The sequence below is a fragment of the Bos indicus x Bos taurus genome, chromosome 9 (assembly GCF_003369695.1).
Source record: "Bos indicus x Bos taurus breed Angus x Brahman F1 hybrid chromosome 9, Bos_hybrid_MaternalHap_v2.0, whole genome shotgun sequence".
NCBI lineage: Eukaryota > Metazoa > Chordata > Mammalia > Artiodactyla > Bovidae > Bos > Bos indicus x Bos taurus.
This window is the reverse complement of record NC_040084.1, coordinates 78,852,950-78,925,038: the sequence shown is the minus strand read 5'-3', so window position 1 is coordinate 78,925,038 and position 72,089 is coordinate 78,852,950.

Below are 72,089 nucleotides of genomic sequence, written 5' to 3'. Positions count from 1 at the left end.
ACACATATCTGTAGAGAAGTTCCTTTCCTTTCAATAAAATTTTTAAAGTCTATTATGATAATAAATAAATAAATATATCTATAATCATAATAAATATATCTATGTCTGTATATGCTTCTTATTGTCTTGATTCCAATGACACATTTCACATATGTGAGAGATCTTTAAGTACTAATTTTAATGTATGGTGATAATTTCCTTTGATTTCAGTAGCTCATATAAATATAAATACTTTCTATGACTAGCTTATAATTTCTATTTTGTAGTGAATGAAAAAATCTGAGAAATACATGTAAAATGCCATAGTGTCTATATGATTTATGGAATGCAAATGTATATATTTAATTGGTGTATGTTGATATTCAATACTTTAAAATAAAGAAAATAAATTAAAAAATAGAGAGATACAAAGTGAGACAGGGAAGGAAAAGAAAAAAAAAGTTTCACGTTTCTAAAGCCATACAATTGTGTGTTAATAATGTATCAAATTTTGATTACTGATTTATGTATCCAGACATTAGCAGCAATACAGTTTTTATCTGAAATGATTAATAAAGGATATTCCATATAAACTTCTTCCACTTATCACTCTCATATCTTGTTACTGTGGAAAAACAAAATAAAAGGTAATTTGCCCTGTATCTGTCTTTATGCATGAGTGTGTGTGTGTACATATAGTCACTGTTCAATAGTAATTGTTTCACAACGTTATGTATAAAACCCAAAATCATGAGAGTAGCATTTATTAAGAACACATGATGGCTTATTTTGGTCATCATGACTTTTTTGCTTTCTGCTAGTAATTAGATAAGTGCTGTCACATGGCGAGAAACATTAAACAAATGGTCTGGGGTAAGGTTACATACATTTGTGCAGTAACCTTCTGTCTAAGTGAAGAGTTAATTGGACACCTATGTGAAACCCTATTGAAAAGTGGCAGTTCCATTAAGCCCTCAGTCAATAAAAACAACATGAGCCTAATTTGTTTTTATTACTACACAAAAGAAAATTATAGAAACATTTAAAATCTGTGGGAATTCATTGTAGGATATAAATATGCTTACTTGTCTCTCCTTTTTGTTTCTTGGCTGCAGTCTATGCTCTTCAGAGAGCCTTGTTAATATTCAGGATTGGTATTTTTGCAAGGTGAGAGTTAAAACAAAATATTTGGAAAGCTGAATTCCCAATCTAGTGACTGTTGGGACCAAAGAAACTGTTTTTTCCATAATTTCCGTCATAAATCTTTCACTCCCTGGATATAGCTCTGAACACAGGACCCAGCAGAAGAACCAGGGCAGAAGGAATTCAAGAACTCATTCTCCTATGCCCTTTCTCTCCTAATCCCTGGCCACTCCATTTCCATATTTGGCATCTTTGAAAAATGGAGCTAAATTGAAGGTTACTTAGAATGCAGGAATAAAAATAGGATGCTGTTTTTTAATCCAATTTAGACATTCTATAGCAATAGGCAAATAATTTGATCATTTTACGAGAAGACATGTTATGCAGAAGACTGTAGCCTATAAGTCCCTACACAAGGATTCAAACTTGCCACCGAAGAGCTGGCTTTTTCATCTGAAAAATGGGGATTATATTAAATAATATCTACTTCATACAGTTTTCCTGAAGTTTAAATGAATCCATTTATGTAAAGTGCTTAAAAGAGTACCTGGTCATTATAAGCTCTACTTAGCTACTTATTCGGAGAAGGCAATGGCTCCCCACTCCAGTACTCTTGCCTGGAAAATCCCATGGATGGAGGAGCCTGGTGGGCTGCAGCCCATGGAGTCGCTAAGAGTCGGACACGACTGAGCGACTTCACTTTCACTTTTTACTTTCATGCATCGGAGAAGGAAATGGCAACCCACTCCAGTGTTCTTGCCTGGAGAATCCCAGGGACGGGGGAGCCTGATGGGCTGCCGTCTATGGGGTCGCACAGAGTCGGACACGACTGAAGCGACTTAGCAGCAGCAGCTACTTATTATTACCCAAGTTGATTAGATAAACTCTCAGGTTAGAAGTTAAATCCTTTATCAGTATACACACATGTTTTTCCTGATATGAGCACTGTAATGAGGCTAAGATAAAGAACTGTAAAATTAGCTATTTAGATCAACAGTATTCCTTTCAATAGAAAGGTTTCAAAATTACTTTAACTTATCAAGCTACTCCAAATAAATAACGATTTTTTGTTGTTGTTTAGAGATACTAATATATGAGTACTCTAAAATTCACATATAAAAATAGAAAAATATCCAAGAATGCTTAACAACCCTATCATGTCTTCTTGTAAATAACGTTAACAAATACTGAGTGTATATATGAAAACTGAACAGAAATTGTGGGGAATTAAAAATACCACATAGGGTCCTTGTTTTCAGAGACTTCACAAAAGGATGGAGGGAAAGACAAATAAGCAAAATCTAGTTTAGAAAAGTGAAAAATGATTTACTAATGGTTTTTATGGGGCTTCCCTGGTGGCTCAGCAGTAAAGAATCCACCTTTCTGTACAGGAGATTTGGGTTTGATCCCTGGGTTGGAAAGATCCCCTGGAGAAGGAAATGGCAACTCACTCCAGTCTTCTTGCTTGAAGAATCCCATGGACAGAGGAGCCTGGTGGACTGTAGTACATGGGGTCACAAAAGAGCTGGACAAGACTTAGCCATTAAACAGCAGAGGAAGGCAAAATGAATTCTGACTCACTATTGAGAGCAGAGATTTCACATTTATTGAATATTTGGCCCCCTGCCTGTTTAGACCATGATCCATGATTTGTGGTTGCTGCAATGCATGGCACTTTTAAATATGAAAAACAGCTCAACACCGTATGCTTGTAAGATTCAGTAAGTTAATGCATTTAGCAAGCGTGTGTAGGTTAACCATAATCTGTAGCCATTCTACATAGCACAGAGCAAACTGAAAATGAATACAAAGCAAATATGACAGTTTAGATGTATAATATGCATTCTTTAGCACAGTTCAGACAAATAGCACATACATAAACACATGCACACAAAGAAATTATTCTCCATTTTGTTTTAAAATCTTGTCTGCTGGTCAAAAACTATTGTAAATGAAAAAAAAAAAAAGGCCGGCCAGCAATAGCTAGTTAAGTGAAAAGATGTCAAAGTCATTGCTAAGAAACCACTATAAAAATATACATAAATTAAAATGTTTATTGCTGTGGTTTTAGTTTTAATCCAACCATTAAGGGAACCTGTATCTAGTATCTGATAGACAATATGTGGCTTCCTCACCATGAAAACAGGAAGAGATTTATTTTTGGCTAGGGAAATAATTACCAATTGTTTTATGTACATCAGCAGCATTATGGTGATTTAAATGTCCTTGTCTTTCTGCTTTTCCACAAGACAAGAGCTATATTTAGCAAGTAGAAGTAAATGTGAGAGAAAATTCTTATAGGAACATAGTTACTTCGAAGTGCTAAGAAAGCAATTAAACACCTGCCTGATTGAGTGGGAAGCAAATGGGTCTCTCCCACTAGGATTACAAAGAGTGAGGAGATGCAAGAGAGACTTGAAATAAAAGTGATTATACAAAAGATTGGGAGACCCAAAAAGGGAAATTCTGAAGTCCCAGGAAGTGGCATGGGAAAGAAGAACGCTGTAAGTTCTGTAAGAGTCAGAGGCAGTGTTAAACACAGGGAAACTAGCAGAGTATGAATGCCAGGGTGTAAGCAAGTGAATAGAGAACTTTGAATGTCAGAGTTAATTTGAGTGACACTAAAGAGGAGAAGACATCAATGTCATTTTTTTCTCTCTGAGCCAAATCTGTTTTCGTCCTCAATTTTATACTTGGTGATAGGTAAAGCTTGAAAAAATGTGTTTGCTTGCCAGAAAAATAATAGCATATCCAGAAAACACAGCATAGGTTTCCAAACTTGCTGGCATTGAGCCACATTTTTGATCTGTTTAAAGTTAGAAAGAAGATAGACAAGATAATTTTTTTTGTAGTCAGATATAATTTTATAAGCGGCTCCAGAGTAAATTGTGGGCTTCCCAGGTGGTACAGTGGTTAATCTGCCTGCCAATGCAGGAGACCCAAGAGATATGGGTTCAAGCCCTGGGTGAGGAAGATCCCCTAGAGTAGGAAATGGTAACCCATTCTAGTACTCTTGCCTGAAAAACTGCATGGACAGAGGCACCTGGCAGGCTATAGTCCATGACATCACAAAGAGTCAGACATGACTGAGTACACACACACATACACACACACACACACACATACACACATACACACACACACACACCTTCACTGAAGCATGAGCAGAAAAACTATGTGCTCTATTACTTTGAACAGTGTACAAAGATAGTTATTCAAAGGAATTGGATAAAGTCATAAACCATTGTTTTTTGGCTCAAATCTATCATCTATATTTTACTGTGAGAGAGTTGGAGTAGGGCTTCTGCAAACTAGATTTCTGCTTTGCCACTTGTCTACCTGCCTAGAAGAGACTGAAAGCAGGAAGAAGAGGGAAACTTTACTCTTTTCACCTACAGAGCTTCCCAGGTGGCACTAGTGGTAAAGAACCTGCTTGACAGTCAAGGTAGACATAAGAGACAGTGGGCTTGATCCCTGGGGTGGAAGATCCCCTGGAGAAGGGCATGGCAACCCGCTCCAGTATTCTTGCCTGGAGAATCCGCAGACAGAGGCTCTTGGCAGGCTACAGTCCATAGGGTCGCAAAGAGTTGGACAAAAGTGTAGACTGAAGTGACTTATTTTTTTTGAAATTTTTGTTTTGAAAATTTCAGAGTCAAGACTCTGATAAAGAAAAAGTAAAAACTACCAAGGAAAACGTCAGTGCCATATTTTCAAACAATAAAGATTTTAGATCTATAGTATTAGAAAAAAAATTTATTTTTTCATATTCCTTTTTTGCACTTAATCAATGGAATGGCATTTCTACATGAAGGAAAGCCAAATTTCCAAAAGCCTGTTAAAGGCTTTCAGGATTCATTTATTTTAGTTATTACACTTCTAAGCTGCAAGCTCATTTCTCAAATAAGAAGACTCAATAGATGTCAGTGTTGAGGGGATTTAAAATTCATCCCCAAATTTATTACTCTCACTTCAAGGATGAAAGATGATTTCTAAAGCCAAAGTGACAGAAAAAAAATACTTGTTTAGCGAAGAATCAAATCAGATTGAAAAGAAAGGTTACATTCTTCATTACACTGACCTCCATAGAATAAATACAGGATATTTATATATCACTAGGATTTTTCTGATTTGTGTTCAATTGTTCTGTTTGAATATTGCACATAATTTTTCTAGTTCTAATTGCACTTGTATTTTCATACTATCTTTCATTAAGTCTAATAAATATCATTATTATCTTGTTAAAGTAAAATTTCTGATAACTAAAATGTCCAACTAAGTATTCATTTTTTCCTAAAGAATACAAAGCTATCATATATCCATCTTTTTTGTTTTTTAATGTAATTCTTCTGAATCATTTCAAGAGTACAGTGGTTAGGGAATATAATCAAGGTCATTTATTCTTAAGACAATCATAATTTTGGAACTGGCATGACTGCTTTTATTTGAGGAAGACAATATCACCATTATCTATAGCATTATTAGGAGCTTCTTGATGGCTCAGTAAAAAATCTGCCAGCAGTACAGGAGACCCCGGTTCGAATCCTGGATGGGGAAGATCCTCTGGAGAAGTGATAGGCTACCCACTCCAGTATTCTTGGGCTTCTCTTGAGGCTCAGCTGGTAAAGAATCCACCTGCAATGGGGGACACCTGGGTTCAACCCCTGGGTTCGATCCCTGGGTTGAGAAGATCCCCTGGAGAAAGGTAAAGTCTACCCACTCCTATATTCTGGCCTGGAGAATTCCATGGACTGTACAGCTCATGGGGTCACAAAGGGTCAGACATGACTAAGCAATTTTCACTTTCTTTCTTAATTATTATTAATAGTCATAAGCTTACTTCAAATGAATCTAGATTCCTAACTATGTAACTGTTTCTCAAGCATTCCTTTTAGAAACATTTTTTTGGAGTTATAGACAGGAAAACATTTTGAAACAAATGCCATCATTTTACTCACAGAGCATCTAAAGCTTCTATGATACATGTCCGTGTGAACTTGAATTTATTCTCCTTGGCAGCTGAGAGTGGAAATAATTTTAATATATATTACAAAGTTATTCCTCAGAGCTCATAAAACAAAGGACAGAAGATTTTTTTCTACCAGTCCTTTCATTTATAACTTTCAATTTTCTGCATTTCTATTATGATTATGATGATCAATTCTTCTATAAAGAATAAAATGATTATTAAACCTTCTAAATGAAATCTCAAAAATTAACATGCCTCTTAAAAACTCTTAACTTCACATTATTTGTTTTTCCCAATTCTTCTTGCATACATTTCATTGCAGCCTACTCCTAAAACACACTTTCAGTAAAATGTATTTTTTCTACCATGAACTTAATTTTAAAAGTTTGCATTTAAAAGAAGACAAATTAAATACAGCAGAATGTTAATGGTGATTCTTCTTTCTTGTTGATATTTTTGACCTCTTCTCATTCTTTTGTTTTCTAAGTTCTCTATAATAAATATGTATTACTGTTATTATCATGAAATTCAATTATTAAAATGAATCTACATCATCACTATAATGCTCAACTTGAATAATTGAATAAACTTGAAAATTTTTCTGTTCCTTACTATTTTAAGCATTCTTTTTCCTTAAATAGGTTATATTCAACTTATCTCTTTTACTTCATGTCCTCTCATACAGGCACAAAGAGTGAGTTAAATTTGTCAGTTTTTTATTAGGGAGATATCTATGCAAAGTGAAATAGGACAGAGTCAGTAGAAGTTGGATAGCTCTGGGACCTCAAAGCAGATCCAATCCCAAGTGAAGAGGGTGGGAGAGATTGTTGGGTGCAAGCATCCTAGACTGTGGAGTACTCTAAAGACAAGCCAGGAAAGTCATTAGGGATTATTTGGATTCTGTCTTCCTTTTTCTTCCCAGATGAAATGTACATTAATATCCCTTCCACACTGTCATTGGGGGGTTGCCTGGTGGCTCAGTGGTAAAGAATTCACCTGCAGTGCAGGAGACAGAGACCCAGGTTCAATCCCTGGGTCAGGAAGATCCCCTGGAAAGGAAATGGCAACCCACTCCAGTATTCTTTCTTGGAAAATCCCACTGAGAGAGAAGCTTGGTGGGCTACAGTCCTTGGGGTCGCAAAGAGTCGGGCACAAGTGAGCAACAAGACAACAGCAAGGCTGTCATTGGTGCATACAGCCTGTGGGAGATTTGTGTTCTGCAAAACACAGGGAAAGATGTAAACATACAGCCACTTGGTTAACTTTGCATTCTGTAGTAAGAGGTCTGCCAGTGGCATTATCATGCTCACCACACAGCTAACATAGTTTCTTTCCCTAAATCTAAGGTCAATTTCCCCCTTCATGCATCACAGCCTTGTAGTAGTGAAGGGGCTTGTATAACTCAATGAAGCTATGAGCCATGCCACACAGTGTTATAGTGAAGACTTCTGGCAGAACATGGTCCACTAGAGGAGGGAATGTCAAACCACTGCAGTATTCTTGCCACGAGAACCTTATGAACAGTTTGAAAAGGCAAAAAAAGAAGACACCAGAAGATGAGCCCCGACCCCTGCCAGGTTGGAAGGTGTCCAGTATTCTACTGGGGAAGAAAGGAGGATGATTACAAATAGCTCTGGAAAGAATAAAGTGGAAACAATGCTTAGCTGTGCATGTGTTTGGTGGTATAAAGTTAGATGCTGTAAAAAACAATATTGCATAGAAACCTGGACTATTAGGTCCATTGAATGTGATCAAGCAGGAGATGGAAAGAGTGAACATCAACATCCTAGCAATCAGTGAATTAAAATGGACTGGAATGGGAGAATGTAATTCAGATGACCATTATACTATGGTGGGCAAGACTCCCTTAGAAGAAATGGCATGGCCCTCATAGTCAACAAGAATCTAAAATGCAGTACTTGGTTGCAACCTCAAAAATGACAGAATGATGTTGGCTCATTTCCAAGGCAAATGATTCAACATTACAATAGTGCAGATGTATGTCCCAACACTTGATGCCAAAGAAGCTGAAATTAACTGGTTCTGTGAAGATCTACCATATTTTCTTGAACTAACACCAAAAAAAAAGTTGTCGTTTCTATCATAGGGGATTGAAATGCAAAAGTAGGAAGTCAAGAGATACTCAGAAAACAGGCAAGTTTGGTCTTTGAGTACAAAATGAATCTGGGCAAAGGCTGACATAGTTCTGTCAATAGAACACTGGTCATAGAAAACACCCTTTTTCAACAATGCAAGAGACAATTCTACACATGGACTTCACCAGATGGTCAATACAGAAATCAGACTGATTATCTTCTTCACAGCCAAAGATGGAAAAGTTCTACACAGTCAGCAAAAATAAGATGTAAAGCTGACTGAGGCTCAGATCATGAGCTCCTTGCAAAATTCAGATTTAAATTGAAGAAAGTAGGGAAAACTACTAGAAAAATCTGTGTGCCGGTCAAGAAGCACCAGTTAGAACTGGACATGGAATACCTGACTGATTCCAAATTGGGAAAGGAGTATAACAAGGCTTTACATTGTCACCCTGCTTATTTAACTTATATACAGAGCACATCATGCAAAATGGATGAACCACAGACTAGAATTAAGATTGCTGGAGAAATATCAACACCCTCAGATATGCAGATGATACCACTCTAATGATACAAAGTGAAGAGGAACTAAAGAACCTCTTGATGAGGGTAAAAGATGAGAGTGAAAAATCTGGCTTGAAGCTCAGAATTCAAAAAACTAACATCATTTCTTCCAGTCCCATTACTTCAAGGAAAATAGATGGGGAAGAAGCAGAAACGGTAACAGATTTTAACTTCTTGGGGTCCAAAATCACTGCAAACTGTAATTGCAGCTTTGAGATTAAAGCACACTTGCTCCTTAGAAAGCTACAGTTTTTCCAGTAGTCCTGCACGGACACGAGAGCTGGATCATAAAGAAGGCTGAGTGCCAAAAAATTGATGCTTTTGAATTATGGTGCTGGAGAAGACTCTTGAGAGTCCCTTGGACTGCAAGAAAATCAAACCAGTCAATCCTGAAGGAAATCAACTCTGAATATTCATTAGAAGGACTGATGCTGAAGCTGAAATTCCAATAATTTGGCCACTTGATGCAAAGAGCCAACTCACTGGAAAAGACCCTGATGCTGGGAAAGATTGAAGACAAATAGAGAAGGGGGCAGCAGAGAATGAGATGGTTGGATAGCATCATCAACTCAATGGGCATGAATTTGAGCACACTCCGGAAGACAGTGAAGCACAGAAGAGTCTGGCATGTTGCAATCACAGGGTCACAGTCAGACATGACTTAGGGACTGAACAACAATGACAAGGTCAATTTTATTCATTCAGATCTGGTTGATTCCTGCTAATATAAATGATTTAAGTTCTCTGTCTTATTCAAATTCAACCTGTCACTGTAGGCCAGTTTCAAGGTCTTAGAAGGCTTGCATTTACATCTTATGTTAGAGTTTATACTGCAAAACATATAGTGCAACATAATATTAAATATTGTTTTATGCTATTATAAACAACAATTTGTTAATAAAATTGTTACTTTTACACTGTTTTCTAGTTTATTACTCCACTGATCCAGTGCAAAGTCACCTCAGTCATCTCTGACTCTTTGAGACCCTATGGACTGTAGCCTGCCAGGTTCCCCTGTCTATGGGATTCTCCAGGCAAGAATACAGGAGTGGGTTGCCATGCCCTTCTCCAGAGGATCTTCCTGACCCAGGGATTGAACGCATGTCTCTTATGTCTACGTGTACTGGCAAGCGAGTTCTTTACTGTCAGTGCCACCTGGAAAGCCACATGTTTATTACTATTTTCCCTCAAAACAAAACCCCTAAGAAACGTAAGCCAAAAAGGAAACAGCTTGAAATGACCCTATGAAGGAAGTTTGAGTTCAGATAGGTTATTTTACAAAGTTCCCCAGTTACATATCATCATAATTATGTATGGTTTATTATTATAAAGCTCCACATCAAGTGCAGTTGTATTGACTCTTACTAATTGGTGAAGGAAAGTTAATGTTCCTTACAGAATGAAAAGGCAAGAACTAGCCATAAGGCTGTGATAGCATCCGCAAATCTTTCCAATCATTATTTTTGTGACCTTTCAGAAAGAAAAAGCAATATCAGCAAAGAGTCATCCTTGTTGATACTGACCTTTGACCACATACGCATTACTTTTCCAAGTTCGAAACTTAAGTTCATAGTTATAATTTCTATTTTATATATTTCCACTGTTTCTTGGAAGATATTTTTATTCTATTCTGTAATACCATATAAGAAAATCCAGAATGATGCCTGCAGTAAACTATGTACTGAAAAGTTTTTGTAAACCAATAAATCAGTGGAATGAATATGTGGAAAAAGACACAGTTTCTATAGTTTTACATAATGTTTGATAAGTTGATTTATAGACTATTATTGCACATTCAATTTCTTTTGATTGAATAGATTTACAAATATACTTTTAAATATAAAATATATTGAAGGATTAGGTTTAATATTTATGTTAAACCCTATTTGTAATTGATTTGTGGTCAGAAATTGTAGCTGACATACATGGTGTTTCTTTTTTGCAAATTATATCTTCTTTGACTTTAAATGATATTTTCGTTTAATCTTACGCACATAAGTGCACATCAGTTCAGTTCAGTTCAGTCACTCAGTCATGTCCGACTCTTGCGACCCCATGAATCTCAGCACACCAGGCCTCCCTGTCCATCACCAACTCCTGGAGTTTACTCAAGACTCATTTCCATCAAGTCAATGAAGCCATCCAGCCGTCTCATCCTCTGTCATCCCCTTCTCCTCCTGCCCCCAATCCCTCCCAGCATCAGAGTCTTTTCCAATGAGTCAACTCTTCGCATGAGGTGGCCAAAGTATTGGAGTTTGAGCTTTAGCATCAGTCCCTCCAATGAACACCCAGGGCTGATCTCCTTCAGAATGGACTGGTTGGATCTCCTTGCAGTCCAAGGGACTCTCAAGAGTCTTCTCCAACACCACAGTTCACAACCATCAATTCTTCAGCCCTCAGCTTTCTTCACAGTCCAACTCTCACATCCATACATGACCGCTGGAAAACCGTAGCCTTGACTAAATGGACCTTTGTTGGCAAAGTAATACCTCTGCTTTTGAATATGCTATCTAGGTTGGTCATAACTTTCCTTCTAAGGAGTAAACCTCTTTTAACTTCATGGCTGCAATTACCATCTGCAGTGATTTTGGAGCCCCCAAAATTAAAGTCTGACACTGCTTCCACTGTTTCCCCATCTACTTCCCATGAAGTGATGGGACCAGATGCCATCATCTTCGTTTTCTGAATGTTGAGCTTAAACCAACTTTTTTACTCTCTTCTTTCACTTACCTCAAGAGGTTCTTTAGTTCTTCTTCACTTTCTGCCATAAAGGTGGTGTCATCTGCATATCTGAGGTTATTGATATTTCTCTCGGCAATCTTGATTCCAGCTTGTGCTTCTTCTAGCCCAGCATTTCTCATTATGTACTCTGCATATAAGTTAAATAAGCAGGGTGACAATATACAGCCTTGACGTACTCCTTTTCCTATTTGGAACCAGTCTGTTGTTCCATGTCCAGTTCTAACTGTGCTTTCTGACCTGCATATAGGTTTCTCAAGAGGCAGATCAGGTGGTCTGGTATTCCCATTCTTTCAGAATTTTCCACAGTTTATTGTGATCCACACAGTCAAAGGCTTTGGCATAGTCAATAAAGCAGCATATACCACACAGATTATTATTTTAATGTTTTCTGATCTATAAAGTTTCCATTTCAGAAACTGTCCTGATATATTAATTTAGTTTTGTAGACATTTTTCTCTTTTAAATTAATCTTGAAAGTAAATAGCATCAGTGTTACCCACAATACACTTCATATTATTCTGAAATACAGAATTTCATCTTATTAAAATGTACATTTTCAAGTATTTTTTATTTTTATTATTACTGTTTTCAAAATGGTAAGTCTTAGTCTTTACATGTCTGTTGTCTAAGAGAAATGACGACTTAGTGAAATGTACAATTCTAGAATCAAAATTTCCCTTTCAATATTTCTTAGATAATTCTTCATTTTAAGCTTTAACATAACAGATTAAAGGCTAGTCTGATTTTTATCTTTCCTCTTATCTCTTGTGATTATAACTTGTTTCTCAATATTAGAATGCCAACTATCTACCTTTGGTAGATAAAATGGGTGTCTTTCATCAGTTTTGCCTAAAATGTGATGCTTCAAAAGAAAAAAAAAATTAACCCATTCTAACTGAAGGGAAATTTGCCTTCCTTTTGGAACAAAAGGTAATAAGTTTCTATAATATTGCAACAATATCTAAAAATAGAAAACATAGGTAGAGATATCTCTTCTAAAGCCTAGAATATTTTATTTAATGTTTCTTTGGGTTTTTTATGACCTATACAGTTTTATTTTCCTTCTCAATAATAGAAAAATGATTTTTTTTAAATATCAATTCTCTTGTATTGATATCTGTTATTTTTTATTTCATTATTTTCAGCATAATATGCTTTTCCTTTGCTTTTTGAATGACATTTGATTTGATTTTCTAACCTGTGAATGCATGCTAAATCACTTCAGCCATGTACAACTCTTTGTGACCCCACAGACTATAACCTGAAAGGCTCCTCTGTCCATGGGACTCTCCAGGTAAGAATACTGTAGTGGGTTGCCATTCTCTTCTCCAGGGGAACTTCCCTACGCAGGGTTGAACCCGAGTCTCCCACATTGAAGGCTGATTCTTTACCATCTGAGCCGCCAGGGAAGCCCAATCTACCAATTTCAACTTTATTGTCTATGAGGATGCTTTTTTTTTTTTCCAAGGTATGTAGTATTTTTTTTTCTAATTTTATTTTATTTTTAAACTTTACATAATTGTATTAGTTTTGCCAAATATCAAAATGAATCCGCCACAGGTATACATGTATGAGGATGCTTTTAACTGTCTCATATTTTAGTGTTTTTATTGCTTGCTTTTCTCACTATTTCCCTTTCAATGGTGAGCCCTTCTTTCTGTTCCAGGTTTTTTTTTTTTTTTTGGTTGTTGTTGTTGTGAATTCATCATGTTAGTCTCTCAGCTGTGTCCAACTCTTTGCTACCCAATGGAAATTAGCCCAGCAGGATCCTCTCCATTGAACTCTCCAGACAAGAATACTGGAGTGTTGAACCAGGCATCGAACCTGGGTCTCCTTCATTGCAGGCAGATTCTTTACCAACTGAGCCACCATGAACATGAAAGTGAAAGTTGCTCGGTCGAGCCACCATTCGACAGTATTAATTGTAATATTAGTTAAGTTTGTTGTGTTTGCTTTGTTTTCCCCCTATTTACTTACTCTTGAAAAAGGAACAAGTTTTATGTGAACTTCAGATTTTCCAAGCAAATATTAATTTACATTGATTCTAATTATTGGTCTTCATGGTTGCTGATATATCTCTTTCCATTATCAACAAAAGAAAATTCAGAATATTATAGTGAGTAGACTACAGACCATTTTAGATCTACTAGCATTAAATCTGTTCATCTGTATTGTTCTTTGTTTTGGTTTTCCTATAGCTTCAAGTCTAGTTACTTATCTTTCTAATTTAAGGGTATATGGAAACTGGAATCAATATCACATATTTCACCATGCTCTCAGTCTGTTTCTTTATGGTCAGTCATTTCTGAAAGTTTCCCTCTTTGAATGGAGGGAGACAGAGTGAATGGATACGTACCTTTCACCACATGTGTGTAGGTGAAAAGCAGGAATGAATGCCCAGGATTTGGCTATTAAAGACTGAAAGTCTTTCAGCTAAAGGAAGAAGCAAGGTAAAATGGACTGAATGGCTTTTGTTTCTTTCTGGATGACAGGTCTATCTTGTTTCACATGACAATCCATGAGTAGGTCACAGTTTGTATTGCAAAATTTAACCTCATGGAATTTAAAGCCACCAGGACAACCCCACTTCTTTCTGGTGATGGGCTCTAACAGCCTCTGTTTGGGATAAAAATGTGGGAGCCCAGTTCTCTTTTTGTACTTAAAAGCATTTTGGTTAAAATTTAAGAGATGTTGCATCAGGCTGTCTGCCAGATATCAATTTAAACTGAGCTCTAAATATTGCTTTTTAAATCTGAAACCTAATAAAAAATAGAAGTTCCACTTTCAATATTGAGAATAACTATTTTAAATGTTAATGCAAAAACATTTAGTAGAATTTGCCTCACAGATCACAGGAGTGTAATATAGTGAATCCATTGTATTATTTGATCTAGATATCTGTTTTACTAGATCAGCTTTTCAGAGGTAATGAATAAGCTTATCATTGTGTCTCATCTTCCCCATAATCTTTTATGGGACTAAATAAGAAGCTTGAGAGAAATATGCTACGGTTGAAGGAATAAATTGACTTTTTCTTGCAATAATGTTATTAATTCTACATAAAATCATCTTTTGCCTTGCATTTTAGAATATTTAAATAATAGTATTATAAATAGCACATGCAGTAGTTTTCCTTTTGTTCAACAAAATTTCTAAATAATATTATATTTATTTGATTAAGACCCATGTTTAAATGTTGTTACACTTAGAACTGCCAGCAGCAAATGAAACTGACTTTATACTTACCAGAAGGCTCTCTCTCCCCTTTTGTAAAGTGATGCCAATTACAAACTGCTGGTCTAAGACCTTGCAAAAGCAACCTTTTGTAAATACTTTAAGATAGTTAAATGATTATATGATTTAACAAATATTTTTCTGGTTTTTAGAAAAGAAGAACCAAGTCAAACAATAAAATACAAAACAAAAATACAGTTCTTAGGAAATAAAGAGTCGCACAATGATTTATTTTTATCTAACCAATAAATTTTTACTGTACTCTATTTTGCAAATGTTCAGAAAATTTAATACAGCATAGTGTTACTTGTCCACTTGAAAAGAAGATGAATGCATTAAAAAATACCTGACTAATTATTAAGTAGAATATTTAATACAGCTCTGAATCTAGAGAATACACCTGTATTAAAATATTTAATCTAAGTCTTTAGATGAAATGATTATGGCAGAACCTTATGAATGCACAAAATGCAGAATAGTGACTTTTATTCAAACACCTGGTTAACAGAAATGGCATTGTACAAAATGAATAGGACTGAAACAGTGATAGTCTTCAATTTCGTCTTTTTTGTTCCTTTAAAACTGTTTGGTAACCAGGCTGGAGAGGGAGTATTTCTCAAGTGAAGAATGAAAGAGATGACATATTTAGTGTTGCTACTTTAATTGCCTTGTCCAATTAACTAGTTCCTTTTCCACTCACATCTTGCAGCCAAGATGATTACGTCCCATTCATTGTCATTGACTGCCTCATGACCACTTAGCCACTGTTTTCTATGAAGCCTTCACTTGAGTTCAGTTCAGTCCCTCAGTCGTGTCCAACTCTTTGCGACCCCATGAATCTCAGCACGCCAGGCCTCCCTGTCCATCACCAACTCCCGGAGTTCACTCAGATTCACGTCCATTGAGTCAGTGATGCCATGCAGCCATCTCATCCTCTGGCGTCCCCTTCTCCTCCTGCCCCCAATCCCTCCCAGATGAGTCAGCTCTTCGAATGAAGTGGCCAAAATACTGGAGTTTCAGCTTTAGCATCATTCCTTCCAAAGAAATCCCAGGGCTGATCTCCTTCAGAATGGACTGGTTGGATCTCCTTGCAGTCCAAGGGACTCTCAAAAGTCTTCTCCAACACCACAGTTCAAAAGCATCAATTCTTCAGCACTCAGCCTTCTTCACAGTCAAACTCTCACATCCATACATGACTTTAGGCTCCCTTTCTTACCGAAACTTTGTTTTTATAAAACAGGGAGATTTTGGAATGGCCACAAAAGAATGATGGTGACCACCAGAGGTTGTAAGAAGGTAAGAACTGATTCTCCCCTTGAGCCTCTGGTGGAAGAGCATCTTGGCCATTCCCTTGATTTTAGCTCAGTGATACTGATTTGCACTAATGTCAGCCATGTCTCTAAAAGTAATTATTCCATATATGTTGAAGTAGGGCTTAATGTAGAAAAGTGATGTATGACCAATGAAGGGTCTAGCTGTCATTCATAAATGATAAAGGAATCATTTAAAAATTCCCATTTATCTTAAAAATACAATATTAACAAGATTATATTTTAGTATATGTGCTGCCGAAGTGAGCACTCAAGATTATACTTTAAATTTTATTTCAGTGAAGTAAATCTAATTTTTAAAAATTATTATTTAAGATGTGCTTCTAAGATTCCCTGTTTGATTTTATAATTCATTGCAATATAACCACAATGAGGACAAGCACTTGCTGTTTGGTTTACTGATGTGTCTCCATCAACACCCAACAAAACTTATCACATAGAAACAAATTTGTAAATACTTGTTAAATAAATAAACAAATAATTATATGCATTTATAACACTTTAAAATACTTTAAAAAGTTCTCTCTGTATTCTAATTGAGAAAACTCCCTCAGCTTTTCTTTTAGATTTTATAACTTCAATAAAATTACTTATTTATGTATATAATTATAAAGCATATTTAATTTTCTGCTAATTTTTAAAACATCAATTCATGAACTGTCACCACCAATTTTAGTCCGTGAGTGCTTATGTAAATTGCTTTTAAAACAAACTAGGCTATTTAAGTTTGAGTGATATCCATGGTTTTAATATGTATTAACTTATTTGTTAACTCATCACTTTTAATATATGCATACTTCATAGTTAACTGTAAATGAGAGGGTTATATTTTTGCTTCTTAGCTTTAAAATTTGTTAATACACAATTAATTAGTTGATGTCAAGAAAAAAACTCAATTATTGTGTTTCACATTTTTAAAAATCATTTGAAATTTGAATGGTATGAATGTAAAAAAGTACTGATGCATTCAAATATTTTTTCTAAATTGTTACATCAAAAAATCAATGAGCAACCACTTAAATTACATATTTTTACTTTAATAAACTTGTTTCTCTCTCATTAATGTCCTCTTCAGTAATGTGGATTTTAATTTGCATGATTTATCACACCTTAACATTTATTTGCATAATTAATTAGTGTTCTGCTGGGATAATCATACAGATTTCTGAAAAATGTGCTGAATTTATCATGTTATATGGGCATATAAAGGATGAGAAAGTCAGTGTATTAGTTTCATCTGGCTGCTGCAGCAAGTTTTGGCATATTAAAAGAATGAATTATTAGTAACATATCTTTACAGAAGTAAAACTATTGTTTTAGAGTAATAGGAAATCTGAGTCAATGCATTAAATTAAGAACAGATAATTACTTAAGAAGTTAATTGTATATTTATTTTCTAATTCAAAATTGAAAAAGGTAAAAGAACTATTTACAATATCATCAAGCATAAAGAATTTATGAATAAACTTTATTTATGCACAAGTTCTGTACATTGAAACTATAAAATATTACTGAGAGAAGCTAAAGATGACCTAAATAATGGAGAAATATATTGTGTTAATGAGTTGGAATATTCAACGTTTTTGAATTTTCAACAAATTCATCTATAGATCCAATTAAAATTCCAATATTCTTTTTGTGTATTGTCAAACATCTCATAAACATATGTGGCAATACAGTGGGCTTACCATAGACAAAAATTTTGAAAAATAACAATAAAGTTGTAGAACTTAGACTGCTTGATTTCAAGATTTATTAGAGAACTCCATTAATCAAGATACCTTGGCAATGGCATAAGAAGAGAAACACAGATCAACTGGAGAGATGTGAAAATCTAGAAATAACCCAAACAGACATGGCCAATTGATTTGGGAAAAGCATGCCAAGTTTGTTCAATAGGAAAAAATATATATATATTTTCAACAAATCATGCTAGAGCAATGGGTTCATCATATATAAATACATGAATCACAAACCTGACCTCATATATACTCAAAAGTCAACTCAAAATATATCATAAGCCTAAATGTAGCACAAAAATATAAATTAAAATATTCATTCACACAAACACTTAGATTTTAAAATTCCTAGATATTTATGAAAAATGGTAAAAAAAAAAAATCTGGAAACAACCAAAATACTTATTAACAGCTGAATGGATTAAAAGAAAATCTGTGGTATTTGTGTAAAACTGAATGATATCCAGCATTTTAAAAAAGAAAAAACTATTGATGCATGCAAGAACATTAGTGAATCTCAAAAATATTCAGTGAATTAAGTCATACCCAAAAGAATATATTGTTTACAAATTCTTTATATATATGTATATATGTGTTCAGTTCAGTTCAGTCACTCAGTCGTGTCCGACTCTTTGCGACCCCATGAATCACCCCATGACAGGCCTCCCTGTCCATCATCAACTCCCGGAGTTCACCCAGACTCACGTCCTTCGAGTCAGTGATGCCATCCAGCCATCTCATCCTCTGTCATCCCCTTCTCCTCTTGCCTCCAATCCCTCCCAGCATCAGAGTCTTTTCCAATGAGTCAACTCGTCGCATGAGGTGGCCAAAGTACTGGAGTTTCAGCTTTAGCATTATTCCCTCCAAAGAAATCCCAGGGCTGATCTCCTTCAGAATGGACTGGTTGGATCTCCTTGCAGTCCAAGGGACTCTCAAGACTCTTCTCCAACACCACAGTTCAAAAGCATCAATTCTTCGGCGCTCAGCCTTCTTCACAGTCCAACTCTCACATCCATACATGACCACAGGAAAAACCATAGCCTTGACTAGACGAACCTTTGTTGGCAAAGTAATGTCTCTGGTTTTGAATGTGCTATCTAGGTTGGTCATAACTTTCCTTCCAAGGAGTAAGCGTCTTTTAATTTCATGGCTGCAGTCACCATCTGCAGTGATTTGGAGCCCCCAAAAATAAAGTCTGACACTGTTTCCACTGTTTCCCCATCTGTTTCCCATGAAGTGATGGGACCAGATGCCATCATCTTCGTTTTCTGCATGTTGAGCTTTAAGCCAACTTTTTCACTCTCCTCTTTCACTTTCATCAAGAGGCTTTTGAGTTCCTCTTCACTTTCTGCCATAAGGGTGGTGTCATCTGCATATCTGAGGTTATTGATATTTCTCCCGGCAATCTTGATTCCAGCTTGTTTTTCTTCCAGTCCAGCGTTTCTCATGATATACTCTGCATGTAAGTTAAATAAGCAGGGTGACAATGTACAGCCTTGACGTACTCCTTTTCCTATTTGGAACCAGTCTGTTGTTCCATGTCCAGCTCTAACTGTTTCTTCCTGACCTGCATACAAATTTCTCAAGAGGCAGATCAGGTGGTCTGGTATTCCCATCTCTTTCAGAATTTTCCACAGTTTATTGTGATCCACACATTCAAAGGCTTTGGCGTAGTCAACAAAGCAGAAATAGATGTTTTTCTGGAACTCTCTTGCTTTTTCCATGATCCAGCGGATGTTGGCATATATGTGTAGATATACATATATCCAAAATCTGCAGAGTAGACTGGCGAATTGAAGATATCCAGGAACAGGTTGACATTGTAGCGTGAGTCTGAACACAGTCTGCTAACAGAAGTCTCATTTCCTATAGGGAATCCAATCTTTATTTTGAGTCAAGACAAATTTCTAATCTAAAAATTAAAAGAGATAATATTTTGAGTCTAGAGATTGAAAAAAATCATAGGGATATTATTAACAGCATTTTGTCAATAAACTTGACAACTTAGATGAAGTGGAAATTTTTTGGAAAAATATATATAAAATTATGTGGTGAATATCTTTAACCTAGAGCCTGTAATTGCTAATATTTTCTATATTTGTTTTATCTTAGTTACCTATCCATTCCACTTGCCTGGAGATTCCCACAGACAGAGGAGCCTGGAGGGCTACAGTCCACAGGATCGCAAAGAGTTGGACATGACTGGGTGACTGACAAGAGCACGCACACACACATCCATCACCAATACACAAGATGATATTTTTGCTAAATGAGTATATGAGTGTGAGTATGTGTGTGTATAAAATGATGTACCAGAAGAGCAACAGAGAATACCTCTAAGTGGTAGAAATACAGGTTGTTATAGTTTTTCTTTATGATTTTTAGAATCTTATTAAATTTTTAAAATGAGCCTTTTTGCATCATCATAAAAAACACTAGAAAGAAAGAGTGAAGTCACTCAGTCGTGTCCGACTCTGCAACCCGTGGACTGTAGCCCATGAAGCTCCTCCGTCCATGGGATTTTCCAAGCAAGAATACTGGAATGGGTTGCCATTTCCTTCTCCAGGAGATCTTCCCAACCTAGGGATCGAACCCAGGTCTCCCACATTGCAGTCAGACGCTTTAACCTCTGAGCCACCAGGGAAGCCCACCAAAAAACACTAGACTTATTTCTATTTTGGAAAAAAAAAATTAGAAGGAGATCATTCTCTAGAGCTCTCAGCCCACTTTCTGGTAACACCTTAATAAACTGAGCCAGACCAGTATTTATGCTCCTGGAGAATAATGTCTTTTCCTGTATTGTTTACCACTGAAAAAATAGCAGTACTTGAAACAGTGGCTCACATTTTTTTAGTCTTCAATGACTATTTGTGGTCATAGCTTTAACCAACCTAGACAGCATATTAAAAAGCAGAGACAGTACTTTGCTGACAAAGGTCTGTCTAGTCAAAGCTATGGTTTTTCCAGTAGTCATTTATGGATGTGAGAGTTCGACTGTAAAGAAAGCTGAAGAATTGATACTTTTGAACTGAGGTGTTGGAGAAGACTCTTGAGAGTCCCTTGGACTACAAGGAGATCCATCCAGTCTATCCTAAAGGAAATCAGTCCTGAATATTCATTGGAAACACTTATGCTGAAGCTGAAACTCCAATACTTTGGCCACCTGATGCAAAGAAATGACTCATTGGAAAAGAGTCAATGTTGCTGGGAAAGATTGAAGGTGGAAGAAGAAGGGGACGACAGAGGATGAAATGATTGGATGGCATAACTGAGTCGATGGACATGAGTTTGAGCAAGCTCTAGAAGTTGATGATGGACAGGGAAGCCTGGCATGCTGCAGTCCACAGGGTCACAAAAAGTCGGACATGACTGAGTGACTGAACTATTTGTGGAATGAATGAGTTGTTATTTTAGTTCTTATCAAGAAAAAAAAATGTGTTATTTTTTTGCCAGAGATTATAGGTTTCTGTTTACCAAGAGAAAGGAGGCTTAAGTCTTCTTTAATGAATGGTGTGACTGTCATTTATACCCCATATTGAAGTCCATCCTTTTGGAACGTTTCCTGCCATGGGGTGGGTAGGTCGAAGTTCTCCTAGGGCCTTGGTTCTCAGTTCTTGATAACCACTGATTTCTATTGCTGTAGATTTTTCTTTGTCTGAATATTATATGTATACTAAATATATATTTTCTGAATATGTATATACTGAATGTTATAATTATACTGAATACATATACTGAATATTATATATATATATATATAGAATATTATATAAATAGAATAACAGTTTTAATGCTTGGCTTTTTTCACTTAAAAAATGCTTTTGAGATTCATTTATGTTGTACATTTGGGCACCTTTTCTTTGGTGTGTAGAATTCTACTATATGGATAGGTTGTAATTTGCTTATCTTATTCACTTGTTGATGGCTGTTTATGATTTTCAAGTCTGAGGCTCTTATGAGTAGAGTAGCTATAGGCATTTACATACAGGTCTTTTTATGGTTATATATTTTCCTTATCCTTGGACATATACATGAGAATAAAAGTGCTTTCTTAAATACTATGTGTTTAGCTATATGCAGCTTCCAAATTGATTTCCAAACAGTTCTGGGGAACACAGAGGCTGTGACATCCTAGGCACACATAGGAGACCCCTTAACTGATTGAAATAGTCTTTTTATTTGATTGACTGGTGAAGATATCACATAGGTATGTTTTTTATGTTTTTATTAAACAGTGCATTTTTGTTTTCTGTACCTTTTTAATGTGTATTTCATAATTCAAAAAGGTAAAACAGAAAAGATGGGGGAATAATTTAAGCATGTATATCCTCAATGAAGTTACACATTTAAATACTAAGAGAAAAATTTTGAGTTGATCTATGTTTCCTCTCTTGAATGATTGATATTTTAGAGTGAAAGTTTAATAAATTAGTTAGATCTAAGATCCTACTCCTATGGCAAACAAAATTTATTGGATGTTTATAATTATGCTACTCAGCACTGAATAATAAGATAATAGAGTAAGTAGTTTGTTTTGGTGTCTATTTTGAGTGATTACAAAGTATGCTAAAATATACTCAATACTATATTTTGATAAATTTTTGACAATTGCTCAAGTCTTAAATGATTGTTAACCAGTTAAACTTTCTTTTCTTTGCATCCTTAGCTTGTCCCCTGTGTGACTTTTGAATGTTTTCAATGAACCATAGGTATATGTTAGCTAACAGATGTTTGGACATTTAAAAAAGTCCCAAGGTTGCAATTTTATTTTCTGGTTACAAATCCTCAAAATTTACGCCAACAATTTTTAATATCTCCCCCCACTTTATTAGGTAATAACTTTAGCAGAATCACACTTGAGCAATATTGACTTTTATAGATCTGTTTTCTACATTGCTTTACTCAGTCCTCTAACATTTTAACTAATTTGTTATAAACTTTCATTGACTCCTGTAATATATTTACTAAAGTAAATCTACCTACCAGATGCATAGTTCTGCGTCAGTTACTATGGGGACATAAAGATATGTAGGGGTCTACAAAAATATGCAAAGTTATCAGAAATATCAAATGTATCCTTGTAAAGTTTGTGTGTGCTTGAATTTGGACAAGTACTTTCTTATATGCTCTTGAATAAGCCTCATCAAATATAAATGTTGATAAAACTTTGTCAGTAGATGGGACTGCATATTCAAATGATAGATAAAAGACTGATCATAACAAGATGAAAACAAAAGCAAATGAAATTAATTATCTTGAAGAAAAAATGCCAAAAGACATTATTTATTGAAGTTAATTAATATCAAAGAGGTAGGATTTTTTTTTTCTTTTCTTCGGTATTAAAGGAGTTCTAATTTCAGTGGGAGTCAAATTTATTTGAGATTTTTAATGAAGTATTTTGAAATAATTGCTCAAACAACAAAGTAATGAATGCTTGATAAAAATAAATTGCAATTGCTTACCACCTAAATCTCTCTGTGTTCTGACACTGTCCTCCTTTTGGGCTACACCAGATATGCTCCTTCTTTTTATACATTGCTTTAACTGAATTGATTTAATGCTAACCATGTAGCAACTTAGTAAAAAGACCATTTGCCAAACATCAGATTCAGGTCAAATAAAAAGAATATTAAATTTTATTGTATTTAAATTATTAATTTGTTTGGTGTTTGTAATGTTTAACATTTTAACACCATGTTTGTGTGTTAGTCACACAGTCATGCTCTTTGAGACCCCATGGACTGTATCCCACCAGGCTCCTCTGTCCATGGAATTCTCAAGGCAAGCATACAGGAGTAGGTAGCCATTTCCTTCTCCAGGGGATCTTTCTGACTCAGGGATGGAACCCAGACCTCCTGCACTGCAGGCACATTCTTTATCATCTGAGCCACCATTGTTATTCTCACTAGATATTTCAGTCCCTTTCCCAAAGCATCCCTAGCTCCCTAAAACCTGCAGATCCTATCCACAGATCAGATCAGATCAGTCGCTCAGTCGTGTCAACTCTTTGTGACCCCATGAATCGCAGCACGCCAGGCCTCCCTGTCCATCACCAACTCCTGGAGTTCACTCAGACTCACATCCATCGAGTCAGTGATGCCATCCAGCCATCTCATCCTCTGTTATCCCCTTCTCCTCCAGCCCCCAATCCCTCCCAGCATCAGAGTCTTTTCCAATGAGTCAACTCTTTGCATGAGGTGGCCAAAGTACTAGAGTTTCAGCTTTAGCATCATTCCCTCCAAAGAAATTCCAGGGCTGATCTCCTTCAGAATGGACTGGTTGGATCTCCTTGCAGTCCAAGGGACTCTCAAGAGTCTTCTCCAACACCACAGTTCAAAAGCATCAATTCTTTGGCGCTCAGCCTTCTTCACAGTCCAACTCTCACATCCATACATGACCACAGGAAAAACCATAGCCTTGACTAGACGAACCTTTGTTGGCAAAGTAATATCTCTGCTTTTCAATATGCTATCTAGGTTGGTCATAACTTTCCTTCCAAGGAGTAAGCATCTTTTAATTTCATGGCTGCAGTCACCATCTGCGGTGATTTTGGAGCCCCCAAAAATAAAATCTGACACTGTTTCCACTGTTTCCCCATCTATTTCCCATGAAGTGATGGGACCAGATGCCATGACCTTCGTTTTCTGAATGTTGAGCTTTAAGCCAACTTTTTCACTCTCCACTTTCACTTTCATCAAGAGGCTTTTGAGTTCCTCTTCACTTTCTGCCATAAGGGTGGTGTCATCTGCATATCTGAGGTTATTGATATTTCTCCCGGAAATCTTGATTCCTTCCAGCTTGTGTTTCTTCCAGTCCATCGTTTCTCATGATGTATTCTGCATATAAGTTAGATAAACAGGGTGACAATATACAGCCTTGACGTACTCCTTTTCCTATTTGGAACCAGTCTGTTGTTCCATGTCCAGTTCTAACTGTTGCTTCCTGACCTGCATACAAATTTCTCAAGAGGCAGATCAGGTGGTCTGGTATTCCCATGTCTTTCAGAATTTTCCACAGTTTATTGTGATCCACACAGTCAAAGGCTTTGGCGTAGTCAATAAAGCAGAAATAGATGTTTTTCTGGAACTCTCTTGCTTTTTCCATGATCCAGTGGATGTTGGCAACTTGATCTCTGGTTCCTCTGCCTTTTCTAAAACCAGCTTGCACATCAGGAAGTTCATGGTTCACATATTGCTGAAGCCTGGCTTGGAGAATTTTGAGCATTACTTTACTAGCGTGTGAGATGAGTGCAACTGTGTGGTAGTTTGAGCATTCTTTGGCATTGCCTTTCTTTGGGATTGGAATGAAAACTGACCTTTTCCAGTCCTGTGGCCACTGCTGCATTGTTGAAATTTGCTGGCATATTGAGTGTAACTTTCACAGCATCATCTTTCAGGATTTGGAATAGCTCAACTGGAATTCCATCACCTCCACTAGCTTTGTTCATAGTGATGCTTTCTAAGGCGCACTTGACTTCACATTCCAGGATGTCTGGCTCTAGGTCAGTGATCACACCATTGTGATTATCTGGGTCGTGAAGATTTTTTTGTACAGTTCTTCTGTGTATTTTTGCCATCTCTTCTTAATATCTTCTGCTTCTGTTAGGTCTGTACCATTTCTGTCCTTTATTGAGCCCATCTTTGCATGAAATGTTCCTTTGGTTCTCTGACAATGCTTAACAAAATGTTTGCTTGTCTAATTGCTCAGTCCTGTCGACTCTCTGCAACTCTCTGGACTGTAGCCCACCAGACTTCTCTGTTCATGGAATTTTCCAGGCAAGAATACTGGAGTGGGTTGCCATTTCCTTCTCCAGGGGATCTTCCCAACTCAGGGATCAAACCTATGTCTCCTGTGTCTCCTGCATTGCTGGCTATTCTTTACACACTGAGCCATAGGGGAGTCTCAGCATAATGTTTATGTCCCTCAAATATTTGATTTACTTATCTACATGTCTCTGTGCTTCTATCAATATAGATAAAAATGACTATTCTCTATTTTTATCTTTTACATTAAATCAATATTATTATTTTTTTTGATTTTTATGTATTTATTATTATTGATTTATTATTGATTTTAATCAGACACTGATTAAATATTATAGTTGAAATGATTCTGCTCCTTGCTGTGCTGTGCTTAGTTGCTTCAGGTGTGTCTGACTCTTTGCAACCTTATGGACCTCAGCCTTATGGTCCAGCCTTATGGACCTCTTGCCTGGATTCTCCAGGCAAGAATACTGGAGTGGGTTGCCATGTCCTCCCCAGAGGATCTTCCCGACCCAGGGGTCGAACCGTGGTCTCCTGCTTTTCCTGAATTGCAAGCAGATTCTTTACCATGGAGCCACCAGGGAAGCCCAATTCTGCTCCTTGGTTTTATTTCAGTTGTCATATATTCCTTTTCTTTAAATTAGGTTGCTGCATATTATTTGGAATACTTCTAGGAGAAATAACAGTTCAGTATATGTGTGTTCCAAACATGCCACGATTTTTAAAAAATATGTTGTACTGATGATAAAGAAATATAAAGGGCAAACATAATAAAGTGACATATAATCAAAAGCTTCAGGATACAATTCTGACTTCATTACAGGAATAATGTAAGACCTATGAGAAATTTTTATTCTGATTTTGAAAATATGATATTTCTATTTAGGAAACTTGTCCTTTCTCTTTTTTTTAAGAAAAATAATGACTTTTTAGCCTTTTCTGCTCCTCTTGAGTTGATTTCTCAGTATTTAACTGTCAGGAAAAGTATTAAATAGGAAACTAATTTTCAGTATTGAAAGCAGATGAAGTTTTCTTTTTCCAATTGGCTTGTGGTATATAAGACATGGCTTTATACACATTACAATTATGTAATATCATATCCTTTTGTTCATCCCTTATTATTCTTTAAAAAAGAATATCTTGATTAAATGACAGAAGACAAAAAGAATAAATTCAACTGTATGCATACCATAGACAAGAGACTTTTATTGTAAATAGTTTATATTAGAAATCTTTAAAAAAAGAGATCTATAAATATTCTAAGTCTAGGCTACCACCCCGAAACATAAAATAGAATAGCAGTATGTTCAAAGAAAATAATTTTAGAATAAGCTACACACCAAAATAATGTGATAAATAATTCCCTCAGAAAAATAAATATGCTCCGGGAACCCGAGTTGTTGTGTATGCATATATTTTAGAGTTGTGAAAAAAAAAAGAAAAATAAGTACCTAGAAATGACTATTCTCCTTGTATGGAATCTAGTACATACAGCAAGCATATGTTTGAACACGTGCTTTTATTCAATGTATTGACTAAAAGATTCAATACATTGTTTCCTTTCAAAGCACAGGTCACTGTACTCAGTCCCTACCTTTCATGTGTCAGCTGTAGTATGTAAAATTTTACTCACTCTGCAGAAACAATCATATAATTTATCTGTGGGACATAAAACCCAAAGAAATCAGACTTCTTCAATTAACATGGAGTGCATTCACCTTTCAGCTTGAGTCACTTATTGGAAAATCTCTGATTCTCCTGAAAACCTTTTGGAAACCTGATGTGAAATGAAAACGTGCATCTGTATGGAATGTCAGAAAAAGGATGAAGGTGGTACCTCACAGAGGTTGGATCTGGGAGGGGCTGACACCGATTCTTTACTCCGGGTCTTTGTGTCTCTCTTAGAAGCTCTCTCACTGTGGGTTGAGGTGATGGGTGGAGCAGCAGGCACCACTCTGCTCTACATTCCTAAGCTTTGTTACCTTGCAGAGTACTGTGAAATAAGGAAACAGGTTCAAAGTCTAAAGATTCCTTTACAATGTATGCTCGTGTTTTGTGCTCACTCCTGTCCGACTCTTTGCAAGCCCATACACTGTTGCCTGCCAGGTTCCTCTGTCCATGGTATTCTCCAAGCAAGAATACTGGAGTAGATCGCCACTTCCTGCTCCAGGGGATCTTCCTGACACAGGAATCTAACCTGAGTCTTTTGAGTCTCCTGCATTGGCAAGTGGATTCTTGACTACTGCGCCACCTGGGAAGCCCTCCTTTACAATGTACAATAATGTCTAACATTCTACTTAATTTCTGAAGAAGAAAAAAACTGTGTATATGTTTATCCTAATCATGGGGATCTTTCTCCAATGGAAAAAGAAGTACTTCCTTATCTTAGTAAACACTACAAGGAATTTATTATGGTTTTCGTTGAGCATTCTTTCTGGGTGTATACCTAGAAGATACTAGTTAGAATATTGATACTACCTATCTGGATTCACAGAAGTGGGGAGCTGAAATGAGGAAATAAGGGACAGAAAAAGTAAATTGCCCTTTTTTGACCATATTACTGTTCCTTCTCAGGTCTATGTCTGTTTTTTAGTAATAGTTTAACTGATACATAGCATACAATTCATCTATTTAAAGTGTATAATTCAACCTTTTTAAATATTCAGAGACATGTGAACTGGAAACTGTGCTGTCATGTTTCGATTTCTGGAGGGGACCACCCTTCTAGCCGCTGGCAAGTTAATTTCAATAGGGCAGCTTCCTCTGTGGGTAATACCTGCTTCGCCAGCCACTATGTGTGTGAATACTTTGAAGGGCCGACTGCTTGCTCCAACCACCAGGGATACCTCTTCAGAGCCAGTAACTCTTTTCCAAGTATATCTTGCCCCCATTTGGCCCTCCTGACATTGCTGACCCAGATCAAGGATCTCATTTTACCATGCATATAAAATAGCACTGGGCCCTCCAACAGGGTATCCAGTGGAACTTTCATCCTCGATATGGGCCTCTGGCATTATTGAACAGCACAGTGGTCTTCTAAAACCCTTGCTCTTTAAGTTACAGGTTAGTAAATGGACTCCTAAATGAACTTTCATGCTCCCAGGAGCACTTACCTCTCTAAACTCAGCCATATGGCCATCATTCTTTTTACACCAACTGGGCTCACCTGATCCTGCTGCCTACGATTGCTATTGAGGGGAATCTGATGTTTTCATCTTACAGAATAGAATTATTTACATATTTTCCAATAATTTTGAGTCCTTTTATCTGGTGATTCAGACAGTAAAGAATGTCTGCAATGCAGGAGACCTGGGTTTGATCCCTGGATCAGTCAGGAAGATCCCCTAGAGAAGGAAATGGTAACCCACTCCAGTATTCTTGCCTGGAAAATTCCATGGACAGAGGAGCCTGCTGGGCTTCAGTCCATGGGGTTGTAAAAGTGTCAGACATAACTGAGTTACTAACACTTTCTTTTTCACTTTACACATTTAAAATTTCAATACTTGAAATATTTATTAATAAAAAATATGATGAGACAGACTTAAGAGTAAAGGTGAATCAGTTTTGCCATCCAGTTAGAAAAAAAGCTAATTTGATTTACATTTTTAACATTATTTAAAATTACATTTTGAACATATTTGGAGGAGAATTAAGACTTTCTGGTCTAAGAAACAAACAAAAAAAATTGTTATTATGCCTATCAGAATGTGTGTCTTACCCTGATTCTAACAGCTCTCCTGAAGAGGGAAGCTTAGAACTGTTCTGATCTAGGGACATGATTGATCCCTTGCTTTAAATAACAGATGGTGTGATGTGACACATAGCAGCAATGCATGTCAGCTTCAGAATATGAATTAAGAATGTAGGAAAGGATTTCTTAAGTGGACAGTAATGGGAGTTAAGTTGTTTGAAGAACTGTAGCAGCTACTGGTATAAAGAGGAACTATGAATATTTTACATAGAAGTAGTCTCAGGATGTTTATTTTCTTTATTTTTTAAAAAAATATTTAATTAAATTATGCCATTTCCATGGTAAATCTACATAATTGGCTAAAAACACACTTGAAGATGAAGGCCGGTATTTTTCTAGTGCTAAAAACAAATTATCAAGAGAGGAACCTTCTGACAGACATCAGAAGGGGGTAGAAAGAGTATCGCCTCATTAGTTTAAGCAGGGCCTTATATGCTTCTCAACTGGCTGCTGAGAATAGATAAAAAGAATAAACTCAAGGTTGTAAGAGCTTTCCTTTTACCAGACCCTTTCCCAAGGTATACATCCTGAGGTAACTTTGGCACAAGATTAGCTAGGGAGAATGGATTCTGGGGCAACACGTCTCTGGGTGAGATATACTGTTGCCATGTAATCAGGGTCACACATCTTGAGAAACAGGTTCCCAGGCAAGATTTGTTACAATTATAATCATAGAGCTTAGAAAAGCATTTCCATGAGTAAGACATTGTGCTGTGTGACCATTAGTTTTGGACTTAAAGAAAGGCCAGTTCTCAGGTGAGGAACACCATAGGCTTAAGGAAAGCATGAGTGAAAATGTGCACCTTCTCCTTCAAGGGCCCTAAGCTTTAACTCTCACAGGTCTCCTTGACTTACTGTCTTGTTATGGAAACCTCACCTCATAAGCCAGGGCAGGAATTGCTGCATCCAAGAGTCTCCGTATCATAAATGGGAGCTGAATAAGTGAAGGGATCACTCACTTCTTGCCATGTCTACCTGGAACTTAGCCTTATCGACAGCTGGGAGCAGGATTAAAAAGCCTGATATTCTCCCTTACCAAGAAAATGGACCTCTGACTGGGAGTTAGGTGGAGACGGAACCCTTGGTTCTTAACTGAGACAATGTGGAGTTGAATTTTCATCGCTTTTGTTGGGGGAAGGAAGGTAGGGTTTGGTTCAAATGTCACAGAATGCCTCAATTCTTACCAAATTTTGTTCGTTTATTTAAATATATATTTATTTACTGTATTTTTAGGGGCATTTTCAGACACTTTGGTGGTTGTCATTTTTATAGTTCTCCCCAGTTTCATTAATGCATTGATCTCTGAAACTCATCATGTTGTCATGTCAGAAGTGGCTTCCTCATGTCTATTTTTAAGTCTTCTGCCATAAGTCTATTCTTCTCAAGCTGTGATAGCCATAGCCTGTAGGTAATCTGTGGTATTCCAGGGAGTTTGGCAGGGCACGGGATAAACTTGGAGTATCTGCCTGTCTCTTGATTTAATCCACATATGTATAGGGAAAAATATTTATATTAATACAATGACATTATGGTAATAACATACGTGAATGATATGTATTTTAAACATAAAACCCGATAGTTTGAAGAACTCTCCAGTAGTGAGCTACCTGGAGCAACACCTCCAGGCTCACAATGTAAGCTTGCATTTCCTTGTAGAATCTGCAGTGGGCATTTGCCAAGTGATTTTTCTGTTGTTAGGCAAAGGATGAATTTTAGTACTGAATTTGGCAAACAACACATAGAAAATAAAATTGTCTGTGACCTGTGATGATATCTACCTAAAAATCCCCAAGATTTTCTTGCTCAATATTATATATTAAATAATATTATATGCATAGCATAATGCATAATTAAACAAAAGGATGCAGCTTCTTCTTCAAGGGTCCTGTAATTGAATTGAGATCATGACAAAAGCAGTGTATTCTTTTTTTCAATTTGAATTAAAATGAAAAACATATTAGTGTAATATAAATATACAAAATTTAACAACAAAAAAGATCCTTTAATGATTAGTTCTAGTTAAAAAAAAAAAGTGTATTAGATGTAAGGCCTTCTCTTTGCCCTCTACTTCTATTGAGATGTCCTTCTCAATTGCTCTTAATCTTTCTATATTTTTTCTTCTTTTCCCTTAAGATTTGACTATGCAACTTTTTATGTTCACATCATTTTAACTGCATTCTCAAGGCTAATTATTCCCAAAAGAACATCTCTAATCTTGTCCTTTCTATCTCCCTTCCTTCCACCAATCTAATTATGTAGAGTGTTGTGTTCCAGAAAAATACTGACAGATCATTTTCCCAGTTGAGTTCCCCAACTATTAAAATGAATCTCAACCCTCACTTTCATTTCCTCCAACTATTGACTCTAGTGCTGAATTTAGCACAGCCTCTAAAATGAAAGTCTGCTAATGATTCCAGGGAACTATAAAACATGAAAATTACAAATATTTCAATATACTGCCAAGAGAACATAATACGGTACTCAGTGTATTGCCACTTGACAAATAGTTTTAGACTTTTAAGGTTTCTTATGAAGCTAAGATTAGTAGTTTGAAGTTCTGTAATAGAATATCATGTACCTTCCAATTTATCTTCAAGATACACAAATCATCAGGAAAAAATCTGTTTCTAAGACACTGATTGTGAAATATGTTCCTGCTGTGTTAAGAGAGAGTAGAATATTTTCCTGCTGCCAGTTACCTTATTTGTTATCTTATCTTTGATATTATATCATTTTTTGTACAAATACATTTCTCAACCTGAGTATTGACCATCACATTATTTCTTGTTACACATATCCAAAATGGAACAAATTCCAATAGGTGATTTCTGCTATTTTTTCTTTAATTGATGTTTTGATAGAAATCATTTTGGACTAAAGTGCTAAATTCTTCTTCAAGGGTTCCAGCTTATCTATGGAGCCCTGTGACACCCCTACGTCCTAACTAAACCCCAAATAAAAAAGTTTACAACTTATGCATTAGGTTTCTTGAAGATGAGTTCAAATTAGAAATCTTCCACAGCGATATTATTACCCATAATATATAACAAGTAAGTCTTTAACACAACAATTAAATATTTTTAAATTATGCAATCTCTCTGATTTAAAATGACATCCACAGAGGATGAATAGGTGCTGAGTCATACTCAGCTGATACAGTATCAATCCCACATTTGCTGGCTATATGGATTTGAAAAAAAAAAAAAAACCTAGAGTCAGGTGTTATATTCTTCATCAAAATGAATATAATAAAAAAGCATGACATTCATAAGATTACTTTAAACATTAAATGTGATAATGCCTATGAAGTGAACACGTGGTATAGACTGAGTTTTAGCTATCAAGAATGAAAATGTCAGGTTCTTTACCATGTGGTAGTTATCATTTCTAGAAGTGTAAGTTATTATTTCATGTTAGTTTCACAATTTAAAAGGAAATCAGTGAAGTTAAATAACACAGTTGCACTATGGCCATTCAGGTAGTAACATCTGAGCTGAAATAGGATCAGGCTGAGTCAGAAAACTCAACCATTATAATCTACTGAGTATAATCAAGAGCCCATAATATCTGAAAATAGCAGGAAGGGTTTGATTTAAGCACTTATCCTTAAGAACTCTTCAGGAGTTCAGCTGATTTTCTTCCCTTTTTCCAGAAAACAATAATTCTTTTCTTCCTTTTTGCTAATGGGGTAAACATACTGAGCCTTTTTTTTTTTTTTTTTTTAAATTAGACCCTGCAAGTAGAAGTCTTCTGTTCTATAGCCTTTTCAAGAGCCTAGAAGAACATTTGAGGTTGTGAGGAAAAACAAATTTATTGACCCTAAAATACTGGAATATACATACCAACTCATGATTAATAGATGTTGAAATCCACACACAAAAAATAATCATGTAATCTCTTTAATATTTCTCTCTCATATCATGCAAGGAGGTTGGGAAGATCCCCTGGAGAAGGGAAAGGCTACTCACTCCAGTATTCTGGCCTGGAGAATTCAGGCAAGGGGTAAGACATGACTGAGTGACTTTCACTTTCACTTTTATTGGATTATTTGGGGCTTCCTTGGTGGCTCAATGGTAAGGAATCCTCCTGTCAATGCAGGAGATGCAAGTTTGACCCCTGGGTCGGGAATAACCCCGAAAAAGAAAATGGCAAACCACTCTAGTATGCTTGCCTGGGAAACCTTATTGATAAAGGAGCCTGGCAGGCTATAGTCCATGGGGTCACAAAAAAGTTGGACCTGACTTAGCAACTCAGTCAGTTCAGTTAAGTTCAGTAACTCAAGTCGTGTACAACTCTTTGCGACCCCATGAATCGCAGCAAGCCAGGCCTCCCTGTCCATCACAAACTCCCAGAGTTCACTCAGACTCACGTCCATCAAGTCAGTGATGCCATCCAGCCATCTCATCCTCTATCGTCCCCTTCTCCTCCTTCCCTCAATCCATCCCAGCATCAGAATCTTTCGCATGAGATGGCCAAAGTGTTGGAGTTTCAGCTTTAGCATCATTCCTTCCAAAGAACACCCAGGACTGATTTCCTTTAGAATGGACTGGTTGGATCTCCTTGCAGTCAAGGGACTCTCAAGAGTCTTCCCCAACACCACAGTTCAAAAGCATCAATTCTTCGGTGCTCAGATTTCTTCACAGTCCAACTCTCACATCCATACATGACCACCAGAAAACCATAGCCTTGACTAGACAGACTTTGTTGGCAAAGTAATGTCTCTGCCTTTGAATATGCTATCTAGGTTGTTCATAACTTTCCTTCCAAGGAGTAAGTGTTTTTTAATGTCATGGCTACATTCACCATCTGAAGTGATTTTGGAGCCCAAAAAAATAAAGTCTGACACTTTTCACTGTTTCCCCATTTATTTCCCATGAAGTGATGGGACCAGATGCCATGATCTTTGTTTTCTGAATGTTGAGCTTTAAGTCAACTTTTTCACTCTCCTCTTTCACGTTCATCAAGAGGCTCTTTAGTTCCTCTTCACTTTCTGCCATAAGGGTGGTGTCATCTGCATATCTGAGGTTATTGATTTTTCTCCTGGCAATCTTGATTCCAGCTTTTGCTTCTTCCAGTCCAGCTGTTTCTCATGATGTATTCTGCATAGAAATTAAATAAGCAGGGTGACAATATACAGCCTTGACGTACTCCTTTTCCTATTTGGAACCAGTCTGTTTTTCCATGTCCAGTTCTAACTGTTGTTTCCTGACCTGCATATAGGTTTCTCAAGAGGCAGGTCAGGTGGTCTGGTATTCCCATGTCTTTCAGAATTTTCCACAGTTTATTGTGATCCACACAGTCAAAGGCTTTGGCATAGTCAATAAAGCAGAAATTGATGTTTTTCTGGAACTCTCTTGCTTTTTCGATGATCCAGCAGATGTTGCAATTTGATCTGTGGTTCCTCTGCTTTTTCAAAAACCACTTGAACATCTGGAAGTTCACGGTTCACGTATTGCTTAGCAACTAAACAACTTAGCAACTAAACAACAACAAAAATGGATGTATTTAGTGTGAGTCTCTGGTAGACTGAGATAATATTAATTTGTTGTGGACACTGCTAAAGGAAGATGTACTGTGGCCTGAACAGTTATTCAAACCACCCACTCCGCCACCAAGGATTGCTTAAGGGGAACTAGCAATAGTCCTTAAAATTGTTGTTTAGTTGCTAAGTTGTGTCTGACTTTTTGCAACCCTATGCACTGCAACACACCATGGAAAGGCTTCCCTATCCTTCACTATCTCCCAGAGTTTGCTCAAATTCATGTCCATTTAGTCAGTGATACTATCCAACCATCTCATCCTCCATCACCCCTTTCTCCTCCTGCTCTCAATATTTCTCAGCATCAGAGTCTTTTCCAATGAGTCAGCTCTTCGTATCAGGTGACCAAAGTATTGGAGCTTCAGCTTCCAATGAATATTCAGAGTTGATTTCTTTTAGGATTGACTGGTTTGATCTCCTTACAGTCCAGGGGACTCTGAAGAGTCTTCTCCAACACCAGAATTCAAAAGCATCAATTCTTCAGCACTTATCCTTTCTTGTGGTCCAACTCTCATATCTGTACATGACTACTGGAAAAACCATAGCTCTGACTAGTTAAACCTTTGTCTGCAAAATGATGTCTCTGCTTTTTAGTACACTAAGTTTGTCATAACTTTTCTTCCAAGGAGCTATTGTCTTTTAATTTTGTGACTGTAGTCATCGTCCGCAGTGATTTTGGAGCCCAAGTAAATACAATCTGCCACAGTTTCCACTTTGTCCCCATCTATTTGCCATGAAGTGATGGGACCAGATGCCATGATCTTAGTCTTTTGAATGTTGAGTTTTAATGATGTAAAGTCCTTAAATACACCCAGTCAATTTGTATCCAAATTTTTTACTTCCAGTTATCTTTTCTGTCAGGTCTCTAAATGTTAGCATGCTACTTTCTCCTCAGTACTCTCTTCTGATTAAAAAACAAACAAAATTCAAATCTCAAAACTATATTTAGACATAATTGGAAAATACTAAATGACATGTATTAAAATGTAAAGTTTGGTAGGTTTTGACTTATTCTTGTGAAGCCCCCGCCCTGTCATCTTTTTGCTTTTGCTCTGAATCTCCTTCTCCTTTAGAGCCATAATCAACATTTGTCTATAATCTATCCCACCCTGTCTTGGTGTTTTAAATGGGCCTCAAAAACATCACCACACTACAATTGTTCCAGTCATAACCAACAGAGCTAAATATGCAGAGAGTTTTTAAATTATTTGGAGAAGGAAATGGCAACCCACGCCAGTATTCTTGCCTGGAGAATTCCATGGACAGAGGAGCCTGGTGGGCTACAGTCCATGGGGTCACAAAGAGTTGGACACGACTGAGCGACAAACACTTTCAATTATTATAGTAGCTTGATCTTTTATCATGTGGATAAACATCTTTTAAACTTATAGAGCAAGTATGTTTTGTGGGTGTGTTTTGCATATCCTTCAGATAAGCTATCTTCTCTTATACTTTGTTTCTTCTGGAGAAATATGTGTTAAGTCTCTTCGGTTGTGCCTGACGCTTTGTGACCTTATGGACTATAGCCTTCCAGGCTCCTCTGTCCATGGGATTCTCCAGACATGAATACTGGAGTGGGTTTCCACTTCCTCTTCCAGGGTATTTTCCTGACTCAGGAATTGAACCCACATTTCTTATGTCTCCTGCATTGGCAGGTGGGTTCTTTACCAGTAGTGACACCTCAGAAGCCCTGGAGACACAGCTACAAGGGAATTTTTAAGTCTCTTGTGGAGCCTGGGTGAGAAGTGATTCTAGCTGGGGACATTCAGAGCCAAGGGATGCTACACTGAGATGGAGAAACGAATGACAAGTAAATGAAATCAAACTCTTTCACCGGGCTTGTGGATATGTGTTTAGTTTCCAGTAAAGGACTGTTACACTGAGAAATGAAATTATTAACAGCGATTGGCTAGGAGAGGATTGGAGGTTCAATAACTTTCCTATGAGGCACTATCCTTGCCCAGGTTCACACCAAAATTGATGGGCAACATACGAACAAGCTAGGAACACTTTATGATGCCTGTATTCCCTAGATCTGGAGTGTTATTTTGCATATCATAGAAGATGTTTCCTACTGATTTTGGAGGAAGAATTGTAAACTAGTATTACACTCAATTTCCAGGTATGTACGAGAGAGCACTTCTTCCAGATAATACTGTGAAGATTGCCTTTTACTAATAGCAATCTCATAAGAATTGAGTTTCAATGTTGGCTTATTTCATCTTCCAACTATATTGAATAATTGTCTTCCCCAACTGGGACTGTGCTTCCAGTATATAAATCAGTGCTAGCCCAATATTGTCTGAGGCTCTTAGATCTAGACCACGAATATTGTACATCCAGTGCATTTTTTAAAAGAGATTCAGTTTGTATAATCTTCCATATATGGTAAGCCACATTCAGCTATCACACAGATCCAAGAAGGAGAGCTCACATTTGAAAAGTTTGATATTTTTTCCATTGTATGTATATATATATTAGATATATATATATTATATATGTATAATCCTTATATATATATCAATCCTTCAGAAAACCAGGTGTACAGACCTTAGATTATGAAGTGTGTCCAGCAATAAACACTGAATAAGTTTTTGAATTTTGGTGGCTATAGTACATGGAAATTAGTAAGAAAATCTATACACAATTATTGGACTATTAAGACATAAAATCCTGGGATATTAGTTTTCTAATGCTATAGTAACAAATCATCAAACGTTAGTACTTTACACTGTACAAACATGTTGTCTCTATGTCTTTTCTAGTTTCAAGGGATCCCCTGAATACAGGCTCCTAGCCCCACGTTGTTCCTGTTGTTGTTTAGTTGCTAAGTTCTGTCTGAGTCTTTAGACTCCTCTGTCCACGGGATTTCCCAGGCAAGAATTATGGAGTAGATTGCCACTTCCTTCTCCAGGAGATCTTCCTGATGCAGAGAAGAGATCGAACCTGCTTCTCCTTCATTGGCAGGCAGATTCTTTACCCCTGAGTCACCAGGGAAACCCTCATAGCTCTATACTCCATCCTAAAGTCAGCAGTATAGCAGCTTCCAGTCTCTCTCTCTCCTTCTTGGCTTTTGGTTTCAAAATGCCTTTACTCTAATCCTCCCATCTCCTTATTATAAGAACCCGTATGATTATGTTGGGGCCACACATATAGTCCAGGCAATCTCACTGTCAGAAAAGCATTAGTTTATTCACAGACACAATGTCTGTTTTGCCATAAAAGGTAACATATTCAGTGGTTGCTGGAAACTAGGACATAAACATCTTTCAGGGTTCACATCAGGATAACATATCCCAAGTGATAGCAATCTAAAAGCCAAGAAGAGAGAACATTTCCACATACCAGCCAAAAAGAAATAAATCAGAAGATATGTATGAAAATGAAGAAGTTGAAGAAAACCAGTGAAAGGCAGTGTCTAGACCAGGAGCCACATATCTGTTTTTATAAATAATATTGGAAAATAATCATGTTCATTCATTTTTATGTTGCCTGTGGTTGCTCAATTAAATTCTGAAATGAACATTCTACTAAATTCCTAGGGGTGCTTAACAAAGTGCTTCAAGCTCTATATATTTTTTCCCTAATAGTTCTAGAGGGTAGAAGTCCAAAATCTGTAAGTTCATACATTATTTGAAGGTTCTAGGGGAGGAATATTTCTTTTAGCTTTTGCTGGTTTCAGCAATCCTTGACATTCCTTACTTTATAGAGAATTAGTCCAATCTCTGTTTCCATCTCCAAATGGCCTCTTCTCTGTGTGTTGTTTTCCAAATTTTTCTATTGCTAAAAATATACCAGTCATTGTTTAGGGCCTACTCCTATTCAGTATGATCTCACCTTAATTTGATTATATCTGCATGACCTATTTCCAAATAAGGTCACATTCAGGGATTCCCAGGGTTGAACTTCAGCATATCTTTTTTAAGAGAGCGCAATTCAACCCATAACAGGTATCAAAATACACTTAAAATGTTTTCCTAAGATGGAAAACTCACATTCTGCTTGACATCAATCAGTGGTGGGCTCTCATAACACTTTGTGTGCTGTGTGCTAAACTGCTTCAGTCATGTCCAACTCGGTGTGACCTATGGACTGTAGGCCACCAAGCTCCTCTATCTGTGGGATTCTCCAGGCAATAATACTGGAATGGATTGCCATGCCCTCCTCCAGGGGATCTTCACAACCCAGGGATCGAACTTGCATCTCTTATGTCTCCTGCATTGGCAGGCAGGTTCTTTACTGTTAGCGCCACCTGGGAAGCCCTCATACCACTTTATATAAATACCAGATCCCTCCATAAAAAGAAAAAAAATTAAGTGATTTCAATGGTAGCATAATAAAATTGCATTTGAAATAGAAATACTAAAGATGTAGTGTGTGCTCAGTCATGTCCGACTATTTGCAACCCCAAGAAGAGTAGCCCACCAGACTCCTCTGTCCATGGAATTCTCCAGGCATGAGTACTGGAGTGGGTTGCCATTTCCTATTATAGGGGATCTTAACGACCCAGGGATTGAACACACGTCTCTGTGTCTCCTGCATTGGCAGGGGGATTCTTTACCACTGTACCACCTGTACATTCAAAGTCATGATGTTTTCCAGTGAGTGAATACTTTTGGTTCCCATGTAATCACATAGCCTCATTTGAAAAGCTAGATGTGTACTCTTCTTTATTTTGGTTTCAGGTCTTATTTCTAATTCTCTTTGGTAAAGTTATTCATGCACTTAACATTTATGCCCCAAAAACGTAGAGAATATATCACTGAGTAGCATACACAGAAATATATAATGGATGTGACTATTTCTCTACAGCCAGAGTAAAATTTTGAAGTGCTACTTTCTTTCTTTATAGTTTCATTATTTGGAATAAATTTTATCTAGACCTCTCTTTCAGGGTTTCTCTGGTAGCTCAGCTGGTAAAAAATCCTCCTACAATGCAGGAGACTCTGATTCAATTCACCGGTTAGAAAGACCCCCCTGGAGAAGGGAATGGCTACCCACTCCAGTATTCTGGCCTGGAGAATTCCGTGGACTGTATAGTCCATGGGTTCACAAAGAGTTGGACTCTACTGAGTGAATTTCACAAACCTCTCTTTGTTTTTCAGTGGCTAAATGTGTTTTATTTTTCTGTTGCCAGTTAAATTGAAGCTGCAGTCTCAGAGATTGTCTTATTTTATAAATATATCCAAAGGGTTTTAAACAATAAGCCTTTCTGATAAATATGTGATTATAAAACTTCTCATACATAATGTTTAATTCTTAATGGGAGCCACAGATGCTCTGATTCAGTGGGATGATATATCCTTTTGGAGTCCTGTATTGCCTCTCTGGTATAGTATTAAGGCTGAAAGGAGTGAATACCGAGTTTTAGAAATGTAAATGGAGGGGGAGGTGGTTAGTCACTAAGTCCTGTCCAACTCTTGCAACACCATGGACTGTCATCTGCCCAGATCCTCTGACCATAAGATTCTTCAGGCAAGAATACTGGAATGGGTTGCCATTTATTTCTCCAGGGGATCTTCCCAACCCAAGAATCAAACCCAGGTCTCCTGCCTTTCAGGCAGATTTACCACTAAGTTACGAAGGAAGAGCAGATCATAAATTAGGGGGAAATATCATATCATACGGAGAAGGCAATGGCACCCCACTCCAGTACTCTTGCCTGGAAAATCCCATGGATGGAGGAGCCTGATAGGCTGCAGTCCATGGGGTTGCTAAGAGTCGGGCACGACTGAGTGACTTCACTTTCACTTTTCACTTTCATGCATTGGAGAAGGAAATGGCAACCCACTCCAGTGTTCTTACCTTGAGAATCCCAGGGACAGGGGAGCCTGGTAGGCTGCCGTCTATGGGGTCACACGGAGTCGGACACAACTGAATTGACTTAGCAACTTAGCAGCATCATATCATAAGGTTTGTTTTGGGAAAAAATCATCCTTATTTGTGATCATTGTTTGCTATTGATAAGTTTGGGTCATTAGATACGTTTTTCTTCACAAATTACAGGATGTTTCAAATATTTGTATGAAGAAGAAATGTTATTGTAGTGTAATTAATATTTTTACAGAAGAAAATCATATTTAAATATGATCTATACAGAGGCAAACTATCATGAAGCAGATTTACTCATGCATTTATTTATGCTCATATTACTCTCTATAAAATTTCATAATTATCATTCATCATATTTTATTATACTCATTTGTTTATATGACTGTCACTCCTTCTAAACTGTTAAGACCTTCAAGGTAGGACAATGCTTCATTTATCTCTGTAACCACTACCTGCGTTCTAACATATGGTAGTCATTTAATAAATGTTTGGGGTTTAAAAAAATAAATTAAAAATAAACTGGCATAGTTCCTAGTAATTAAGCAGTGTATACACATGCAATAAAAACTGAATATGCAAATAAGTCATAATGAATTTTATTTAAGAGACATTAAATATATATAAATTGAAATTTTATATTGATTGAAAGCATGCCATATGCTTTGGTGGTGTTCTGCTTTGTTCAATTTAATGAGAAAGATGGCAAATAAACTTCATATGTTCCAAGATATTGGGACTCCATAAAGTTCCTGATAGGATGTTTAGAAGAAAAAGTAGATTGTATAGGCCTTTTTATACAACTCTGTATACAAACTCTGTATTGTTTGTATACAAACTCTGTATACAACTTAATTTTATGTAAGGTATGCTATGCTATGCTAAATCACTTCAGTCGTGTCCGACTCTGTGCGACCCCATTTACGGCAGCCCACCAGTCTTCTCTGTCCCTGGGAGTCTCCAGGCAAGAACACTGGAGTGGGTTGCCATTTCCTTCTCCAATGCATGAAAGTGAAAAGTGAAAGTGAAGTCGCTCAGTCGTGTCCGACTCTTAGCGACCACATGGATTGCAGCCTAACAGGCTCCTCCGTCCTTGGGATTTTCCAAGCAAGAGTACTGGAGTGGGGTGCCATTGCCTTCTCCAATGTAAGGTATATATGTCTCTATAAATTATCATATCAGATCAGATCAGATCAGCCACTCAGTCGTGTCCGACTCTTTGCCACCTCATGAATTGCAGCATGCCAGGCCTCCCTGTCCATCACCAACTGCCGGAGTTCACTCAGACTCACGTCCATCGAGTCAGTGATGCCATCCAGCCATCTCATCCTCTGTCATCCCCTTCTCCTCCTGCCCCCAATCCCTCCCAGCATCAGAGTCTTTTCCAATGAGTCAACTCTTCACATGAGGTGGCCAAAGTACTGGAGTTTAAGCTTTAGCATCATTCCTTCCAAAGAAATCCCAGGGCTGATCTCCTTCAGAATGGACTGGTTGGACCTCCTTTCAGTCCAAGGGACTCTCAAGAGTCTTCTTCAATACCACAGTTATATGTTATATATAACTTTTCAGTTTATACTTAACAGTAATATTTCAGAATAGACTCAACAAATATATACTGAATTCTGATTTGATTCATATCTTTTAACTCTCCCTGTTACAGATTTAATTATTATCACATTAAAAAATGCTTTGTCTCTATTTTATAAATAAGTAATTTATAGGCTTAGATATAGTTCTAGGATGAAATAGCTTAGCAAGTATTGGATTTAGAGCCAAGAAGAGCTACCCCACACCTGAGGCCAGTCAAGGCTATGGTTTTTCCAGTAGTCATGTATGAATGTGAGAGTTAGACTGTGAAGAAAGCTGAGCGCCGAAGAATTGATGCTTTTGAACTGTGGTGTTGGAGAAGACTCTTGAGAGTCCCTTGGACTGCAAGGAGATCCAACCAGTCCATTCTAAAGATCAATCCTGGGATTTCTTTGGAAGGAATGATGCTGATGCTGAAACTCCAATACTTTGGCCACCTCATGTGAAGAGTTGACACATTGGAAAAGACTCTGATGCTGGGAGGGATTGGGGACAGGAGGAGAAGGGGACGACAGAGGATGAGATGGCATCACCGACTCGATGGACATGAGTTTGAGTGAACTCCGGGAGTTGGTGATGGACAGGGAGGCCTGGCATGCTGCAGTTCAAGGGGTCGCAAAGAGTTGAACAGAACTGAGTGACTGAACTGAACTGATTGGAGTTAGAGACTGATTATTTCTGATTCTATACCCATATTATTTCTATTTTCAAAGACATGGTAGTGTGATGGTAAATATTTCACAGCTAGCTAGAAGTCATTGGGTCTGATTTATTGCATTTACTGATTTTCATGGCACAAATACTCTTGCCCTGACTCATTTCAAGCTATCAATATCATTTCAATGAAAGTGGAGTTTAAAATAAAATTTAACTCTTGGGTACTAGTAACATGCACTTCCAACACACCCCTGGAAAAACAAATGATTCTTTTATGGACAGCTATAATATTAGGAAATACAGTCATAGCAAAGACATCGATTATTCAGGAGGTTAATGCTGGGTTAAGACAGCAAGAAATGGCATTAGGAGTTTAAAAAAAATCAAGAAATAGTGGGCAGACATGGTGGAATCAAGGATTTCCAGTGGTTAGATACCAGGAGAGAACACAAGATAACAAATGAGAAAATTCAAAAAATTCTTATATATTCAGCACATCTTTTCCCATGTCTCATTATGAGATATTTTATGAATTATGTCTTTCAAATAGTATCATCTTTAATTACAAAAATATGGAAACAATTCAGATGCCAGTTATCAGCACAATTAATTATAAATAAATGGTACAAGAGTCATATAATGGAATACTGTACAGCAGTGTAAAAGAATGAGCTACTGCCCAAGTTAGCATGGATGAACCTCAATAATATTCAATTCAGTTAATTTCAGTCACACAATAGTGTCTGACTCTTTGCAACCCCATGATCAGCAGCACTGCAGGCCTCCCTGTCCATCACCAACTCCGGAGTTTACTCAAACTCATGTCCTTTGAGTTGGTGATGTCATCCAACCATCTCATCCTCCATCATCCCCTTCTCCTCCTGCCTTCAATATTTTCCAGCATCAGGGTCTTTTCCAATGAGTCACTTCTTCACATCAGGTGGCCAAACTATTGGAGTTTCAGTTTCAGCATCAGTCCTTCCAATGTATATTCAGGACCGATTTCCTTTAGGATGGACTGGTTGGATCTCCTTGCAGTCCAAGGAACTCTCAAGAGTCTTCTCCAACACCACAGTTCAAAAGCATCAATACTTCAGCTCTCAGCTTTCTATATACATGACTACTGGAAAAACCATAGTTCTGACTAGTTGAACCTTTGTTTGCAAAGTAATATCTCTGCTTTTGAATATGCTATCTAGGTTGGTCATAACTTTTCTTCCAAGGAGCAAGCATCTTTTAATTTCATGTCTGCATTCACAATCTGCAGTGCTTTTGGAGTTCAAAAACAAAAAAGTCTGACACTGTTTCCACTGTTTCCCCATCTATTTGCCATGAAGGGATGGGACCAGATGCCATGATCTTAGTTTTTTGAATGTTGAGTTTTAAGCGAACTTTTTCACTCTCCTCTTTCACTTTCAGCAAGAGGCTCCTTAGTTCTTCGCTTTCTGCCGTAAGTGTGATGTCATTTGCATATCTGAGGTTATTAATATTTCTCCCAGAAATTTTGATTCCAGCTTGTGCTTCATGCAGCCCGACATTTTGCATGATATACTTTGAATATAAGTTAAATAAGCAGGGAAACAATATCCAGCCTTGATGTACTCCTTTCCCTTTCCTTTTCATGGAACCAGTCTTTTTTTCCATGTCCAGTTCTACCTGTTGCTTCTTGAACTGCATACAGATTTCTCAGGAGGCAGGTAGGGTGGTCTGGTATTCCCATCTCTTGAAGAATTTCCCACAGTTTGTTGTTATCCACACAGTCAAAGGCTTTGACATAGCCAATAAAGCAGAAGTAGATGTTTTTCTGGAATTCTCTTGCTTTTTTGATGATCCAACAGATGTTGGCAATTTGATCTCTCATTCCTCTGCCTTTTCTAAATCCAGCTTGAACATCTGGAAGTTCACAGTTCAGGTACTGTTGAATCCTGGCTTGGAGAATTTTGAGCATCACTTTGGTAGCCTGTGAGATGAGTGCAATTGTGCAGTAGTTTGAGCATTCTTTAGCATAGGCCAATGACAAAATCTCTGGACTTCCTACTTTTGCATTCCAGTCCCCTATAATGAAAAGGACATCTTTTTTTGGGTGTTAGTTCTAGAAGGTCCTGTAGGTCTTTATAGAACTGTTCAACTTCATCTTCTTCAGCAGTCTATGTCGGGGCATAGACTTGGATTACTGTGATATTGAATGGTTTGCCTTGGAAATGAAGAGAGTTCATTCCACCATTTTTGAGATTGCACCCAAGTACTGCTTTCAGATTCTTTTGTTGACTATGAGGGCTGCTTCATTTCTCCTAAGAGATTCTTGCCCACAGTAGTAGATATAATGGTCAGCTGAATTAAATCCACCCATTCCATCCATTTTAGTTTACTGAAATGTGAAATGTGCATGTTCACACCTGCCATCTCCTGCTTGACCACTTCTAATTTACCTTGGAGAGAAGGCAGTGGCACCGCACTCCAGTACTCTTGCCTGGAAAATCCCATGGACGGAGGAGCCTGGTGGGCTGCAGTCCATGGGGTCGCTAAGAGGATTCATGTACCTAACACTCTAGGTTCCTATGCAATATTTCTTTTTACAGCATCAGTCTTTACTTCCATCACCAGTCACATCCACAACTGAGCATTGTTTTTGCTTTGTCTCTGTCTCTTCATTCTTTTGGAGGTATTTCTCCACTCTTCTTCAGTAGCATATTGGGCATCTACTGAACTGGCGAGTTCATCTTTAAGTGTTATATATTTTTGCCTTTTCATACTATTCATGGGGTTCTCAAGGCAAGAGTACTGAAGTGGTTTGCCATCTCCTTCTCCAGTGGACCATGTTTTGTCAGAACTCTCCACCATGATCCATCTGTCTTGAATGGTCCTACATGGCATGACTCATAGTTTCATTGAGTTAGATGATGCTGTGGCCCATGTGATTAGTTTGATTTGTTTTATGTGATTGTGGTTTTCATTCTGTGAAGGATAAGGATGAGAGGCTTATGGAAGCTTCATGATGGTAGAGACTGACCATGGGGGAAACTTGGTCTTGTTCTGATGGGTGAGGCCTTGCTCAGTAAATCTTTAATGCAATTTTCTGTTGAGGGCCAGGGTTGTGTTCCCTCCCTGTTGTTTGATCTGAGACCACAAAATAGTGGAGGTAATGAAGATAATGGAAACCTGCTTCAAAAGGTCCCATGCATGCACTGCTGCAAAGCCCCCAACCCTGCAGCAGGCCACTACTGACCCATGCCTCTGCAGTAGACCCTGGACACTTACAGATAAGTCAGGGTCATTCTCTTGTGGGGTCACTGCTCTTTTCTCCTGAGTCCCGGTGTGCACAACATTTTGTTTGTGTAGATCACAACAAACTGGAAAATTCTTCAAGAGATGGGAATACCAGAACACCTTACTTGCCTCCTGAGAAATTTGTATACAGGTCAAGAAGAAGCAGTTCGAACCGGATATGGAACAACAGACTGGTTCCAAATTGGGGAAGGAGTACGTCAAGGCTGTATATTGTCACCCTTCTTATTTAATTTATATGCCGAGTATATCATGTGAAATTCTGGGCTGGATGAAGCACAAGCTGGAATCAAGATTGCCAGGAGAAATGTCAGTAACCTCAGATATGCAGATGACACCTCAATTATGGCAGAATGTGAAGAGGAACTGAAAGGCTCTTGATAATTTTGAAACAGGAGAGTAAAAAGCTGGCTTAAAACTCAACATTCAAAAAACTAAGATTATGGCATCTGGTCCCATCACTTCTTGGGAAATAGATGGGGAAACAATGGAAACAGTGACAGACATTGTTGTCTTGGGCTCCAAAATCACTGCAGATGGTGACTGCAGACATGAAATTAAAAGATGCCTGCTCTTTGGAAGAAAAGCTATGACCAACCTAGACAGCATATTAAAAAGCAGAGACATAACTTTGCCAACAAAGGTCCATCTAGTCAGAGCTATGGTTTTTCCAGTAGTCATGTAGGGATGTGAGAGTTGGACTATAATGAAAGCTGAGCACTGAAGAATTGATGCCTTTGAACTGTGGTGTTGGAAAAGACTCTTGAGAGTCCCTTGGACAGCAAGGAGATCAAGCCAGTTAATCCTAAAGGAAATCAGTCCTGGATATTCATTGGAAGGGCTGATGCTGAAACTGAAACTCTAATAGTTTGGCCACCTGATGTGAAGAACTGACTCATTGGAAAAGACCCTGATGCTGGAAAAAGTTGAAGGCAAGAGGAGAAGGGGACAACAGAGGATGAGATGGTTGAATGACATCACTGACTCGATGAGCGTGAGTTTGAGCAAGCTCCAGGACTTAGTGATGGACAAGGAAACCCGGAGTGCTGCAGTCCATAGGGTCGCAAAGAGTTGGACACAACTGAGTGATTGAACTGAACTGAACTGAATAACAAAATGGTCACAAAAATGCAAGCAGAAGGATTTCATTTAAATATATTTTTAAAACAGGCAAAACTAATCAATATATTATTTAACATTTACAAAGATAGTAAAAGCTTTTAAAAAATTCAAGGAACAATTGACAAAAAATTCTGAGCGGTGACTTTCTGCAAGGACAGAGATGGGGGATGTGAATTGATTGTGGTAATAAAAATGATTCTGCATGCTAGTAATGTTCTGTTTCTTGACGTCATGTCTGTATATACATTGTTGAATTTTACTTATTCTTTAATCTTGCTTATGTGTTAACATATGTTATAAGATTGTAAAACCTTGCACAAATATTTTGAAAATTTAATAGCAATTATAGTCATAACTCAACTGGAATTCCATCACCTCCATTAGCTTTGTTCATAGTGATGCTTTGTAAGGCCCACTTGACTTCACATTCCAAGATGTCTGGCTCTAGGTGAGTGATCACACCATCGTGATTATCTTGGTCTACGAACAAAGTTAGTGGACGTGATGGAATTCCAGTTGAGCTATTTCAAATCCTGAAAGATGATGCCGTGAAAGTGCTACATTCAACATGCCAGCAAATTTGGAAAACTCAGCAGTGGCCACAGGGCTGGAAAAGGTCAGTTTTCATTCCAATCCCAAAGAAAGGCAATGCCAAAGAATGCTCAAACTATCACACAGTTGCACTCATCTCACACGCTAGTAAAGTAATGCTCAAAATTCTCCAAGCCAGGCTTCAGCAATATGTGAACCATCAACTTCCAGATATTCAATCTGGTTTTAGAAAAGGCAGAGGAACCAGAGATCAAATTGCCAACATCCACTGGATCATGGACAAAGCAAGAGAGTTCCAGAAAAACATCTATTTCTGCTTTATTGACTATGCCAAAGCCTTTGACTGTGTGGATCACAATAAACTGTGGGAAATGGTCATAACTCACAGGAAGTATACAAGATAATTTTAAATTATTATCTCTGTTTGTCGTGGATACATGATATTTTGGTATGCAAACAGGAGTGAAATTAGTGCTATATAAGGTTTGTGAGGACTTTTCTTTGTGTGCATCCCTATTCTTAGTGATGAGAGCAGTCAAAGCACATGGAAAGCACTTGAAAATCATCAAATCTGATCACCTTTATCCTTGACTGATCAACATAGTTGGTATAAAAATGAAATGTTGCAACAATAAAATAAGAGCAATCAAGTCTAAAATTAATTCAAAACAGAAAAACATAAGTTCAAGAAACAAAATGATTTTAGATAGTTAAAAAAAAAAGGACAATGTAAACATTCTTGTGAAAATGAGAATCTTTGGGATATTTAGGTATTCTTTTATATTAAAAACATGTAATATAGTAGACCTAGAATATTGGAATATATGCTGAGCAATGTTAAATTCTACAACAGATGTCAGTGTGCTAAAAATGATATTTCATGCCTCTAAGTTAGTGAAAGTGTAAGTGAAGTCACTCAGTCGTGTCCGACTCTTTGTGACCCCGTGGACTGTAGCCCACCAGGCTCCTCCGTCCATGGTATTCTTCAGGCAAGAATACTGGAGTGGGTTGCCATTTCCTTCTCCAGGGGATCTTCCCAACCCAAGAATCAAACCCAGGCCTCCTGCATTGCAGGCAGACCCTTTAACCTCTGAGCCACCTCTAAGTTAGTAGCTTTATATAAATCATATACTTATATATAAAGTAGTATGGAGATAAATCAAATGAAAAAAAAAAGCAGTTAACATCCCAATGTACATCCCAATGTACATAATAACAATCACAGAAGATTTTTTTAATTAACAGCTAAATGGACTATGCAGGGCTCATCACAGACCATTTGAAATAGCAGAAAGTGGATAAAAAGTGTGTGGAAGTTAATAATCATTGATTCAGTTGTTATTACTATACATCATATTGGCCTTACACATTTAAGAACTGACAGTTTAACATGAAAAAGGAATTTTGGTGCCAAAGTTCAATGAGATATTTTGACTGAATAATATTAGTAAGGCTGAAAGCATATGCAGGATTTCCAGGACAGATATTGTTTTTTTGTTGTTGTTTTTTTTTAGTATATTATTGACATTTTGAGACCATATTTTTGAAATTATAATAATATATACACACACACATATATATCTCACCCAGTATTTTACCCAATGTCACCATTGAAATATACATTTAAAACATTTTTTGATGTAAAACAGGTTTAAATGTTGTTTTAATCATGGGATAATATATTTTTGAAGACCTACTTACTTCACCTGACATTATAAATAATACATTTTCCTAGGAATATCTTTGGGCATATATTTGTTTTAAAGACTGTTTCCTTTGGATAAGTTTTCATGTGTATAATGATTATTTTCAAGTATCTGCATATCATTAGACCCTGCTACATATTGCTGATATAAATATTTTTACCAATTCTTCATGGCATTGGAAATATGGGTGTGTCAGTTTAAACCTTATAGAATTGTTAACCATCTGAAGTATATTTATGAATGTTTATGTATCTGATACAGTATTGCATTGCAGATTGATTTGCAACCTTATTTCCAGAGATGTTAAAAATACATTCAAAATGTGTTGACTGATTATATGTCATTTTTATGCATTGTGTTTATGTTCTGTTCTAATTTATTTGTGTTTTATTTCTGCATTTTGTAAACTCTGCACAGTAAAAAAGCTGACTGGTTTACCTAATGTGTTTGCAGAGAGAAATAGAATAAGATTGACCATTTTAACAAATGGACCAAGTATACTGGTTTCTAAATTAGTTAATTAACCCAATCCCATGTAATAAATAATCAGTTCATGTCCATTTATTTAGGATAATAGGAAAATGCCATTAAGGGTAATGCTATAATGTGGAAGTTAAAATATTAGGCTACTATTGTATTTTTCAGATGATAAAAGATAATACTCAGTAAAGGTAGTGAAATGGAAGTGAAGATGAAGGAAGTGACTCTTTTAAATTTACTAAAAGGCCCTTTTAAGTTCTCAACACCAAGACAGGGTATGAGAAGAAAAACAAAAGTCATTTTTGACAGTAAAATAAAGATTATTCCTAATGTATACCTCCCAATGTAATGTTATTGTCTTCAATTTATAATCATATACTCTCAAAGAAGAGAAATGACTTTTCAAAGAAAGAGTCATGTTGAGTAAAACTAAATCTTGACTGATTGGAAAGACACAATTTTAGATCTATGGAAATTTTGTCTTTTCTAAATCATGGTGCAATACTTTAGAAATTGTATTGTATTATTCCAAACATAGACTTGAGATGTTGCAGTGTGCCTTTTCTTTTACATTCAATTTAAGGTGAACCACTATTGAGAAATCATAGGCTTAAAAACCAAAAATTTCCCCTATAGCTAAAAAAGAATATAAATAAAAGCAATTACTAATTTTTATCCTTATTTGCCTACTCTTATATATTACCAGAAATGAATACTCTATAGTTAAGATCTCTAATTTTTCTTATACAGGAAAAAAAAAAAGATTAATGGAAATTTTATAGTCCTGTCAGTATCACTGACAAAAAAAGTGAACAAAAACTCTGCATTCATAGATATGCTGATAATGTACTTTTGAAAAAGATGTAGTATTCTCAGTGTTATTACGATGATGCTAATGGTAAAGAATCCACCTGCCAATGCAGGAGACACGAAAGACACAGGTTCAATCCCTGGGTCAGGAAGATCCCTGGGAGTAGCAAATGGCAGCCCACTCCAGTAGTGTTAGTAGTATATAATTAAGGTTGAGGAGACATCTCAGTAGTCCACACCTGCATTGAGTAGATGAAATTTTCTTTCTTATAGCTGCTGCTGCTGCTGCTAAGTCACTTCAGTCGTGTCCGATTCTGTGTGACCCCATGGATGGCAGCCCACCAGGCTCCCCCATCCTGGGATACTCCAGGCAAGAACACTGGAGAGGGTTGCCATTTCCTTCTCCAATGCATGCAAGTGAAAAGTGAACGTGAAGTCGCTCAGTCGTGTCTGACTCTTAGCGACCCCATGGACTGCAGCCTATCAGGCTCCTCCATCCATGGGATTTTCCAGGCAAGAGTCCTGGAGTGGGGTGCCATTGCCTTCTCCGTGTCTTATAGCAGTTCCTTTTAAAAGTCAAGTGGTAGACATATTTGGCTAGTGTTCATTTGTTCATGAAGTTGTTAAATTACAATTGAGTTTTGCTAATTCTGAAAATGTGGACTCATAATCATCTCAGCTATAAGTCTAACTCTTTTAAATATACCACTATCTAATCTGCTAGGATTTTTAGAATCTTTTTTTTTCTAAAACTAGGTCATGAAGATTCATGTTCCAATGAATAAAAAAACTAAATTATGTATTACTACCTTAAACCCCATTAGGAGTTAAAAATTTTAACTCTGTATCCACAGTTGTCATCTACACTATACTTTGATGACATGTTGGATTAATATTCAAAACAGTTGAGCAATAGCTCATATTTTCTTGAACAGTAGCAATGACATGAGTCTTGTAAACTGAAATTATAGGGTTATTTGAAATATAAATTATCTCAACCTGTTTTCAGATACTTACCTTTGAGTCTTTTTACAATTTGTGTTAGTTTCTGCTGTACAGCAAAGTGAATCAGTTATACATATACATATATCCACTCAGTTTTAGATTCTTTTCTCATATAGGTCATATATAGTATAAGTACAGTGCCCTAGCTATAAGGTAGGTCCTATTAGTTATCTATTTTGTACACACTAGTGCACATATGTCAGTCACAATCTCCCAGTTTTTCCTTCCCTTCCTTCCCCCCAATAGCCATAAGTTTGTTTGTTTGTTTATCTGTGACTTTATTTCTGTTTTGTAAATAATTCCTCTGCACCATTTTTTATTTTAGATTTCCCATGTAAGTGATATCATATATTTGTCTTTATTTGTCTGACTTACTTCACTCAGTATGACAATGTCTCAGTACATCCATGTTGCTCCAAATGAGATTATTTCTTCCTTTTTGTATGACTGAGTAATATGCCATTATCTATTTCTGCTTTATTGACTATGCCAAAGCCTTTGACTGTGTGGATCACAATAAACTGTGGAAAATTGTGGAAGAGATGGGAATACCAGACCACCTGACCTGTTGCTTGAGAAACCTATGTGCAGGTCAGGAAGCAACACTTAGAACTGGACATGGAATAACAGACTGGCTCCAAATAGGAAAAGGAGTATGTCAAGGCTGTATATTGTCACCCTGTTTATCTAACTTATATGCAGAGTACATCATGAGAAACGCTGGACTGGAAGAAACACAAGCTGGAAGGAATCAAGATTGCCGGGAGAAATATCAATAACCTCAGATATGCAGGTGACACCACCCTTATGGCAGAAAGTGAAGAGGAACTCAAAAGCCTGTTGATGAAAGTGAAAGAGGAGAGTGAAAAAGTTGGCTTAAAGCTCAACATTCAGAAAACGAAGATCATGGCATCTGGTCCCATCACTTCATGGGAAATAGATGGGGAAACAGTGGAAACAGTGTCAGACTTTATTTTGGGGGGCTCCAAAATCACTGCAGATGGTGACTGCAGCCATGAAATTAAAAGACGCTTACGCCTTGAAAGGAAAGTTGTTACCAACCTAGATAGCATATTGAAAAGCAGAGACATGACTTTGCCAACAAAGGTCCATCTAGTCAAGGCTATGATTTTTCCTGTGGTCATGTATGGATGTGAGAGTTGGACTGTGAAGAAGGCTGAGTGCCGAAGAATTGATGCTTTTGAACTGTGGTGTTGGAGAAGACTCTTGAGAGTCCCTTGGACTGAAAGGAGATCCAACCAGTACATTCTGAAGGAGATCAGCCCTGGGATTTCTTTGGAAGGAATGATGCTAAAGCTGAAACTGCAGTACTTTGGCCACCTCATGCGAAGAGTTGACTCATTGGAAAAGACTCTGATGCTGGGAGGGATTGGAGGCAGGAGGAGAAGGGGACGCCAGAGGATGAGATGGCTGGATGGCATCGCTGACTCAATGGACACGAGTCTGAGTGAACTCCCGCAGTTGGTGATGGACAGGGGGGCCTGGCGTGCTGCGATTTATGGGGTCACAGGGAGTTGGACACGACTGAGCGACTGAACTGAACTGAAAATGCCATTATATATGTACCATGTTTTCTTTATCCCTTCATCTGTCAATGAACTTTAAGGTTTGAGTCTTTGTGAACCATTAGATGAACCAATAGATGAACCAAGGGAGAAGACAATGGCACCCTACTCCAGTACTCTTGCCTGGAAAATCCCTTGGGAGGAGCCTGGTAGGCTACAGTCCATGGGGTCGCTTAGAGTCGGACATGACTGTGCTGCTTCACTTTCACTTTTCACTTTTATGCTTTGGAGGAAGGAAATGGCAACCCACTCCAGTGTTCTTGCCTGGAGAATCCCGGAGACAGGGGAGCCTGGTGGGTTGCTGTCTATGGGGTCCCACAGAGTCGGACACGACTGAAGTGACTTAGTAGCAGCAGCAGCAGCAGCAGCAGCAGTTGAACCAAGAAGAGAAGGCAACGGCAACCCACTCTAGTACTCTTGCCTGGAAAATCCAATGGACAGAGGAGCCTGGTGGGCTGCAGTCCATGGGTTCACTGGGAGTTGGACGTGACTGAGCGACTTCACTTTCACATTTCACTTTCATGCATTGGAGAGGGAAATGGCAACCCACTCCTGTATTCTTGCGTGGAGAATCCCAGGGACGGGAGAGCCTGGTAGGCTGCTGTCTATGGGGTTGCACAGAGTTGGGCACAACTGAAGCGACTTAGCAGCAGCAGCAGCAGCAGATGAACCAAGAAAATTATTTTATGGTGACCTATTAAATAGTACCCTTCTTTATGTATAATGGCACCCCACTCCAGTACTCCTGCCTGGAAAATCCTATGGATGGAGGAGCCTGGTAGGCTGCAGTCCATGGGGTCGCTAAGAGTTGGACACGACTGCGCAACTTCACTTTCACTTTTCACTTTCATGCATTGGAGAAGAAAATGGCAACCCACTCCAGTGTTCTTGCCTGGAGAATCACAGGGACAGGTGGGCTGCCGTCTCTGGGGTCACACAGAGTCGGACACGACTGAAGCGACTTAGCAGCAGCAGCAGCAGCATGCATGCTGAGTTGTTTCCGTCGTGTCCAATTCTTTGTGACCCTACTGACCTAGCCTGGCAGGCTCCTCTGTCCATGGGATTCTCCAGGCAAGAATACTGGAGTGGGTTGTTGTGCCCTCCTCTAGGGGAATCTTCTCAATCCAGGGATAAAACCCACATCTCTTGTGTCTGTCTCCTGCATTGGCAGGCAGATTCTTTACCACTAGTGCCACCAGGGAAGCCCCTTTCATGATATACTTTGTGAAAAAAAGAAAAAAGGAAAAATAATATTATCAACAAGGTTTATGTTACCTGTTAATGCAAGCCAAATTTGTCTGCTAACTGAATCCCACAGTTAGAATTATCTCCCTGTTCACTGGTAATTTTGAGGCAGAGGATGTGCCCTGCCACTATTGATCATCTGATATAAGAATGAACTCCTGCTTCAGGCAAAATCCATGGTCCCAATAAAACAAATTTTCAGAACTTAGGCCAATACTTTGGCCACCTGATATGAAGAACTGACCCATTGGAAAAGACCCTGATGCTGGGAAAGATTGAGGGTGGGGGGAGAAGGGGACGTCAGAGGATGAGATGGTTGGATGGAGTCACTGACTCAATGGACATGAATTTGAGTAAACTCCAGGAGTTGGTGATGGACAGGGACACCTGACCTGCTGCAATCCATGGGATCGACACGACTGAGCAACTGAATGGGACTAAACTGAGGTGATTATAAACGATTGATTCTTCTCAAATAAATCAATAATATTAAAATTCTCCATGCACCTTGAGGAGACAATAATTAAAATTATAGACATAGATCAGGACTACTTCACCAGTGAAACACTGTCCATTTGGAAAGAAAAATATATGGGAGTAAGCATCTCCTGACAAAATATAAATACGTACATAAACACAATTTAGCATGAACATATTTCATTGTATTAAAAATTTTAAACTATCATTGTAAATGCAATGTTCCATTAAAAGAATGAGTCATGATTTACTTAACCAATTTTCCCATAATGTTGATGATTTTGGAAGATAACCAGTGTTCAACTGCACTTATTTCTCTCCTTTAGAAGGCATTTTCTAGTTATACAGTAGTTCTTGGCAGAGCCATTTACCTAATGTGCTTTATAGTCACTTTCTTTTTTGTCTAGGTAGACAAGATAGTGAAAAAATTAAACTTTTTGCTGAAAATAATGAAGCAGTTTGGAATTATGCACTCTTCAATTTCATAATCCTTTAAATCTTAGGCTATTATATTTTATCTCTTTTTAGGATACTAGTTATGTATTCCTTTGAGAAAGTATCTTGATTCTCACTCCAGTTATTTATGATTTAAATTTACATATTGCCTTTCTTCTGAAAAGCTTATGGCATTGAATAAAAATGCTTTCAACTTTCATTAAACATCTGTCACGATCTAGTGCTAAAAAAAGCAGCAGGGAAGCTTTACAACAATAACTGAAAAAAATACAGTGAGAAAAAGGAATATAATAAATAGTAATAATAGCAATATATTATAATCAGAGCCCTCATATCCAGCTGCAGAAGCATTTTTAATTTTGCCTTAAATATATAAATAACACATAATCCTTTTTCTAGACAAATAGTTGATTTTTGAAGATAATATGCAACCTCTTACCTCAGCTAATTTGTGAAATTCTATGTTTAAAATGCTTATGAATTTGCATTCTAAGATTCTTTGTTTGGGAATTTACCATTCATCTTTTAGTGCTGAGATAAATTCCAGTTGGCTAGGCAGGCAAGGAGATACAGTATTTGGATCTCTACAAACACCTCTGCTAGAGACTGAGCAAATGCCTGACATACTGAGATATACCTACAGACAAGAAACAAACAAACAAAAAACTGAGTGAAAAGTATTCATCAAAAGATAAAAGACCTGTGTAGCAACAATAACTTTTGTGAGGAACAGGAAAAAGGCCAAGAGATTTCTACATTTGTAGAATGTAGAAAAAAAAAAAAATCCTCTAAAATGTAAGTGGTCGCTATCAAACTAAGGACTCGCAACTTGAATGGAAATCTCAATGGAATAATCTGGGAACACAGCCAAAACTAAGCAAGAGTTTATCAATCTCCCATTCACAGGCAAAGACAAAAGGACTGTGGAAAGGTCAGAAGATGCCAGAATGTTTTGTAATGAAGAAACTCTCAAATTAATCAAATAAAGCCCCTTTCTAGAATTAAAAACTAGCACTGAGAAGAAATTGTTCAGAGAAGTTTTATTGAAAAGTACAAGAACACTGGTCAAAGAAAAGAGCGGAGACATTTCTTATAAGATGCAGAAAATTAATGAGCAGGATAAGAGGCAACAAATGCCATTTACTGGAAACATATATCTAGAAAGCACCTATAAAATTTAGCTATAATTACAAAAAAGATCATGTAATTTTAGAATATAATGAGGTATAAATAAAACAATATACACTGTAACTTGAAAAATTCAGACATATATATTTATATTTTTTTAAAGAAAAACTTAAAAAGAGAGCTGATACTATGCAGGAAAAGATTATAAATGATAAATATACTTATTTTGATATTGAATATTAACCTAGAAAACACAAAAAGTAAATTAAAAAATACCACAAATGACGTCATAAAATAAATAAATGATAGAAAGGTGAAAAAAATTTAAAAAGAGAATGTATGTAGAGGAATGAACTTCCATACTTGAAAAGGAGTTGGTTAAAAAAATTAAGCAACAAAGGTCTAACATATATACAACTGGAGTCTTTACAGGAGAAAAATCAAAGAACTGGGACAGAACAAATACTAAAATTTTTAATTAATGTGTACACTCTGAAATAAAACATAACTTGAGCCTTTATATGAGGATGTCACAGTGCATAACTAGAAAAAAAATATTCTAGACCAGTCAGGACATATTCTAGTAATACTGTTAAGCTTTGAAATAAAACTTCAGAGGTCAAAAAAGACATACTTCTTTGTAAGGGAAGAGTATCAAATTACTATCAGATATTTGTACAACACTTTATGCTAAAAGATATAGAGTAACATTTAGCCTACACATAGAAAGCCAGTTAGTTTAGTTATGATTTTGCACCAGGCAAAGTGACTTTCAAGTATAATGGCTGTAGACAAACTACTACACATGCAACATCTTCAGGATGTTGTTCTCATGAGCCCCTTCTCATAAATCAAATAATGGGTGAGCTTCAGACAGGTAAAGATGAATAGATAATTATTAGCATAAGGATTGTGTTGGACAATGAATATAAATTTATTTTTATAACTCAGTCTAATTGACAGACTTAAGGAAGATGTTGTAGTGTGTTATGATGATATATTTTCATAATGCAGACATCAGTTCAGTTCAGTTCAGTTCAGTCGCTCAATCGTGTCTGACTCTTTGCAACCCCATGAATTGCAGCATGCCATGCCTCCCTGTCCATCACCAACCCCCAGAGTTCACTCAGACCCACGTCCATCAAGTCAGTGATGCCATCCAGCCATCTTATCCTCTGGCGTCCCCTTCTCCTCCTGCCCCCAATCCCTCCCAGCATCAGAGTCTGTTCCAATGAGTCAACTCTTCGCATGAGGTGGCCAAAGTACTGGAGTTTCAGCTTTAGCATCATTCCTTCCAAAGAAATCCCAGGGCTGATCTCCTTCAGAATGGACTGGTTGGATCTCCTTGCAGTCCAAGGGACTCTCGAGAGTCTTCTCCAACACCACAGTTCAAAAGCATCAATTCTTCAGTGCTCAGCCTTCTTCACAGTCCAACTCTCACATCCATACATGACCACTGGAAAAACCATAGCCTTGACTAGACGGACCTTTGTTGGCAAAGTAATGTCTCTGCTTTTCAATATGCTATCTAGGTTGGTCATAACTTTCCTTCCAAGGAGTAAGCATCTTTTAATTTCATGGCATAGGATAACATAATTGTTAGTGTGACAAGAGAGCATAAAAATAAAATAAACTTGATGACTTCCTTTATTTACTCAAAGAAAAAAATGTTTGCTCAAATTAATGCCGAGGATAAATGAGGAAGCAGATATAATATGCTCATAATGTTCGAAGTAGGGAAGCATTACCTACTTTTGATACACCAAAAGAAGGAAAAGGAGATGAAGGAGGAGAAGAGGAAGAGAGAAAAGATATGGTAGGATGAAGGGAAGAGGATGAGAATGGGAATATTTTATCAGCGTTCTGTACAAAAAGAATCTTTTTGACAAAAGGATGAGATGAGAGAAATAAAGTGATCAAATCACACTGTAAAATTCTCTCTCCTTTTGTCTCTGCTCCTTTCTCCCTCTCTCTCTGCTCCTTTTTTGTCCTCTCTCTCTGATAGAATTTCAGTTGAATACATTTATTTTGTCAAATCAACTGTTGCAATGAAAAAAATCTAACTTCCTCTAACAAAAAATCCAACACTATGCTGTGAGCCAGAGATTCTCCTTAAAGAGATTCCAGAAAGATTAAAAGAGTAGAGAGAATGATGGCTGCCATGATAGCTCTCAATTCCAAATTTTACCTCCCTATGTTCATGAAATTTCTGAAATTTGTCCTGTACTCCCTTCTGTGTTTATTGCTGTGCCAGTTATTGTGGTTGGGCTTCCCAGGTGGTGCTAGAGGTAAAGAACCACTGTCAATGCAGGAGACATAAGTAGCACGGGTCACTTTATGATCACTGAGTCAGGAAGATTCCCTGGAAGAGGCATGGCAGTCCACTCCAGTATTTTTGCCTGGAGAATCCCATGGACAGAGGAGCCTGACAGGCTACAGTCCATAGGGTCTCAAAGAGTTGGACACTGCATTATTGTGGTCCCTAGTGCTAAAGATATTCAAATGCCTTGAGAGAAACTCTTCATACAGAGGATCAATTTAAGTGGATAAACCTTGTCCAAGGGTATATACAGTTAAAAAATAAGGATAAAAAATAATTTATTCAGGATAAAGATATTTCCAAGGTTGGTATAAGACGGTAATGGTGAAAATGAAGAATAGATGTTGGTCAAAGATATAGTTGAAACTTGTTTGGGGTGGGTGGTAATAAACAGAGAATTATAAAGGATGACTTTAATGTTTTTGGATTGCATACCTAGAAAGATGCTTTTGACATCACTAGTAAAAGGAATACCAGAGGAGAATAAGGTTTGAAAGGAAGAAAGTAAGTTTAACTTTCAACATACAATTTGAAATGCCCCAGAACATTTGGTGGAGAGCCCTTTGGGCATCAAGAAGATCAAACCAGTCAGTCCTAAAGGAAGTCAACCCTGAATATTCATTGAAAGGACCGATGTTGAAGTTGAAGCTCCTATACTTTGGCCACCTGATGCTAAGAGCTGACTCAATGGAAAAGTCCCTGATGCTGGGAAAGATTGAGGACAGAAAGAGAGGGGGGTGACAAGGGACGAGATGGTTGAATGGCATCACCGACGTGATGGACATGAGTTTGAGCAAACTCTGAAAGATTGTGAAGGACAGGGAAGCCTGGCATGCTGCAGTCCATGGAGCTGCAAAGAGTCTGACATGAGTGAACAACAATAACTCAAAACAAGTATGTAGAGCCCCAAGGAGAATTTTGAAATTCTCCAGGTGGTGAAATGGACTAGAGAGATAATGATAGGAACAAAACAAAATGACCTTGGGACAGGCTTGAGGACTTTGAATATTAAATGTCCTCTTAGATATAATGAGTCCACAAAGGAGACTGAAAGGAAACAAGCTCTAGGAAGAAAAAAAAAGTGCTGTGCCATGGAAGCTGAGGACAACACACAGCATTTCAAGATGGGAGTCATGATAGCTGATCGTAAATACCACTGAAGAATTAAGTTCAATTTTTTCTTAATTCTGTATAACAGATACTCTCTTATGTACCGCATAGAGTTACTGGAAGAACCTGTGAGATAAGGTATGTAAAATGTATTTCTTGTCCATCTTATGTTACACATTGCTGCTGCTGCTGCTGCTGCTGCTGCTGAGTCGCTTCAGTCGTGACCGACTGTGCAACCCCATAGACAGCAGCCCCCCAGGCTCTGCCATCCCTGGGATTCTCCAGGCAAGAACACTGGAGTGGGTTGCCATTTCCTTCTCCAATGCATGAAAGTGAAAAGTGAAAGTGAAGTCACTTAGTCGTGTCTGACTCGTCACAACCCCATGGACTGTAGCCTACCAGGCTTCTCCATCTATGGGATTTTCCAGGCAAGAGTACTGGAGTGGGTTGCTATTTCACATTAATGTTTATTATTAAAGGATTAGGTAAGGGAAGCAACATTAGAGCCCTTTAATTCTTGAAGGCTAGGACATATGAGAAGATAGAGCATATGAGATCCAAAACAAAAATCTAGTCCACTAGCATTTCATATGAAAAATGATTCTAGTGTAAATTAGACCAAACATAAATTGAGATTGGGAAGAGTTTGAATAGATTGGTTTGAATCAGTGGATAAAGGAATGGGGTGGAGAGATCTAGGTTGATCTTCAGGTTTCTGTCTAAGGAAGTACAATACAGAATCAAAGATTGGTAGCAGTACAGAGATGGAAAAAGAGAAAAGATTTTTAGTGTACAGGGCACCGTCAGTAATTAAAAAACAAAGAGGCAAACAGGTAAAGGAAATGCAGACAACTGATCTATGAATTTCTAAACAACTAAACCCTAATCCTATATTCCACAATACTGGGCAAATATACAAATACCTGGATGTCAGGTATAATCTTTGGGAAAGGACATCTATCAGTAGAGATTCTGTTTTATTTAGTTTCACTAATCATGATGTATGGAAAGCCTTATGATAGTGGAAGGAATAGCAAAATACTTGTATATAACAAATCACTTTCCTATGTAATGCAAACTCCTATGCATTACCAAGCCACTTCTTACCAGTTACAAATTTTGTCTATATAGCACAGAAAAAAGAAATGAATAACACTGAATTATATTTCTAAGCACAAAACATTTAGAAAACATGAGCTTCAAAATAGCTGTGATAGATCTTCAGCGCAGTTTTTTCCCTGGCAGTTTGCTTATCCCGAATGTAATTTCTTTCCCATGTTTATATTAGCTCATTCTTATGCCTCATGGCAAAAAAAAAAAAAAGTGCTAATAAAACAATACTGTATATATTATTTGCACTTGTTTGAAGATACTGTTTCTGGCAGCTGTGCTGAAATACTGAAATTCATTTTATTCAAAATCCAGCATTGTGCTTTAAAAGTGAATTCAAAGCTGGGATTCCTGTACCAAATTATCTTTTATGTATGTAGGTAATATACTTTTAATTACTTTTTCTGTCTTCCGTTGCTGACCAAAGTAGAAATGTACTTTTTATGTGTTTAACAAAATGTGTTTAACAAAAACACATAAGATGTAAAATGTGATTAATACTTTTCTAAATATTATATGGGAGACATAGTTACTTATTAAATCTAGGGAGAAGATGCATTCTAATTTCTCCTTCACATAGCTGAGTTTTACTTAGTCATTGCCTTTTTCTCCTCATGGATTCATCTTTATTCATTTCTGTTTCTATCACTTTTCATCCTTGAGGCATTGTGCTGGTAGATACACTACATGCTCAGACAAACATAAACACTCATGCAGTAGAGCCTGGTGATAAAGCTTGAACAAATGAATAAATGTATTTTCAACAGAAACTATGTGAGGTTCATTTTCATTGATATTTCACTTAAAGAAACAAATTAATATATGTAATATACAAATCAAAAGTAGCCAAAAATTAAGCCTAAGAAACAAAGAGGAAATTTCTCTTTGCCATTAACAGCACATATTTTTAGGAAATCTAGATTATGAACATATGTGTGTCTCTTCCTGCTTTTAGGAATAAAGATGGTTAAGAATGTATGGAAAACTCAACAGCCAATTAATTGCATTGGCAGTATTTCAAAGTGTAGTATTAGCAGCTGATATAGGTTGATAAGATCCTGAACACATATTTCAATGATAAAACATAATTTCCTTGAGTTCTACAATTGCGAGTAACCCATAACATTTAATAAAATCTTGGAAAGAGGTCCAGCATTTCTGTTGAGTCCCTTCACTGTTTTTTTCTTTGTCAGTATTTATATTGATTTTAAATAGCTGTTTATTTCCCAAAATTACTTTTAGAATATATCTAATATTGATTACTTCCATGTTTGTGAAACTCTAGGGGCTCTACATTATAGTAAAATGATTGTTTATAAATTCTTCATAAGATAGTTATTATGTCAAAACATTATTTGTACCAATTGATTTAACCCTGTGTTATGAAATGTATGCTTTTAAAACTAATTTCACACACTGTGATCTAACCCAGAAAATGAAAGAATACTTGACTACCATTAAAATGTGTTTGCAAGTATTTTTAAAGAGTTATCAATATGCTGTTAATGAAAAGGGGCTGTAGGAGTTTATTAAGTTAATCACAAATATTGCGGTTCTCCGTTTAGGCACAGGAGAGGATTGCACATCCCTTGGAGCTGGCAAATGGCTTGAATTGGCCAACACAATACAAATGAAACTGTCATGTGTCACTTGAAAGTGGAGGCACTTAATTGTTATTGTAAACAATGGCAATGTAAACATGGTTTACAATGACATTGTAAACAATCTAAGTGATCACCTTACCAGTACAGGTAATCAAGGAAGCCTGTTCTGTAAATAGTCATGAAGAACAGAGATCCTTATGATCTACAGTGGGCCTTATAGTGAAATAAAACACTGAAGTTAAATAATCAAGATTGGATGGTATTAATTACTGCAGCATAACAGGGCTATCCTAAAAGACATAAAAACTTGAATGGAAATAGAAATATGCTATGTGCTCCATCTGGTGAAACAGTTTCTGAGACTTAACACCAATTATAAACATCACAAAGATTGTTATATGTAATCAAGTGATAGAATTGATACAATCTTATTTCAGTTGGCTCAATTTAAACATTTTTATTATACATATTAAAATTAAAAATTGGTAGAATATGAGAAAGTCATTTTTAGAAAAAAATCTATGAAATTTCAGATGCAACATATACATATGATCCAACACATAATCTATCAAAACTATATTTCTAAAAAGTCTTGGCTAATATATTGTAACATACATTCTATAAAAAATTACCCTACAGAAAAGCATAGTTTTCCCTATTGATAGGTTTAAATTTGCATAATTATAAAGGGTACCAGTAAACATACCACTTCTGAATGCTAAAGTGTTAATACTTCAAAGAGAAATTTGTTGTAGAATTTTTCTTAAATGTAGGATGACCATTTAGTATGAATACTGCATGGCCAGTTTCTGCTTGTTAATAAGTATAATTGTTTCTCTGGCCACACCACCTGGCATGTGGGATCTTAGTTCCCTCACCCTGAGATCCAGTCCTGAACTCTGGCAGGAAAAGCCCTAGTCCTAACCACTGGACTGCCAGGGAATCCCCCCTGGAGTTTTTGGCTTTGTTTTGTAATTGTTAATAAAATCTTTTCAATCTTTACCCTAGTTCCAACAATTAAGTATATAGTTCAGTTCAGTCAGTTCAGTCGAACAGTCATGTCTGAGTCTTGGGACCCCATGAATTACAGCACTCCAGGCCTCCCTGTCCATCACCAACTCTTAGAGTTCACTCAAACTCATGTCCATCGAGTCAGTGATGCCATCCAACCATCTCACCCTCTGTCATCCCCTTCTCCTCCTGCCCCCAATCCCTCCCAGCATCAGAGTGGCATGAGGTGACCAAAGTGTTGGAGTTTCAGCTTTAGCATCAGTCCTTCCAAAGAAATCCCAGGGCTGATCTCCTTCACAATGGACTGGTTGGATCTCCTTGCAGTCCAAGGGACTCTCAAGAGTCTTCTCCAACACCACAGTTCAAAAGCATCAATTCTTCAGCGCTCAGCTTTCTTCACAGTCCAACTCTCACATCCATACATGACCACTGGGAAAACCATAGCCTTGACTAGATGGACCTTTGTTGGCAAAGTAATGTCTCTGCTTTTGAATATGCTATCTAGGTTGGTCATAACTTCCTTCCAAGAAGTAAGGTCTTTTAATTTCATGGCTTCAATCACCATCTGCAGTCATTTTGGAGCCCTAAAAATAAAGTCTGACACTGTTTCCACTGTTTCCCCATCTATTTCCCATGAAGTGATGGGACTGAATACCATGATCTTAGTTTTCTGAATATTAAGTTTTAAGCCAACTTTTTCACTCTCCACTTTCACTTTCATCAAGAGGCCCTTTAGTTCTTCTTCACTTTATGCCATAAGGGTGGTGTCATCTGTATATCTGAGGTTATTGATATTTCTCCCAGCAATCTTGATTCTAGCCTGTGCTTCTTCCAGCCCAGCGTTTTTCATGATGTACTCTGCATATAAGTTAAATAAGCAGGGTGATAATATACAGCCTTGACGTACTCCTTTTCCTATTTGGAACCAGTCTGTTGTTCCATGTCCAGTTCTATCTGTTGCTTCCTGACTTGCATACAGATTTCTCAAGAGGCAGGTCAGGTGGTCTGGTATTCCCATCTCTTTCAGAATTTTCCACGGTTTATTGTGATCCACACAGTCAAAGGCTTTGACATAGTAAATAAAGCAGAAATAGATGTTTTTCTGGAACTCTCTTGCTTTTTCTATAATCCAGCGGATGTTGGCCATTTGATCTCTGGTTCCTCTGCCTTTTTTAAAACCAGCTTGAACATCTGGAAGTTCACGGTTCATGTATTGCTGAAGCCTGGCTTGGAGAATTTTGAGCATTACTTTACTAGCGTGTGAGATGAGTGCAATTGTGCAGTAGTTTGAGCATTCTTTGGCATTGCCTTTCTTTGGGATTGGAATGAAAACTGACCTTTTCCAGTCCTGTGGCCACTGCTGCATTGTTGAAATTTGCTGGCATATTGAGTGCAGCACTTTCACAGCATCATCTTTCAGGATTTGGAATAGCTCAACTGGAATTCCATCACCTCCACTAGCTTTTTTTGTAGTGATGCTTTCTAAGGCCACTTGACTTCACATTCCAGGATGTCTGACTCTAGGTGAGTGATCACAGTATCGTAATTATCTTGGTCATGAAGATTATTTTTGTACAGTTCTTCTGTGTATTCTTGCCACCTCTTCTTAATATCTTCTGTTTCTGTTAGGTCCATACCATTTCTGTCCTTTATCGAGCCCATCTTTGCATGAAATGTTCCCTTGGTATCTCTAATTTTCTTGAAGAGATCTCTAGTCTTTCCCATTCTGTTGTTTTCCTCTATGTCTCTGCATTGATCACTGAGGAAGGCTTTCTTATCTCTCCTTGCTATTCTTTGGAACTCTGCATTCAGATACTTATATCATTCCTTTTCTCCTTTGCTTTTCACTTCTCTTCTTTTCACAGCTATTTGTAAGGCCTCCCCAGACAGCCATTTGCTTTTTTGCATTTCTTTTCCATGGGGATGGTCTTGATCCCTGTCTCCTGTACAATGTCACTAATCTCTGTCCATAGTTCATCAGGCACTCTGTCTACCAGACCTAGTCCCTTAAATCTATTTCTCACTTCCTTATAATCATAAAGGATTTGATTTAGGTTATACCTGAATGGTCTAGTGGTTTTCCTACTTTCTTCAATTTAAGTCTGAATTTGTCAATAAAAAGCTCATGATCTGAGCCACAGTTAGCTCCCGGTCTTGTTTTTGCTGACTGTATAGAGCGTCTCCATCTTTGGCTGCAAAGAATATAATCAATCTGATTTCGGTGTTGACCATCTGGTGATGTCCATGTGTAGAGTCTTCTCTTGTGTTGTTGGAACAGGGTGTTTTCTATGACCAGTGCATTCTCTTGGCAAAATTCTATTAGCCTTTGCCCTGCTTCATTCCATATTCCAAGGCCAAATTTGCCTGTTACTCCAGGTGTTTCTTGACTTCCTATTTTTGCATACCAGTCCTCTATAATGAAAAGGACATCTTTTTTGGGTATTAATTCTAAAAGGTCTTATAGGTCTTCATAGAACTGTTCAACTTCAGCCTCTTCAGCATTACTGGTTGGGGCATAAGCTTGGATTACTGTGATATTGAGTGGTTTGCCTTGGAAATGAACAGAGATCATTCTGTCGTTTTTGAGATTACATCCAAGTACTGCATTTCAGACTCTTTTGTTGACCATGATGGCTACTCCATTTCTTCTAAAGGATTCCTGCCCACAGGAGTAGATATTATGGTCATCTGAGTTAAATTCACCCATTGCAGTCCATTTTAGTTCTCTGATTCCTAGAATGTCAATGCTCACTCTTGCCATCTCCTGTTTGACCACTTCCAATTTGCCTTGATTCATCGACGTAACATTCCAGGTTCCTATGCAATATTGCTCTTTACAGCATCAGACCTTGCCTCTATCACCAGTCACATACACAACTGGGTATTGTTTTTGCTTTGGCTCCATCCCTTCATTCTTTCTGGAGTTATTTCTCCACTGATCTCCAGTAGCATATTGGGCACCTACTGACCTGGGGAGTTCCTCTTTTAGTATCCTATCATTTTGCCTTTTCATATTGTTCATTGGGTTCTCAAGGCAAGAATACTGAAGTGGTTTGCCATTCCCTTCTCCAGTGGACCACATTCTGTCAGACCTCTCCACCATGAGTTGCACGTCTTGGGTGGCCCCACATGGCAGGGCTTAGTTTCATTGAGTTAGACAAGGCTGTGGTCCATGTGATTATATTGACTAGTTTTCTGTGATTATGGTTTCAGTGTGTCTGCCCTGATGGCCTCTCGCAACACCTACGGTCTTACTTGGGTTTCTCTTACCTTAGATGTGAGCTATCTCTTCACAGCTGCTCCAGCAAAGTTCAGCCGCTGCTCCTTACCTTGGATGAGGGGTATATAGTATATAGTTACTCTACTAAAATATGTGTGCCTTTAAGAAATTTTTATATCAAATTAATTGAATGCTAAGATTTGTGAAGATTCATTACAATTAGACATCAAATCATATTCATACCCCCCAGACTACAATTCCTATGAAAGTAAGGCATTAACATCCTATAATTAGAACTATTAAGGTATAATGTATCTAATAATTAATGACCACTCAAAAAAAATCTGTATTGAGTGGAACCATGATAATAATGCTGGGTGAGTTAGCTAATGTATGAATAGCAGATTTAGGGTTCAAAATGGTTATAATAAATGGAATCAGTCTGCTGACACTACAATTATATATGAATAGAAATCCTGAAATTAAGCCAATTCTTCAGAAACATGACAGTTATTTTTATGCAAAAACATATGGAAAATGTTAGGATTGTAAATATATATTGATTAACTTAACTTGATACTTCCAGAAAGTAATGATTTTGAGACAGTGAAAGAAAATCAGATTATCTATTTTATAGCTTGAATAATATTGTTATATTAATCAGTTTGAAAAAGAAACTTACTTGGTTTTGTACTAAATGCACATGTTTGCTTTATTGTTTAGCTTAGTGGTTTAATGATTAGAGAAAGGGAGCCTCTGAGATTGTAAGGGATATTTTTAAAATCAACTCAGCATTTGCTAAGGGAATTGGGACCATTTGGTGTGGAGAAGAGACCGCTTAACACGTTATAATAATTATTTGCAAATATTTGGAATACTCTAATATATAGAAGAATGTTCAAATTTTGTTTCTCTCCAGAGGATAGAAATATGACCAAACCAATAAGTGAAAGTTTCAAGAAAGTAATTTTCAGCTCTGTGTTAGAAGATTTGCCAGAAATTAGAAGCGCTTAACAGTGTAATAAGATGCTTCAAAAAGTATGCAATGCCATATGTTGGCCATGTCCGTCTTTCAGGAATAAAACTTATTTCTCCCTTGGCAGGAAAGGTTGAACACTTAAGGTCCTTTACAATCTTCAAATTCCATGTGTTTTTAATGTCATTATATCATACTGAGAAGTATTGGTTGAATAAAATATGAATATTCTAATATGACTAAAGCAAGAATTAGAGTAACTAGCTCATTCAAACCCAAGGGTACATTTAATGAATTACAGGAATACAGTCAATACAATTATGACAGAATTGTCTACAACCTCCAATAAAGTAACTGGGATGCCAGAACCTCACTAGTTACCTCTCTCTTGCAGAACCGTGAGAAGTGGTTCACAACTATTTTCTTAGGGACACTGAGCCCTCTATGCTTTCTCATCTGTTACAATGTCAAAATAATACTGTCACTTGTTCCAAACTAGTAGGGATCCCAAATTAGTAGGGATCTACCCAGATCCCAGTTATCTTTTTAGGTAGAAAAATTTGCACTATTTTGTGAATACTTTCTCATCATCATCGAGTCACTTTTACAGAAATCAAAGTTTAATGGTGACACCATTTTATTTGCATGTTGTGCTTAGTCTGAGGGCAAAACACATGCTTCCACATTCTTGTTTTCTCTTAAATCAACAATATCCTTGACTTTGTAAGACTTTGTAACAATATCCTTGACTTTCTTTTTAAAAGATACACATGATTTTATGTTCTAGTACTTTAAATTAGTTTGTGCTTTCAGTTTAAAACATTATTCTCTAATTCAGAAATTAATATGTTTCCATCAGGATGGTTAGTAGGACAGTGAGGGTAGCAGTATAATAGGGAAAAGTAAAAAAAACTCCCATTTCCATTGATGTTTTTCCATCTTCACACTATTCAAGAGTGAGAATATATATGTCTTGCTATTAGTTTCAACTTTTTTAACTGTTTAGTTCATCTTTTTTCATAAAGTATTTTTAATTTATGAAGACTGCAGAAAATACTTGTTGTCTTCTCCATGTAGCACCCTCTCCATTCTCTTCATAGGAACTGCTCACACCTATTAGGACCCCACCAAGTCACAAATAGGGATGCCAGGGAGGGAAGTAGTGGAGGGCAAAATTGTAGCCATGATTGTTTCTAGATGAATCAGTCTTTCCTGGGAGACCAGTTTGTAATGAGAAAAAAGAGAGTAAAGAAATGGAACAAAAAAGAGACAAGTGTAGTGAGGGGGTTCAAGTTCTAGTTTTAGATGTTTCTGAGATTCAAGAGGAGAAGGCAATGGCACCCCACTCCAGTACTGTTGCCCGGAAAATCCCATGGATGGAGGAGCCTGGTGGGCTGCAGTCCATGGGGTCGCACAGAGTCGGACACGACTGAAGCGACTTGGCAGCAGCAGAGATCCAAGAACATTCCTGGTACATATTATCCCTAATTCAGGAATTCTAACCTATCTTAAATTCCATGAGGCAATAGATTTTCTGTTATTTCTGCTAGTATGAGTGGGATCTCTGGTTGTGGAAAATCAACAGATTAGTGATTAATATTAAAATAAATATACTTGGTTAGGCTAATTTCTGTGATGTCTTCAAGAATTACTTAGTCTTGAAGTATAGATTTGACATAATTCCTTACTTGTATTTGTTGCAGTTTGTTTTAATTTTCCTTTCCTGAAGTACATTTTTTTGAGCCAAAATTCAGGATCTCTACTTTTTTTTTTTTTTTTAATAGGATACAGATTTAACAACAACACTAGACAGGAAAGAGGAACCACTGGAACTAAGGTTGATTCTCTGCCTCCGTCATAAAGTTTTACTGCTCCTAAATTTATCGACCATTGTTTTAAAAGCCTTGAAGCAAGTGGGATGTTGGAAAAGGGATGTTAAAGCACCGACACGGTCTCCACTGACTCTTGGTATTTTGCTATTAGCAAAGAAAAAAAATCCATATCGTGACACAATTTATCAAGAGTGGAATATTTTATGAGGTTCTGCTGATATAATCAAGAAGAGGAAGCAGGTATGTAAACTGCTGCATCTTTGAGACTCTTATTCATTGCTTTTAATCTGTGAGCACAGTGAGCTGTGTCTGGGAATGTGTGTTCCCACATGTGAAGTCCTTAAAACCAAAAAATGTCAAATGTAGAAACATAAATATTCACACCCGTTGGTCCTGATCAGGACGTCTCCAAGGTATGTCCTTCTTGGTCTCCGGAGCTCCTCTGCAGGTTGGAGCTAGAGCTCTCCTCTCAGACTTCGTTTCATACCAAGACCCTTGCATGGTTTCCCCTACCTCTTAATTTATTCTTTAATGGATTTTCATGGAAACATGTTCTAATAAATCTCTTTCACATAACTCCTATTTGAAGACATTCTTCTGGGATCCCTGCTAAGTCGCTTCAGTCGTGTCTGACTCTGTGCGACCCCAGAGACGGCAGCCCACCTGTCCCTGTGATTCTCCAGGCAAGAACACTGGAGTGCGTTGCCATTTCCTTCTCCAACGCATGAAAGTGAAAAGTGAAAGTGAAGTCGCTCAGTCGTGTCCTACTCTTAGCGACCCCATGGACTGCAGCCTACCAGGCTCCTCCGTCCATGGGATTTTCCAGGCAAGAGTACTGGAGTGGGGTGCCATTGCCTTCTCCAATCTGGGACCCCTAAAATAACATGATTACTAATGACTTAAGAAGTGATGACCCATGCCTGGGATATTTGTTCACATAGAAGGAAACTTCATTTAAAGAGGGAACCTCATCCACATTCTCTGTAATCCTGTTAATATGTTTTATTCTGATTTAGTATCACAAATAATTTCCTTCCCAGGCTCTTGGTGGGTAGTCAGATACAGTTCATATTATTATCTGACACACTGTATATCATGTGACTCTTTGGGAACACTCACAACTTTCTATTTTATGTTATATATTGGCTGTGCATGCTATGTTAAGTCACTTAAGTCATGTCTAACTCTTTGTGACCCTGTGGATTGTAGCCCCCCAGGTTCCTCTGTCCATTGGATTCTCCAGGCAAAATACTGATGTGGGTTGTCATTTGCTCCTCCAGGGGATGATCCCAACTCAGGGATCAAATTTGTGTCTCTTATGTCTCCTGCATTGGCAGGTGGATTCTTTACTGATAGCACCACCTGGGAAGCCCAGATATTAACTATAGATTATATATGACTATTATAATATATTGACTATACATTATAATAAAATTTTCCAGTGTTTCTCAATTGCATTACTGTTGTTTAGTTTTTATGTCATGTCTGACTCTTTTATGACCCAACAGACTATAGGCCCCCTGACTTCTCTGTCCATGGGATTTCCCAGGCAAGAATACATGTGTGGGTTGGCCTTTTTTCCTTCAGGGGATCTTCCCCACCCAGGGATCGAACCTGTGATTCCTGCATTGGCAGGTGAATTCTTTACCACTAAGCCACCAGGGAAGCCCATTTCTCAATTAGAGAAGGGGTAATGATCTCATTTTTTTGTATAGAAAACATATAGTTCCTCTTATGAGTAAGAATATTCACTTAAACCCAGTCATACATAAAAATCATTAATTTAAATACATGATGTAAAGCCATAAAGCTCTAAGGTCAGGTTTCAGATTCTTCTAAAACTATCCTTATTGCTGTTAATTGATCAAAGTAAATATCACCTTGATTATGAAAAGGACAGCTATACAGTTGATCTTTTAATTTTTTTTGTTTTGTTATTTTTGTTCCATTTTGGACATTCTTTGGTAAAGATTCTTCTATTAAATTAAGAATCAGTGGATCATTAAATTAAAATAATTGCTTGTGTTTTATGAGTTTAATAATCTTCATTATCAGAAAATAATAAGATGTTGTATGGAAGCTATTGGTTCCCTGTTCTGTTCCCCTGGGTGGCCAGTTCAGTATCCTTCACCTG